Raw genomic sequence first — 72,089 nt, forward strand, 5'->3', positions numbered from 1 at the left:
TCAAATATAAACTACACAGAAGCATTGTATGAAACTTCTTTCTGTTCTGTGCATTCAACTAACAGAGTTGAACCTTACTTTTGATTGAGCCTTTCTGAAACACTCTTTCTGTAGAAACTGCAATTGGACATTCTTAGCGCTAAGAGGCCTATATTGGGAAAAATAATATCTTCAAATAAAAACTACACAGAAGCATTGTGTGAAACTTATTTCTGATATGTTCATTAAGCTAACAGAGTTAAACCATACTTTTGATTGCGCAGTTCTGAACACTCTTTCTGTAGAAAATGCAAGTGGACATTCGGAGCGCTAAGAGGGTAATAGTGGAAAAAGGAATATATTCAAATATAAACTACACAGTAGCATTCTGTGAAAACCCTTTCTGTTCTGTGCATTCAACTAACAGAGTTGAACCTTACTTTTGATTGAGCCGTTCTGAAACACTCTTTCTGTAGAAACTGCAATTGGACATGCTAAGCGCTAAGAGGCCTACATTGGGAAAAAGAATATCTTCAAATAAAAACTACACAGATGCATTCTGTGAAACTTATTTCTGATCTGTAAATTCAGTTAACAGAGATAAAACATATTTTTGATTGAGCAGTTATGAAACACTCTTTTTGTAGAAAATGCAAGTGGATATTCGGAGCGCTAAGAGGGTAATAGTGGAAAAAGGAATGTCTTCAAATATAAACTACACAGAATCATTCGGTGAAACTTCTTTCTGATCTGTGCATTCAGCTAACAGAGTTAAACCATACTTTTGATTGAGCAGATCTGAACACTCTTTCTGTAGAAAGTACAACTGGACATTTGGAGCGCTAAGAGAGTAGTAGTGGAAAAAGGAATATATTCAAATATAAACTACACAGAAGCATTCTGTGAAACTTCTTTCTGATGTGAGCATTCAGCTAACAGAGTTGAACCTTACTTTTGATTGAGCCGTTCTGAAACACTCTTTCTGTAGAAACTGCAATTGGACATTCTGAGCGCTAAGAGGCCTATATTGGGAAAAAAAAGTCTACAAATAAAAACTACACAGAAGAATTGTGTGAAACTTCTTTCTGTTCTGTTTGTTCAACTAAAAGAGTTGAACCTTAGTTTTGATTGAGCCGTTCTGAAACACTCTTTCTGTAGAAAATGCAAGTGGAGATTCAGAGCGCTAAGAGGGTAATAGTGGAAAAAGGAATGTCTCCAAATATAAACTACACAGAATCATTCTGTGAAACTTCTTTCTGGTCTGTGCATTCAGCTAACAGAGTTAAACCATACTTTTGATTGCGCAGTTCTGAACACTCTTTCTGTAGAAAATGCAAGTGGACATTCGGAGCGCTAAGAGGGTAATAGTGGAAAAAGGAATATATTCAAATATAAACTACACAGTAGCATTCTGTGAAAATTCTTTCTGTTCTGTGCATTCAACTAACAGAGTTGAACCATACTTTTGATTGAGCAGTTTTGAAACACTCTGTCTGTAGAAAATGCAACTGGACAGTCGTAGCACTAAGTGGGTAATAGTGGAAAAAAGAATATGTTCAAATATAAACTACACAGAAGCATTGTATGAAACTTCTTTCTGTTCTGTGCATTCAACTAACAGAGTTGAACCTTACTTTTGATTGAGCCGTTCTGAAACACTCTTGCTGTAGAAACTGCAATTGGACATTCTGAGCGCCAAGAGGCCTATATTGGGAAAAAGAATGTCTACAAATAAAAACTACACAGAAGAATTGTGTGAAACTTCTTTCTGTTCTGTTTGTTCAACTAAAAGAGTTGAACCTTAGTTTTGATTGAGCCGTTCTGAAACACTCTTTCTGTAGAAAATGCAACTGGAGATTTGGAGCGCTAAGAGCGTAGTAGTGGAAAAAGGAATATATTCATATATAAACTACACAGAAGCATTCTGTGAAACTTCTTTCTGATCTGAGCATTCAGCTAACAGAGTTAAACCATACTTTTGATTGAGCAGTTTTGAAACACTCTGTCTGTAGAAAATGCAACTGGACATTCGTAGCACTAAGTGGGTAATAGTGGAAAAAAGAATATGTTCAAATATAAACTACACAGAAGCATTGTATGAAACTTTTTTCTGTTCTGTGCATTCAACTAACAGAGTTGAACCTTACTTTTGATTGCGCCGTTCTGAAACACTCTTTCTGTAGAAACTGCAATTGGACATTCTGTGCGCTAAGAGGCCTATATTGGGAAAAAGAATGTCTACAAATAAAAACTACACAGAAGAATTGTGTGAAACTTCTTTCTGTTCGGTTTGTTCAACTAAAAGAGTTGAACCTTAGTTTTGATTGAGCCGTTCTGTAACAGTCTTTCTGTAGAAAATGCAAGTGGAGATTCGGAGCGCTAAGAGGGTAATAGTGGAAAAAGGAATGTCTCCAAATATAAACTACACAGAATCATTCTGTGAAACTTCTTTCTGATCTGTGCATTCAGCTAACAGAGTTAAACCATACTTTTGATTGAGCAGATCTGAACACTCTTTCTGTAGAAAATGCAACTGGACATTTGGAGCGCTAAGAGAGTAGTAGTGGAAAAAGGAATATATTCAAATATAAACTACGCAGAAGCATTCTGTGAAACTTCTTTCTGATCTGAGCATTCAGCTAACAGAGTTAAACCATACTTTTGATTGAGCAGTTTTGAAACACTCTGTCTGTAGAAAATGCAACTGGACATTCGTAGCGCTAAGTGGGTAATAGTGGAAAAAAGAATATGTTCAAATATAAACTACACAGAAGCATTGTATGAAACTTCTTTCTGTTCTGTGCATTCAACTAACAGAGTTGAACCTTACTTTTGATTGAGCCTTTCTGAAACACTCTTTCTGTAGAAACTGCAATTGGACATTCTGAGCGCTAAGAGGCCTCTATTGGGAAAAATAATATCTTCAAATAAAAACTACACAGAAGCATTGTGTGAAACTTATTTCTGATATGTTCATTAAGCTAACAGAGTTAAACCATACTTTTGATTGCGCAGTTCTGAACACTCTTTCTGTAGAAAATGCAAGTGGACCTTCGGAGCGCTAAGAGGGTAATAGTGGAAAAAGAACATATTCAAATATAAACTACACAGTAGCATTCTGTGAAAATTCATTCTGTTCTGTGCATTCAACTAACAGAGTTGAACCTTACTTTTGATTGAGCCGTTCTGAAACACTCTTTCTGTAGTAACTGCAATTGGACATGCTAAGCGCTAAGAGGCCTACATTGGGAAAAAGAATATCTTCAAATAAAAACTACACAGATGCATTCTGTGAAACTTATTTCTGATCTGTAAATTCAGTTAACAGATATAAAACATATTTTTGATTGAGCAGTTATGAAACACTCTTTTTGTAGAAAATGCAAGTGGAGATTCGGAGCGCTAAGGGGGTAACAGTGGAAAAATGAATGTCTTCAAATATAAACTACACAGAATCATTCGGTGAAACTTATTCCTGATCTGTGCATTCAGCTAACAGAGTTAAACCATACTTTTGATTGAGCAGATCTGAACACTCTTTCTGTAGAAAATGCAACTGGACATTTGGAGCGCTAAGAGCGTAGTAGTGGAAAAAGGAATATATTCAAATATACACTACACAGAAGCATTCTGTGAAACTTCTTTCTGATCTGAGCATTCAGCTAACAGAGTTAAACCATACTTTTGATTGAGCAGTTTTGAAACACTCTGTCTGTAGAAAATGCAACTGGACATTCGTAGCGCTAAGTGGGTAATAGTGGAAAAAAGAATATGTTCAAATATAAACTACACAGAAGCATTGTATGAAACTTCTTTCTGTTCTGTGCATTCAACTAACAGAGTTGAACCTTACTTTTGATTGAGCCGTTCTGAAACACTCTTTCTGTAGAAACTGCAATTGGACATTCTGAGCGCCAAGAGGCCTATATTGGGAAAAAGAATGTCTACAAATAAAAACTACACAGAAGAATTTTGTGAAACTTCTTTCTGTTCTGTTTGTTCAACTAAAAGAGTTGAACCTTAGTTTTGATTGAGCCGTTCTGAAACACTCTTTCTGTAGAAAATGCAACTGGAGGTTTGGATCGCTAAGAGCGTAGTAGTGGAAAAAGGAATATATTCAAATATAAACTACACAGAAGCATTCTGTGAAACTTCTTTCTGATCTGAGCATTCAGCTAACAGAGTTAAACCATACTTTTGATTGAGCAGTTTTGAAACACTCTGTCTGTAGAAAATGCAACTGGACATTCGTAGCGCTAAGTGGGTAATAGTGGAAAAAAGAATATGTTCAAATATAAACTACACAGAAGCATTGTATGAAACTTCTTTCTGTTCTGTGCATTCAACTAACAGAGTTGAACCTTACTTTTGATTGAGCCTTTCTGAAACACTCTTTCTGTAGAATCTGCAATTGGACATTCTGAGCGCTAAGAGGCCTCTATTGGGAAAAATAATATCTTCAAATAAAAACTACACAGAAGCATTGTGTGAAACTTATTTCTGATATGTTCATTAAGCTAACAGAGTTAAACCATACTTTTGATTGCGCAGTTCTGAACACTCTTTCTGTAGAAAATGCAAGTGGACATTCGGAGCGCTAAGAGGGTAATAGTGGAAAAAGGAACATATTCAAATATAAACTACACAGTAGCATTCTGTGAAAACTCTTTCTGTTCTGTGCATTCAACTAACAGAGTTGAACCTTACTTTTGATTGAGCCGTTCTGAAACACTCTTTCTGTAGAAACTGCAATTGGACATGCTAAGCGCTAAGAGGCCTACATTGGGAAAAAGAATATCTTCAAATAAAAACTACACAGATGCATTCTGTGAAACATATTTCTGATCTGTAAATTCAGTTAACAGAGATAAAACATATTTTTGATTGAGCAGTTATGAAACACTCTTTTTGTAGAAAATGCAAGTGGATATTCGGAGCGCTAAGAGGGTAATAGTGGAAAAAGGAATGTCTTCAAATATAAACTACACAGAATCATTCGGTGAAACTTCTTTCTGATCTGTGCATTCAGCTAACAGAGTTAAACCATACTTTTGATTGAGCAGATCTGAACACTCTTTCTGTAGAAAATGCAACTGGACATTTGGAGCGCTAAGAGCGTAGTAGTGGAAAAAGGAATATATTCAAATATAAACTACACAGAAGCATTCTGTGAAACTTCTTTCTGATGTGAGCATTCAGCTAACAGAGTTAAACCATACTTTTGATTGAGCAGTTTTGAAACACTCTGTCTGTAGAAAATGCAACTGGACATTCGTAGCGCTAAGTGGGTAATAGTGGAAAAAAGAATATGTTCCAATATAAACTACACAGAAGCATTGTATGAAACTTCTTTCTGTTCTGTGCATTCAACTAACAGAGTTGAACCTTACTTTTGATTGAGCCGTTCTGAAACACTCTTTCTGTAGAAACTGCAATTGGACATTCTGAGCGCTAAGAGGCCTATATTGGGAAAAAGAATGTCTACAAATAAAAACTACACAGAAGAATTGTGTGAAACTTCTTTCTGTTCTGTTTGTTCAACTAAAAGAGTTGAACCTAAGTTTTGATTGAGCCGTTCTGAAACACTCTTTCTGTAGAAAATGCAAGTGGAGATTCGGAGCGCTAAGAGGGTAATAGTGGAAAAAGGAATGTCTCCAAATATAAACTACACAGAATCATTCTGTGAAACTTCTTTCTGATCTGTGCATTCAGCTAACAGAGTTAAACCATACTTTTGATTGAGCAGATCTGAACACTCTTTCTGTAGAAAATGCAACTGGACATTTGGAGCGCTAAGAGAGTAGTAGTGGAAAAAGGAATATATCCAAATATAAACTACACAGAAGCATTCTGTGAAACTTCTTTCTGATCTGAGCATTCAGCTAACAGAGTTAAACCATACTTTTGATTGAGCAGTTTTGAAACACTCTGTCTGTAGAAAATGCAACTGGACATTCGTAGCGCTAAGTGGGTAATAGTGGAAAAAAGAATATGTTCAAATATAAACTACACAGAAGCATTGTATGAAACTTCTTTCTGTTCTGTGAATTCAACGAACAGAGTTGAACCTTACTTTTGATTGAGCCTTTCTGAAACACTCTTTCTGTAGAATCTGCAATTGGACATTCTGAGCGCTAGGAGGCCTCTATTGGGAAAAATAATATCTTCAAATAAAAACTACACAGAAGCATTGTGTGAAACTTATTTCTGATATGTTCATTAAGCTAACAGAGTTAAACCATACTTTTGATTGCGCAGTTCTGAACACTCTTTCTGTAGAAAATGCAAGTGGACATTCGGAGCGCTAAGAGGGTAATAGTGGAAAAAGGAACATATTCAAATATAAACTACACAGTAGCATTCTGTGAAAACTCTTTCTGTTCTGTGCATTCAACTAACAGAGTTGAACCTTACTTTTGAATGAGCCGTTCTGAAACACTCTTTCTGTAGAAACTGCAATTGGACATGCTAAGCGCTAAGAGGCCTACATTGGGAAAAAGAATATCTTCAAATAAAAACTACACAGATGCATTCTGTGAAACTTATTTCTGATCTGTAAATTCAGTTAACAGAGATAAAACATATTTTTGATTGAGCAGTTATGAAACACTCTTTTTGTAGAAAATGCAAGTGGATATTCGGAGCGCTAAGAGGGTAATAGTGGAAAAAGGAATGTCTTCAAATATAAACTACACAGAATCATTCGGTGAAACTTCTTTCTGATCTGTGCATTCAGCTAACAGAGTTAAACCATACTTTTGATTGAGCAGATCTGAACACTCTTTCTGTAGAAAATGCAACTGGACATTTGGAGCGCTAAGAGCGTAGTAGTGGAAAAAGGAATATATTCAAATATAAACTACACAGAAGCATTCTGTGAAACTTCTTTCTGATGTGAGCATTCAGCTAACAGAGTTAAACCATACTTTTGATTGAGCAGTTTTGAAACACTCTGTCTGTAGAAAATGCAACTGGACATTCGTAGCGCTAAGTGGGTAATAGTGGAAAAAAGAATATGTTCCAATATAAACTACACAGAAGCATTGTATGAAACTTCTTTCTGTTCTGTGCATTCAACTAACAGAGTTGAACCTTACTTTTGATTGAGCCGTTCTGAAACACTCTTTCTGTAGAAACTGCAATTGGACATTCTGAGCGCTAAGAGGCCTATATTGGGAAAAAGAATGTCTACAAATAAAAACTACACAGAAGAATTGTGTGAAACTTCTTTCTGTTCTGTTTGTTCAACTAAAAGAGTTGAACCTAAGTTTTGATTGAGCCGTTCTGAAACACTCTTTCTGTAGAAAATGCAAGTGGAGATTCGGAGCGCTAAGAGGGTAATAGTGGAAAAAGGAATGTCTCCAAATATAAACTACACAGAATCATTCTGTGAAACTTCTTTCTGATCTGTGCATTCAGCTAACAGAGTTAAACCATACTTTTGATTCAGCAGATCTGAACACTCTTTCTGTAGAAAATGCAACTGGACATTTGGAGTGCTAAGAGAGTAGTAGTGGAAAAAGGAATATATTCAAATATAAACTACACAGAAGCATTCTGTGAAACTTCTTTCTGATCTGAGCATTCAGCTAACAGAGTTAAACCATACTTTTGATTGAGCAGTTTTGAAACACTCTGTCTGTAGAAAATGCAACTGGACATTCCTAGCGCTAAGTGGGTAATAGTGGAAAAAAGAATATGTTCAAATATAAACTACACAGAAGCATTGTATGAAACTACTTTCTGTTCTGTGCATTCAACTAACAGAGTTGAACCTTACTTTTGATTGAGCCTTTCTGAAACACTCTTTCTGTAGAAACTGCAATTGGACATTCTGAGCGCTAAGAGGCCTATATTGGGAAAAATAATATCTTCAAATAAAAACTACACAGAAGCATTGTGTGAAACTTATTTCTGATATGTTCATTAAGCTAACAGAGTTAAACCATACTTTTGATTGCGCAGTTCTGAACACTCTTTCTGTAGAAAATGCAAGTGGACATTCGGAGCGCTAAGAGGGTAATAGTGGAAAAAGGAATATATTCAAATATAAACTACACAGTAGCATTCTGTGAAAATTCTTTCTGTTCTGTGCATTCAACTAACAGAGTTGAACCTTACTTTTGATTGAGCCGTTCTGAAACACTCTTTCTGTAGAAACTGCAATTGGACATGCTAAGCGCTAAGAGGCCTACATTGGGAAAAAGAATATCTTCAAATAAAAACTACACAGATGCATTCTGTGAAACTTATTTCTGATCTGTAAATTCAGTTAACAGAGATAAAACATATTTTTGATTGAGCAGTTATGAAACACACTTTTTGTAGAAAATGCAAGTGGAGATTCGGAGCGCTAAGAGGGTAATAGTGGAAAAAGGAATGTCTTCAAATATAAACTACACAGAATCATTCGGTGAAACTTCTTTCTGATCTGTGCATTCAGCTAACAGAGTTAAACCATACTTTTGATTGAGCAGATCTGAACACTCTTTCTGTTGAAAATGCAACTGGACATTTGGAGCGCTAAGAGCGTAGTAGTGGAAAAAGGAATATATTCAAATATAAACTACACAGAAGCATTCTGTGAAACTTCTTTCTGATCTGAGCATTCAGCTAACAGAGTTAAACCATAATTTTGATTGAGCAGTTTTGAAACACTCTGTCTGTAGAAAATGCAACTGGACATTCGTAGCGCTAAGTGGGTAATAGTGGAAAAAAGAATATGTTCAAATATAAACTACACAGAAGCATTGTATGAAACTTCTTTCTGTTCTGTGCATTCAACTAACAGAGTTGAACCTTACTTTTGATTGAGCCGTTCTGAAACACTCTTTCTGTAGAAACTGCAATTGGACATTCTGAGCGCTAAGAGGCCTATATTGGGAAAAAAAAGTCTACAAATAAAAACTACACAGAAGAATTGTGTGAAACTTCTTTCTGTTCTGTTTGTTCAACTAAAAGAGTTGAACCTTAGTTTTGATTGAGCCGTTCTGAAACACTCTTTCTGTAGAAAATGCAAGTGGAGATTCAGAGCGCTAAGAGGGTAATAGTGGAAAAAGGAATGTCTCCAAATATAAACTACACAGAATCATTCTGTGAAACTTCTTTCTGGTCTGTGCATTCAGCTAACAGAGTTAAACCATACTTTTGATTGCGCAGTTCTGAACACTCTTTCTGTAGAAAATGCAAGTGGACATTCGGAGCGCTAAGAGGGTAATAGTGGAAAAAGGAATATATTCAAATATAAACTACACAGTAGCATTCTGTGAAAATTCTTTCTGTTCTGTGCATTCAACTAACAGAGTTGAACCATACTTTTGATTGAGCAGTTTTGAAACACTCTGTCTGTAGAAAATGCAACTGGACAGTCGTAGCGCTAAGTGGGTAATAGTGGAAAAAAGAATATGTTCAAATATAAACTACACAGAAGCATTGTATGAAACTTCTTTCTGTTCTGTGCATTCAACTAACAGAGTTGAACCTTACTTTTGATTGAGCCGTTCTGAAACACTCTTTCTGTAGAAACTGCAATTGGACATTCTGAGCGCCAAGAGGCCTATATTGGGAAAAAGAATGTCTACAAATAAAAACTACACAGAAGAATTGTGTGAAACTTCTTTCTGTTCTGTTTGTTCAACTAAAAGAGTTGAACCTTAGTTTTGATTGAGCCGTTCTGAAACACTCTTTCTGTAGAAAATGCAACTGGAGATTTGGAGCGCTAAGAGCGTAGTAGTGGAAAAAGGAATATATTCATATATAAACTACACAGAAGCATTCTGTGAAACTTCTTTCTGATCGGAGCATTCAGCTAACAGAGTTAAACCATACTTTTGATTGAGCAGTTTTGAAACACTCTGTCTGTAGAAAATGCAACTGGACATTCGTAGCACTAAGTGGGTAATACTGGAAAAAAGAATATGTTCAAATATAAACTACACAGAAGCATTGTATGAAACTTTTTTCTGTTCTGTGCATTCAACTAACAGAGTTGAACCTTACTTTTGATTGAGCCGTTCTGAAACACTCTTTCTGTAGAAACTGCAATTGGACATTCTGAGCGCTAAGAGGCCTATATTGGGAAAAAGAATGTCTACAAATAAAAACTACACAGAAGAATTGTGTGAAACTTCTTTCTGTTCGGTTTGTTCAACTAAAAGAGTTGAACCTTAGTTTTGATTGAGCCGTTCTGTAACAGTCTTTCTGTAGAAAATGCAAGTGGAGATTCGGAGCGCTAAGAGGGTAATAGTGGAAAAAGGAATGTCTCCAAATATAAACTACACAGAATCATTCTGTGAAACTTCTTTCTGATCTGTGCATTCAGCTAACAGAGTTAAACCATACTTTTGATTGAGCAGATCTGAACACTCTTTCTGTAGAAAATGCAACTGGACATTTGGAGCGCTAAGAGAGTAGTAGTGGAAAAAGGAATATATTCAAATATAAACTACACAGAAGCATTCTGTGAAACTTCTTTCTGATCTGAGCATTCAGCTAACAGAGTTAAACCATACTTTTGATTGAGCAGTTTTGAAACACTCTGTCTGTAGAAAATGCAACTGGACATTCGTAGCGCTAAGTGGGTAATAGTGGAAAAAAGAATATGTTCAAATATAAACTACACAGAAGCATTGTATGAAACTTCTTTCTGTTCTGTGCATTCAACTAACAGAGGTGAACCTTACTTTTGATTGAGCCTTTCTGAAACACTCTTTCTGTAGAAACTGCAATTGGACATTCTGAGCGCTAAGAGGCCTCTATTGGGAAAAATAATATCTTCAAATAAAAACTACACAGAAGCATTGTGTGAAACTTATTTCTGATATGTTCATTAAGCTAACAGAGTTAAACCATACTTTTGATTGCGCAGTTCTGAACACTCTTTCTGTAGAAAATGCAAGTGGACATTCGGAGCGCTAAGAGGGTAATAGTGGAAAAAGAACATATTCAAATATAAACTACACAGTAGCATTCTGTGAAAATTCTTTCTGTTCTGTGCATTCAACTAACAGAGTTGAACCTTACTTTTGATTGAGCCGTTCTGAAACACTCTTTCTGTAGTAACTGCAATTGGACATGCTAAGCGCTAAGAGGCCTACATTGGGAAAAAGAATATCTTCAAATAAAAACTACACAGATGCATTCTGTGAAACTTATTTCTGATCTGTAAATTCAGTTAACATATATAAAACATATTTTTGATTGAGCAGTTATGAAACACTCTTTTTGTAGAAAATGCAAGTGGAGATTCGGAGCGCTAAGGGGGTAACAGTGGAAAAATGAATGTCTTCAAATATAAACTACACAGAATCATTCGGTGAAACTTATTCCTGATCTGTGCATTCAGCTAACAGAGTTAAACCATACTTTTGATTGAGCAGATCTGAACACTCTTTCTGTAGAAAATGCAACTGGACATTTGGAGCGCTAAGAGCGTAGTAGTGGAAAAAGGAATATATTCAAATATACACTACACAGAAGCATTCTGTGAAACTTCTTTCTGATCTGAGCATTCAGCTAACAGAGTTAAACCATACTTTTGATTGAGCAGTTTTGAAACACTCTGTCTGTAGAAAATGCAACTGGACATTCGTAGCGCTAAGTGGGTAATAGTGGAAAAAAGAATATGTTCAAATATAAACTACACAGAAGCATTGTATGAAACTTCTTTCTGTTCTGTGCATTCAACTAACAGAGTTGAACCTTACTTTTGATTGAGCCGTTCTGAAACACTCTTTCTGTAGAAACTGCAATTGGACATTCTGAGCGCCAAGAGGCCTATATTGGGAAAAAGAATGTCTACAAATAAAAACTACACAGAAGAATTGTGTGAAACTTCTTTCTGTTCTGTTTGTTCAACTAAAAGAGTTGAACCTTAGTTTTGATTGAGCCGTTCTGAAACACTCTTTCTGTAGAAAATGCAACTGGAGGTTTGGATCGCTAAGAGCGTAGTAGTGGAAAAAGGAATATATTCAAATATAAACTACACAGAAGCATTCTGTGAAACTTCTTTCTGATCTGAGCATTCAGCTAACAGAGTTAAACCATACTTTTGATTGAGCAGTTTTGAAACACTCTGTCTGTAGAAAATGCAACTGGACATTCGTAGCACTAAGTGGGTAATAGTGGAAAAAAGAATATGTTCAAATATAAACTACACAGAAGCATTGTATGAAACTTTTTTCTGTTCTGTGCATTCAACTAACAGAGTTGAACCTTACTTTTGATTGAGCCGTTCTGAAACACTCTTTCTGTAGAAACTGCAATTGGACATTCTGAGCGCTAAGAGGCCTATATTGGGAAAAAGAATGTCTACAAATAAAAACTACACAGAAGAATTGTGTGAAACTTCTTTCTGTTCAGTTTGTTCAACTAAAAGAGTTGAACCTTAGTTTTGATTGAGCCGTTCTGAAACAGTCTTTCTGTAGAAAATGCAAGTGGAGATTCGGAGCGCTAAGAGGGTAATAGTGGAAAAAGGAATGTCTCCAAATATAAACTACACAGAATCATTCTGTGAAACTTCTTTCTGATCTGTGCATTCAGCTAACAGAGTTAAACCATACTTTTGATTGAGCAGATCTGAACACTCTTTCTGTAGAAAATGCAACTGGACATTTGGAGCGCTAAGAGAGTAGTAGTGGAAAAAGGAATATATCCAAATATAAACTACACAGAAGCATTCTGTGAAACTTCTTTCTGATCTGAGCATTCAGCTAACAGAGTTAAACCATACTTTTGATTGAGCAGTTTTGAAACACTCTGTCTGTAGAAAATGCAACTGGACATTCGTAGCGCTAAGTGGGTAATAGTGGAAAAAAGAATATGTTCAAATATAAACTACACAGAAGCATTGTATGAAACTTCTTTCTGTTCTGTGCATTCAACTAACAGAGTTGAACCTTACTTTTGATTGAGCCTTTCTGAAACACTCTTTCTGTAGAATCTGCAATTGGACATTCTGAGCGCTAAGAGGCCTCTATTGGGAAAAATAATATCTTCAAATAAAAACTACACAGAAGCATTGTGTGAAACTTATTTCTGATATGTTCATTAAGCTAACAGAGTTAAACCATACTTTTGATTGCGCAGTTCTGAACACTCTTTCTGTAGAAAATGCAAGTGGACATTCGGAGCGCTATGAGGGTAATAGTGGAAAAAGGAACATATTCAAATATAAACTACACAGTAGCATTCTGTGAAAATTCTTTCTGTTCTGTGCATTCAACTAACAGAGTTGAACCTTACTTTTGATTGAGCCGTTCTGAAACACTCTTTCTGTAGTAACTGCAATTGGACATGCTAAGCGCTAAGAGGCCTACATTGGGAAAAAGAATATCTTCAAATAAAAGCTACACAGATGCATTCTGTGAAACTTATTTCTGATCTGTAAATTCAGTTAACAGATATAAAACATATTTTTGATTGAGCAGTTATGAAACACTCTTTTTGTAGAAAATGCAAGTGGAGATTCGGAGCGCTAAGAGGGTAACAGTGGAAAAATGAATGTCTTCAAATAAAAACTACACAGAATCATTCGGTGAAACTTATTCCTGATCTGTGCATTCAGCTAACAGAGTTAAACCATACTTTTGATTGAGCAGTTTTGAAACACTCTGTCTGTAGAAAATGCAACTGGACATTGGTAGTGCTAAGTGGGTAATAGTGGAAAAAAGAATATGTTCAAATATAAACTACACAGAAGCATTGTATGAAACTTCTTTCTGTTCTGTGCATTCAACTAACAGAGTTGAACCTTACTTTTGATTGAGCCGTTCTCAAACACTCTTTCTATAGAAACTGCAATTGGACATGCTAAGCGCTAAGAGGCCTACATTGGGAAAAAGATTATCTTCAAATAAAAACTACACAGATGCATTCTGTGCAACTTATTTCTGATCTGTAAATTCAGTTAACAGAGATAAAACATATTTTTGATTGAGCAGTTATGAAACACTCTTTTTGTAGAAAATGCAAGTGGAGATTCGGAGCGCTAAGAGGGTAATAGTGGAAAAAGGAATGTCTTCAAATATAAACTACACAGAATCATTCGGTGAAACTTCTTTCTGATCTGTGCATTCAGCTAACAGAGTTAAACCTTAGTTTTGATTGAGCCGTTCTGAAACACTCTTTCTGTAGAAAATGCAACTGGAGGTTTGGATCGCTAAGAGCGTAGTAGTGGAAAAAGGAATATATTCAAATATAAACTACACAGAAGCATTCTGTGAAACTTCTTTCTGATCTGAGCATTCAGCTAACAGAGTTAAACCATACTTTTGATTGAGCAGTTTTGAAACACTCTGTCTGTAGAAAATGCAACTGGACATTCGTAGCACTAAGTGGGTAATAGTGGAAAAAAGAATATGTTCAAATATAAACTACACAGAAGCATTGTATGAAACTTTTTTCTGTTCTGTGCATTCAACTAACAGAGTTGAACCTTACTTTTGATTGAGCCGTTCTGAAACACTCTTTCTGTAGAAACTGCAATTGGACATTCTGAGCGCTAAGAGGCCTATATTGGGAAAAAGAATGTCTACAAATAAAAACTACACAGAAGAATTGTGTGAAACTTCTTTCTGTTCAGTTTGTTCAACTGAAAGAGTTTAACCTTAGTTTTGATTGAGCCGTTCTGTAACAGTCTTTCTGTAGAAAATGCAAGTGGAGATTCGGAGCGCTAAGAGGGTAATAGTGGAAAAAGGAATGTCTCCAAATATAAACTACACAGAATCATTCTGTGAAACTTCTTTTTGATCTGTGCATTCAGCTAACAGAGTTAAACCATACCTTTGATTGAGCAGATCTGAACACTCTTTCTGTAGAAAATGCAACTGGACATTTGGAGCGCTAAGAGAGTAGTAGTGGAAAAAGTAATATATCGAAATATAAACTACACAGAAGCATTCTGTGAAACTTCTTTCTGATCTGAGCATTCAGCTAACAGAGTTAAACCATACTTTTGATTGAGCAGTTTTGAAACACTCTGTCTGTAGAAAATGCAACTGGACATTCGTAGCGCTAAGTGGGTAATAGTGGAAAAAAGAATATGTTCAAATATAAACTACACAGAAGCATTTTATGAAACTTCTTTCTGTTCTGTGCATTCAACTAACAGAGTTGAACCTTACTTTTGATTGAGCCTTTCTGAAACACTCTTTCTGTAGAAACTGCAATTGGACATTCTGAGCGCTAAGAGGCCTCTATTGGGAAAAATAATATCTTCAAATAAAAACCACACAGAAGCATTGTGTGAAACTTATTTCTGATATGTTCATTAAGCTAACAGAGTTAAACCATACTTTTGATTGCGCAGTTCTGAACACACTTTCTGTAGAAAATGCAAGTGGACATTCGGAGCGCTAAGAGGGTAATAGTGGAAAAAGGAACATATTCAAATATAAACTACACAGTAGCATTCTGTGAAAATTCTTTCTGTTCTGTGCATTCAACTAACAGAGTTGAACCTTACTTTTGATTGAGCCGTTCTGAAACACTCTTTCTGTAGTAACTGCAATTGGACATGCTAAGCGCTAAGAGGCCTACATTGGGAAAAAGAATATCTTCAAATAAAAGCTACACAGATGCATTCTGTGAAACTTATTTCTGATCTGTAAATTCAGTTAACAGATATAAAACATATTTTTGATTGAGCAGTTATGAAACACTCTTTTTGTAGAAAATGCAAGTGGAGATTCGGAGCGCTAAGAGGGTAACAGTGGAAAAATGAATGTCTTCTAATAAAAACTACACAGAATCATTCGGTGAAACTTATTCGTGATCTGTGCATTCAGCTAACAGAGTTAAACCATACTTTTGATTGAGCAGAACTGAACACTCTTTCTGTAGAAAATGCAACTGGACATTTGGAGCGCTAAGAGCGTAGTAGTGGAAAAAGGAATATATTCAAATATAAACTACACAGAAGCATTCTGTGAAACTTCTTTCTGATCTGAGCATTCAGCTAACAGAGTTAAACCATACTTTTGATTGAGCAGTTTTGAAACACTCTGTCTGTAGAAAATGCAACTGGACATTCGTAGCGCTAAGTGGGTAATAGTGGAAAAAAGAATATGTTCAAATATAAACTACACAGAAGCATTGTATGAAACTTCTTTCTGTTCTGTGCATTCAACTAACAGAGTTGAACCTTACTTTTGATTGAGCCGTTCTGAAACACTCTTTCTGTAGAAACTGCAATTGGACATTCTGAGCGCCAAGAGGCCTATATTGGGAAAAAGAATGTCTACAAATAAAAACTACACAGAAGAATTGTGTGAAACTTCTTTCTGTTCTGTTTGTTCAACTAAAAGAGTTGAACCTTAGTTTTGATTGAGCTGTTCTGAAACACTCTTTGTGTAGAAAATGCAACTGGAGGTTTGGATCGCTAAGAGCGTAGTAGTGGAAAAAGGAATATATTCAAATATAAACTACACAGAAGCATTCTGTGAAACTTCTTTCTGATCTGAGCATTCAGCTAACAGAGTTAAACCATACTTTTGATTGAGCAGTTTTGAAACACTCTGTCTGTAGAAAATGCAACTGGACATTCTTAGCACTAAGTGGGTAATAGTGGAAAAAAGAATATGTTCAAATATAAACTACACAGAAGCATTGTATGAAACTTTTTTCTGTTCTGTGCATTCAACTAACAGAGTTGAACCTTACTTTTGATTGAGCCGTTCTGAAACACTCTTTCTGTAGAAACTGCAATTGGACATTCTGAGCGCTAAGAGGCCTATATTGGGAAAAAGAATGTCTACAAATAAAAACTACACAGAAGAATTGTGTGAAACTTCTTTCTGTTCAGTTTGTTCAACTAAAAGTGTTGAACCTTAGTTTTGATTGAGCCGTTCTGTAACAGTCTTTCTGTAGAAAATGCAAGTGGAGATTCGGAGCGCTAAGAGGGTAATAGTGGAAAAAGGAATGTCTCCAAATATAAACTACACAGAATCATTCTGTGAAACTTCTTTTTGATCTGTGCATTCAGCTAACAGAGTTAAACCATACTTTTGATTGAGCAGATCTGAACACTCTTTCTGTAGAAAATGCAACTGGACATTTGGAGCGCTAAGAGAGTAGTAGTGGAAAAAGGAATATATCCAAATATAAACTACACAGAAGCATTCTGTGAAACTTCTTTCTGATCTGAGCATTCAGCTAACAGAGTTAAACCATACTTTTGATTGAGCAGTTTTGAAACACTCTGTCTGTAGAAAATGCAACTGGACATTCGTAGCGCTAAGTGGGTAATAGTGGAAAAAAGAATATGTTCAAATATAAACTACACAGAAGCATTGTATGAAACTTCTTTCTGTTCTGTGCATTCAACTAACAGAGTTGAACCTTACTTTTGATTGAGCCTTTCTGAAACACTCTTTCTGTAGAAACTGCAATTGGACATTCTGAGCGCTAAGAGGCCTCTATTGGGAAAAATAATATCTTCAAATAAAAACTACACAGAAGCATTGTGTGAAACTTATTTCTGATATGTTCATTAAGCTAACAGAGTTAAACCATACTTTTGATTGCGCAGTTCTGAACACACTTTCTGTAGAAAATGCAAGTGGACATTCGGAGCGCTAAGAGGGTAATAGTGGAAAAAGGAACATATTCAAATATAAACTACACAGTAGCATTCTGTGAAAATTCTTTCTGTTCTGTGCATTCAACTAACAGAGTTGAACCTTACTTTTGATTGAGCCGTTCTGAAACACTCTTTCTGTAGTAACTGCAATTGGACATGCTAAGCGCTAAGAGGCCTACAATGGGAAAAAGAATATCTTCAAATAAAAGCTACACAGATGCATTCTGTGAAACTTATTTCTGATCTGTAAATTCAGTTAACAGATATAAAACATATTTTTGATTGAGCAGTTATGAAACACTCTTTTTGTAGAAAATGCAAGTGGAGATTCGGAGCGCTAAGAGGGTAACAGTGGAAAAATGAATGTCTTCAAATAAAAACTACACAGAATCATTCGGTGAAACTTATTCCTGATCTGTGCATTCAGCTAACAGAGTTAAACCATACTTTTGATTGAGCAGATCTGAACACTCTTTCTGTAGAAAATGCAACTGGACATTTGGAGCGCTAAGAGCGTAGTAGTGGAAAAAGTAATATATTCAAATATAAACTACACAGAAGCATTCTGTGAAACTTCTTTCTGATCTGAGCATTCAGTTAACAGAGTTAAACCATACTTTTGATTGAGCAGTTTTGAAACACTCTGTCTGTAGAAAATGCAACTGGACATTCGTAGCGCTAAGTGGGTAATAGTGGAAAAAAGAATATGTTCAAATATAAACTACACAGAAGCATTGTATGAAACTTCTTTCTGTTCTGTGCATTCAACTAACAGAGTTGAACCTTACTTTTGATTGAGCCGTTCTGAAACACTCTTTCTGTAGAAACTGCAATTGGACATTCTGAGCGCCAAGAGGCCTATATTGGGAAAAAGAATGTCTACAAATAAAAACTACACAGAAGAATTGTGTGAAACTTCTTTCTGTTCTGTTTGTTCAACTAAAAGAGTTGAACCTTAGTTTTGATTGAGCCGTTCTGAAACACTCCTTCTGTAGAAAATGCAACTGGAGGTTTGGATCGCTAAGAGCGTAGTAGTGGAAAAAGGAATATATACAAATATAAACTACACAGAAGCATTCTGTGAAACTTCTTTCTGATCTGAGCATTCAGCTAACAGAGTTAAGCCATACTTTTGATTGAGCAGTTTTGAAACACTCTGTCTGTAGAAAATGCAACTGGACATTCGTAGCACTAAGTGGGTAATAGTGGAAAAAAGAATATGTTCAAATATAAACTACACAGAAGCATTGTATGAAACTTTTTTCTGTTCTGTGCATTCAACTAACAGAGTTGAAACTTACTTTTGATTGAGCCGTTCTGAAACACTCTTTCTGTAGAAACTGCAATTGGACATTCTGAGCGCTAAGAGGCCTATATTGGGAAAAAGAATGTCTACAAATAAAAACTACACAGAAGAATTGTGTGAAACTTCTTTCTGTTCAGTTTGTTCAACTAAAAGAGTTGAACCTTAGTTTTGATTGAGCCGTTCTGTAACAGTCTTTCTGTAGAAAATGCAAGTGGAGATTCGGAGCGCTAAGAGGGTAATAGTGGAAAAAGGAATGTCTCCAAATATAAACTACACAGAATCATTCTGTGAAACTTCTTTCTGATCTGTGCATTCAGCTAACAGAGTTAAACCATACTTTTGATTGAGCAGATCTGAACACTCTTTCTGTAGAAAATGCAACTGGACATTTGGAGCGCTAAGAGAGTAGTAGTGGAAAAAGGAATATATTCAAATATAAACTACACAGAAGCATTCTGTGAAACTTCTTTCTGATGTGAGCATTCAGCTAACAGAGTTAAACCATACTTTTGAATGAGCAGTTTTGAAACACTCTGTCTGTAGAAAATGCAACTGGACATTCGTAGCGCTAAGTGGGTAATAGTGGAAAAAAGAATATGTTCAAATATAAACTACACAGAAGCATTGTATGAAACTTCTTTCTGTTCTGTGCATTCAACTAACAGAGTTGAACCTTACTTTTGATTGAGCCTTTCTGAAACACTCTTTCTGTAGAAACTGCAATTGGACATTCTGAGCGCTAAGAGGCCTCTATTGGGAAAAATAATATCTTCAAATAAAAACTACACAGAAGCATTGTGTGAAACTTATTTCTGATATGTTCATTAAGCTAACAGAGTTAAACCATACTTTTGATTGCGCAGTTCTGAACACGCTTTCTGTAGAAAATGCAAGTGGACATTCGGAGCGCTAAGAGTGTAATAGTGGAAAAAGGAACATATTCAAATATAAACTACACAGTAGCATTCTGTGAAAATTCTTTCTGTTCTGTGCATTCAACTAACAGAGTTGAACCTTACTTTTGATTGAGCCGTTCTGAAACACTCTTCCTGTAGTAACTGCAATTGGACATGCTAAACGCTAAGAGGCCTACATTGGGAAAAAGAATATCTTCAAATAAAAACTACACAGATGCATTCTGTGAAACTTATTTCTGATCTGTAAATTCAGTTAACAGATATAAAACATATTTTTGATTGAGCAGTTATGAAACACTCTTTTTGTAGAAAATGCAAGTGGAGATTCGGAGCGCTAAGAGGGTAACAGTGGAAAAATGAATGTCTTCAAATATAAACTACACAGAATCATTCGGTGAAACTTATTCCTGATCTGTGCATTCAGCTAACAGAGTTAAACCATACTTTTGATTGAGCAGATCTGAACACTCTTTCTGTAGAAAATGCAACTGGACATTTGGAGCGCTAAGAGCGTAGTAGTGGAAAAAGTAATATATTCAAATATAAACTACACAGAAGCATTCTGTGAAACTTCTTTCTGATCTGAGCATTCAGCTAACAGAGTTAAACCATACTTTTGATTGAGCAGTTTTGAAACACTCTGTCTGTAGAAAATGCAACTGGACATTCGTAGCGCTAAGTGGGTAATAGTGGAAAAAAGAATATGTTCAAATATAAACTACACAGAATCATTGTATGAAACTTCTTTCTGTTCTGTGCATTCAACTAACAGAGTTGAACCTTACTTTTGAATGAGCCGTTCTGAAACACTCTTTCTGTAGAAACTGCAATTGGACATTCTGAGCGCTAAGAGGCCTATATTGGGAAAAAGAATGTCTACAAATAAAAACTACACAGAAGAATTGTGTGAAACTTCTTTCTGTTCTGTTTGTTCAACTAAAAGAGTTGAACCTTAGTTTTGATTGAGCCGTTCTGAAACACTCTTTCTGTAGAAAATGCAAGTGGAGATTCGGAGCGCTAACAGGGTAGTAGTGGAAAAAGGAATATATTCAAATATAAACTACACAGAAGCATTCTGTGAAACTTCTTTCTGATCTGAGCATTCAGCTAACAGAGTTAAACCATACTTTTGATTGAGCAGTTTTGAAACACTCTGTCTGTAGAAAATGCAACTGGACATTCGAAGCACTAAGTGGGTAATAGTGGAAAAAAGAATATGTTCAAATATAAACTACACAGAAGCATTGTATGAAACTTCTTTCTGTTCTGTGCATTCAACTAACAGAGTTGAACCTTACTTTTGATTGAGCCGTTCTGAAACACTCTTTCTGTAGAAACTGCAATTGGACATTCTGAGCGCTAAGAGGCCTATATTGGGAAAAAGAATGTCTACAAATAAAAACTACACAGAAGAATTGTGTGAAACTTCTTTCTGTTCTGTTTGTTCAACTAAAAGAGTTGAACCTTAGTTTTGTTTGAGCCGTTCTGAAACACTCTTTCTGTAGAAAATGCAAGTGGAGATTCGGAGCGCTAAGAGGGTAATAGTGGAAAAAGGAATGTCTCCAAATATAAACTACACAGAATCATTCTGTGAAACTTCTTTCTGATCTGTGCATTCAGCTAACAGAGTTAAACCATACTTTTGATTGAGCAGATCTGAACACTCTTTCTGTTGAAAATGCAACTGGACATTTGGAGCGCTAAGAGCGTAGTAGTGGAAAAAGGAATATATTCAAATATAAACTACACAGAATCATTCTGTGAAACTTCTTTCTGATCTGAGCATTCAGGTAACAGAGTTAAACCGTACTTTTGATTGAGCAGTTTTGAAACACTCTGTCTGTAGAAAATGCAACTGGACATTCGTAGCGCTAAGTGGGTAATAGTGGAAAAAAGAATATGTTCAAATATAAACTACACAGAAGCATTGTATGAAACTTCTTTCTGTTCTGTGCATTCAACTAACAGAGTTGAACCTTACTTTTGATTGAGCCTTTCTGAAACACTCTTTCTGTAGAAACTGCAATTGGACATTCTGAGCGCTAAGAGGCCTCTATTGGGAAAAATAATATCTTCAAATAAAAACTACACAGAAGCATTGTGTGAAACTTATTTCTGATATGTTCATTAAGCTAAGAGAGTTAAACCATAGTTTTGATTGCGCAGATCTGAACACTCTTTCTGTAGAAAATGCAAGTGGACATTCGGAGCGCTAAGAGGGTAATAGTGGAAAAAGGAATATATTCAAATATAAACTACACAGTAGCATTCTGTGAAAATTCTTTCTGTTCTGTGCATTCAACTAACAGAGTTGAACCTTACTTTTGATTGAGCCGTTCTGAAACACTATTTCTGTAGAAACTGCAATTGGACATGCTAAGCGCTAAGAGGCCTACATTGGGATAAAGAATATCTTCAAATAAAAACTACACAGATGCATTCTGTGAAACTTATTTCTGATCTGTAAATTCAGTTAGCAGAGATAAAACATATTTTTGATTGAGCAGTTATGAAACACTCTTTTTGTAGAAAATGCAAGTGGAGATTCGGAGCGCTAAGAGGGTAATAGTGGAAAAAGGAATGTCTTCAAATATAAACTACACAGAATCATTCGGTGAAACTTCTTTCTGATCTGTGCATTCAGCTAACAGAGTTAAACCATACTTTTGATTGAGCAGATCTGAACACTCTTTCTGTTGAAAATGCAACTGGACATTTGGAGCGCTAAGAGCGTAGTAGTGGAAAAAGGAATATATTCAAATATAAACTACACAGAAGCATTCTGTGAAACTTCTTTCTGAACTGAGCATTCAGCTAACAGAGTTAAACCATACTTTTGATTGAGCAGTTTTGAAACACTCTGTCTGTAGAAAATGCAACTGGACATTCGTAGCGCTAAGTGGCTAATAGTGGAAAAAAGAATATGTTCAAATATAAACTACACAGAAGCATTGTATGAAACTTCTTTCTGTTCTGTGCATTCAACTAACAGAGTTGAACCTTACTTTTGATTGAGCCGTTCTGAAACACTCTTTCTGTAGAAACTGCAATTGGACATTCTGAGAGCTAAGAGGCCTATATTGGGAAAAAGAATGTCTACAAATAAAAACTACACAGAAGAATTGTGTGAAACTTCTTTCTGTTCTGTTTGTTCAACTAAAAGAGTTGAACCTTAGTTTTGATTGAGCCGTTCTGAAACACTCTTTCTGTAGAAAATGCAAGTGGAGATTCAGAGCGCTAAGAGGGTAATAGTGGAAAAAGGAATGTCTCCAAATATAAACTACACAGAATCATTCTGTGAAACTTCTTTCTGGTCTGTGCATTCAGCTAACAGAGTTAAACCATACTTTTGATTGAGCAGATCTGAACATTCTTTCTGTAGAAAATGCAACTGGACATTTGGAGCGCTAAGAGAGTAGTAGTGGAAAAAGGAATATATTCAAATATAAACTACACAGAAGCATTCTGTGAAACTTCTTTCTGATCTGAGCATTCAGCTAACAGAGTTAAACCATACTTTTGATTGAGCAGTTTTGAAACACTCTGTCTGTAGAAAATGCAACTGGACATTCGTAGCGCTAAGTGGGTAATAGTGGAAAAAAGAATATGTTCAAATATAAACTACACAGAAGCATTGTATGAAACTTCTTTCTGTTCTGTGCATTCAACTAACAGAGTTGAACCTTACTTTTGATTGAGCCTTTCTGAAACACTCTTTCTGTAGAATCTGCAATTGGACATTCTGAGCGCTAAGAGGCCTCTATTGGGAAAAATAATATCTTCAAATAAAAACTACACAGAAGCATTGTGTGAAACTTATTTCTGATATGTTCATTAAGCTAACAGAGTTAAACCATACTTTTGATTGCGCAGTTCTGAACACTCTTTCTGTAGAAAATGCAAGTGGACATTCGGAGCGCTATGAGGGTAATAGTGGAAAAAGGAACATATTCAAATATAAACTACACAGTAGCATTCTGTGAAAATTCTTTCTGTTCTGTGCATTCAACTAACAGAGTTGAACCTTACTTTTGATTGAGCCGTTCTGAAACACTCTTTCTGTAGTAACTGCAATTGGACATGCTAAGCGCTAAGAGGCCTACATTGGGAAAAAGAATATCTTCAAATAAAAGCTACACAGATGCATTCTGTGAAACTTATTTCTGATCTGTAAATTCAGTTAACAGATATAAAACATATTTTTGATTGAGCAGTTATGAAACACTCTTTTTGTAGAAAATGCAAGTGGAGATTCGGAGCGCTAAGAGGGTAACAGTGGAAAAATGAATGTCTTCAAATAAAAACTACACAGAATCATTCGGTGAAACTTATTCCTGATCTGTGCATTCAGCTAACAGAGTTAAACCATACTTTTGATTGAGCAGTTTTGAAACACTCTGTCTGTAGAAAATGCAACTGGACATTGGTAGTGCTAAGTGGGTAATAGTGGAAAAAAGAATATGTTCAAATATAAACTACACAGAAGCATTGTATGAAACTTCTTTCTGTTCTGTGCATTCAACTAACAGAGTTGAACCTTACTTTTGATTGAGCCGTTCTCAAACACTCTTTCTATAGAAACTGCAATTGGACATGCTAAGCGCTAAGAGGCCTACATTGGGAAAAAGATTATCTTCAAATAAAAACTACACAGATGCATTCTGTGCAACTTATTTCTGATCTGTAAATTCAGTTAACAGAGATAAAACATATTTTTGATTGAGCAGTTATGAAACACTCTTTTTGTAGAAAATGCAAGTGGAGATTCGGAGCGCTAAGAGGGTAATAGTGGAAAAAGGAATGTCTTCAAATATAAACTACACAGAATCATTCGGTGAAACTTCTTTCTGATCTGTGCATTCAGCTAACAGAGTTAAACCTTAGTTTTGATTGAGCCGTTCTGAAACACTCTTTCTGTAGAAAATGCAACTGGAGGTTTGGATCGCTAAGAGCGTAGTAGTGGAAAAAGGAATATATTCAAATATAAACTACACAGAAGCATTCTGTGAAACTTCTTTCTGATCTGAGCATTCAGCTAACAGAGTTAAACCATACTTTTGATTGAGCAGTTTTGAAACACTCTGTCTGTAGAAAATGCAACTGGACATTCGTAGCACTAAGTGGGTAATAGTGGAAAAAAGAATATGTTCAAATATAAACTACACAGAAGCATTGTATGAAACTTTTTTCTGTTCTGTGCATTCAACTAACAGAGTTGAACCTTACTTTTGATTGAGCCGTTCTGAAACACTCTTTCTGTAGAAACTGCAATTGGACATTCTGAGCGCTAAGAGGCCTATATTGGGAAAAAGAATGTCTACAAATAAAAACTACACAGAAGAATTGTGTGAAACTTCTTTCTGTTCAGTTTGTTCAACTGAAAGAGTTTAACCTTAGTTTTGATTGAGCCGTTCTGTAACAGTCTTTCTGTAGAAAATGCAAGTGGAGATTCGGAGCGCTAAGAGGGTAATAGTGGAAAAAGGAATGTCTCCAAATATAAACTACACAGAATCATTCTGTGAAACTTCTTTTTGATCTGTGCATTCAGCTAACAGAGTTAAACCATACCTTTGATTGAGCAGATCTGAACACTCTTTCTGTAGAAAATGCAACTGGACATTTGGAGCGCTAAGAGAGTAGTAGTGGAAAAAGTAATATATCGAAATATAAACTACACAGAAGCATTCTGTGAAACTTCTTTCTGATCTGAGCATTCAGCTAACAGAGTTAAACCATACTTTTGATTGAGCAGTTTTGAAACACTCTGTCTGTAGAAAATGCAACTGGACATTCGTAGCGCTAAGTGGGTAATAGTGGAAAAAAGAATATGTTCAAATATAAACTACACAGAAGCATTTTATGAAACTTCTTTCTGTTCTGTGCATTCAACTAACAGAGTTGAACCTTACTTTTGATTGAGCCTTTCTGAAACACTCTTTCTGTAGAAACTGCAATTGGACATTCTGAGCGCTAAGAGGCCTCTATTGGGAAAAATAATATCTTCAAATAAAAACCACACAGAAGCATTGTGTGAAACTTATTTCTGATATGTTCATTAAGCTAACAGAGTTAAACCATACTTTTGATTGCGCAGTTCTGAACACACTTTCTGTAGAAAATGCAAGTGGACATTCGGAGCGCTAAGAGGGTAATAGTGGAAAAAGGAACATATTCAAATATAAACTACACAGTAGCATTCTGTGAAAATTCTTTCTGTTCTGTGCATTCAACTAACAGAGTTGAACCTTACTTTTGATTGAGCCGTTCTGAAACACTCTTTCTGTAGTAACTGCAATTGGACATGCTAAGCGCTAAGAGGCCTACATTGGGAAAAAGAATATCTTCAAATAAAAGCTACACAGATGCATTCTGTGAAACTTATTTCTGATCTGTAAATTCAGTTAACAGATATAAAACATATTTTTGATTGAGCAGTTATGAAACACTCTTTTTGTAGAAAATGCAAGTGGAGATTCGGAGCGCTAAGAGGGTAACAGTGGAAAAATGAATGTCTTCTAATAAAAACTACACAGAATCATTCGGTGAAACTTATTCGTGATCTGTGCATTCAGCTAACAGAGTTAAACCATACTTTTGATTGAGCAGAACTGAACACTCTTTCTGTAGAAAATGCAACTGGACATTTGGAGCGCTAAGAGCGTAGTAGTGGAAAAAGGAATATATTCAAATATAAACTACACAGAAGCATTCTGTGAAACTTCTTTCTGATCTGAGCATTCAGCTAACAGAGTTAAACCATACTTTTGATTGAGCAGTTTTGAAACACTCTGTCTGTAGAAAATGCAACTGGACATTCGTAGCGCTAAGTGGGTAATAGTGGAAAAAAGAATATGTTCAAATATAAACTACACAGAAGCATTGTATGAAACTTCTTTCTGTTCTGTGCATTCAACTAACAGAGTTGAACCTTACTTTTGATTGAGCCGTTCTGAAACACTCTTTCTGTAGAAACTGCAATTGGACATTCTGAGCGCCAAGAGGCCTATATTGGGAAAAAGAATGTCTACAAATAAAAACTACACAGAAGAATTGTGTGAAACTTCTTTCTGTTCTGTTTGTTCAACTAAAAGAGTTGAACCTTAGTTTTGATTGAGCTGTTCTGAAACACTCTTTGTGTAGAAAATGCAACTGGAGGTTTGGATCGCTAAGAGCGTAGTAGTGGAAAAAGGAATATATTCAAATATAAACTACACAGAAGCATTCTGTGAAACTTCTTTCTGATCTGAGCATTCAGCTAACAGAGTTAAACCATACTTTTGATTGAGCAGTTTTGAAACACTCTGTCTGTAGAAAATGCAACTGGACATTCTTAGCACTAAGTGGGTAATAGTGGAAAAAAGAATATGTTCAAATATAAACTACACAGAAGCATTGTATGAAACTTTTTTCTGTTCTGTGCATTCAACTAACAGAGTTGAACCTTACTTTTGATTGAGCCGTTCTGAAACACTCTTTCTGTAGAAACTGCAATTGGACATTCTGAGCGCTAAGAGGCCTATATTGGGAAAAAGAATGTCTACAAATAAAAACTACACAGAAGAATTGTGTGAAACTTCTTTCTGTTCAGTTTGTTCAACTAAAAGTGTTGAACCTTAGTTTTGATTGAGCCGTTCTGTAACAGTCTTTCTGTAGAAAATGCAAGTGGAGATTCGGAGCGCTAAGAGGGTAATAGTGGAAAAAGGAATGTCTCCAAATATAAACTACACAGAATCATTCTGTGAAACTTCTTTTTGATCTGTGCATTCAGCTAACAGAGTTAAACCATACTTTTGATTGAGCAGATCTGAACACTCTTTCTGTAGAAAATGCAACTGGACATTTGGAGCGCTAAGAGAGTAGTAGTGGAAAAAGGAATATATCCAAATATAAACTACACAGAAGCATTCTGTGAAACTTCTTTCTGATCTGAGCATTCAGCTAACAGAGTTAAACCATACTTTTGATTGAGCAGTTTTGAAACACTCTGTCTGTAGAAAATGCAACTGGACATTCGTAGCGCTAAGTGGGTAATAGTGGAAAAAAGAATATGTTCAAATATAAACTACACAGAAGCATTGTATGAAACTTCTTTCTGTTCTGTGCATTCAACTAACAGAGTTGAACCTTACTTTTGATTGAGCCTTTCTGAAACACTCTTTCTGTAGAAACTGCAATTGGACATTCTGAGCGCTAAGAGGCCTCTATTGGGAAAAATAATATCTTCAAATAAAAACTACACAGAAGCATTGTGTGAAACTTATTTCTGATATGTTCATTAAGCTAACAGAGTTAAACCATACTTTTGATTGCGCAGTTCTGAACACACTTTCTGTAGAAAATGCAAGTGGACATTCGGAGCGCTAAGAGGGTAATAGTGGAAAAAGGAACATATTCAAATATAAACTACACAGTAGCATTCTGTGAAAATTCTTTCTGTTCTGTGCATTCAACTAACAGAGTTGAACCTTACTTTTGATTGAGCCGTTCTGAAACACTCTTTCTGTAGTAACTGCAATTGGACATGCTAAGCGCTAAGAGGCCTACAATGGGAAAAAGAATATCTTCAAATAAAAGCTACACAGATGCATTCTGTGAAACTTATTTCTGATCTGTAAATTCAGTTAACAGATATAAAACATATTTTTGATTGAGCAGTTATGAAACACTCTTTTTGTAGAAAATGCAAGTGGAGATTCGGAGCGCTAAGAGGGTAACAGTGGAAAAATGAATGTCTTCAAATAAAAACTACACAGAATCATTCGGTGAAACTTATTCCTGATCTGTGCATTCAGCTAACAGAGTTAAACCATACTTTTGATTGAGCAGATCTGAACAATCTTTCTGTAGAAAATGCAACTGGACATTTGGAGCGCTAAGAGCGTAGTAGTGGAAAAAGTAATATATTCAAATATAAACTACACAGAAGCATTCTGTGAAACTTCTTTCTGATCTGAGCATTCAGTTAACAGAGTTAAACCATACTTTTGATTGAGCAGTTTTGAAACACTCTGTCTGTAGAAAATGCAACTGGACATTCGTAGCGCTAAGTGGGTAATAGTGGAAAAAAGAATATGTTCAAATATAAACTACACAGAAGCATTGTATGAAACTTCTTTCTGTTCTGTGCATTCAACTAACAGAGTTGAACCTTACTTTTGATTGAGCCGTTCTGAAACACTCTTTCTGTAGAAACTGCAATTGGACATTCTGAGCGCCAAGAGGCCTATATTGGGAAAAAGAATGTCTACAAATAAAAACTACACAGAAGAATTGTGTGAAACTTCTTTCTGTTCTGTTTGTTCAACTAAAAGAGTTGAACCTTAGTTTTGATTGAGCCGTTCTGAAACACTCCTTCTGTAGAAAATGCAACTGGAGGTTTGGATCGCTAAGAGCGTAGTAGTGGAAAAAGGAATATATACAAATATAAACTACACAGAAGCATTCTGTGAAACTTCTTTCTGATCTGAGCATTCAGCTAACAGAGTTAAGCCATACTTTTGATTGAGCAGTTTTGAAACACTCTGTCTGTAGAAAATGCAACTGGACATTCGTAGCACTAAGTGGGTAATAGTGGAAAAAAGAATATGTTCAAATATAAACTACACAGAAGCATTGTATGAAACTTTTTTCTGTTCTGTGCATTCAACTAACAGAGTTGAAACTTACTTTTGATTGAGCCGTTCTGAAACACTCTTTCTGTAGAAACTGCAATTGGACATTCTGAGCGCTAAGAGGCCTATATTGGGAAAAAGAATGTCTACAAATAAAAACTACACAGAAGAATTGTGTGAAACTTCTTTCTGTTCAGTTTGTTCAACTAAAAGAGTTGAACCTTAGTTTTGATTGAGCCGTTCTGTAACAGTCTTTCTGTAGAAAATGCAAGTGGAGATTCGGAGCGCTAAGAGGGTAATAGTGGAAAAAGGAATGTCTCCAAATATAAACTACACAGAATCATTCTGTGAAACTTCTTTCTGATCTGTGCATTCAGCTAACAGAGTTAAACCATACTTTTGATTGAGCAGATCTGAACACTCTTTCTGTAGAAAATGCAACTGGACATTTGGAGCGCTAAGAGAGTAGTAGTGGAAAAAGGAATATATTCAAATATAAACTACACAGAAGCATTCTGTGAAACTTCTTTCTGATGTGAGCATTCAGCTAACAGAGTTAAACCATACTTTTGAATGAGCAGTTTTGAAACACTCTGTCTGTAGAAAATGCAACTGGACATTCGTAGCGCTAAGTGGGTAATAGTGGAAAAAAGAATATGTTCAAATATAAACTACACAGAAGCATTGTATGAAACTTCTTTCTGTTCTGTGCATTCAACTAACAGAGTTGAACCTTACTTTTGATTGAGCCTTTCTGAAACACTCTTTCTGTAGAAACTGCAATTGGACATTCTGAGCGCTAAGAGGCCTCTATTGGGAAAAATAATATCTTCAAATAAAAACTACACAGAAGCATTGTGTGAAACTTATTTCTGATATGTTCATTAAGCTAACAGAGTTAAACCATACTTTTGATTGCGCAGTTCTGAACACGCTTTCTGTAGAAAATGCAAGTGGACATTCGGAGCGCTAAGAGTGTAATAGTGGAAAAAGGAACATATTCAAATATAAACTACACAGTAGCATTCTGTGAAAATTCTTTCTGTTCTGTGCATTCAACTAACAGAGTTGAACCTTACTTTTGATTGAGCCGTTCTGAAACACTCTTCCTGTAGTAACTGCAATTGGACATGCTAAACGCTAAGAGCCCTACATTGGGAAAAAGAATATCTTCAAATAAAAACTACACAGATGCATTCTGTGAAACTTATTTCTGATCTGTAAATTCAGTTAACAGATATAAAACATATTTTTGATTGAGCAGTTATGAAACACTCTTTTTGTAGAAAATGCAAGTGGAGATTCGGAGCGCTAAGAGGGTAACAGTGGAAAAATGAATGTCTTCAAATATAAACTACACAGAATCATTCGGTGAAACTTATTCCTGATCTGTGCATTCAGCTAACAGAGTTAAACCATACTTTTGATTGAGCAGATCTGAACACTCTTTCTGTAGAAAATGCAACTGGACATTTGGAGCGCTAAGAGCGTAGTAGTGGAAAAAGTAATATATTCAAATATAAACTACACAGAAGCATTCTGTGAAACTTCTTTCTGATCTGAGCATTCAGCTAACAGAGTTAAACCATACTTTTGATTGAGCAGTTTTGAAACACTCTGTCTGTAGAAAATGCAACTGGACATTCGTAGCGCTAAGTGGGTAATAGTGGAAAAAAGAATATGTTCAAATATAAACTACACAGAATCATTGTATGAAACTTCTTTCTGTTCTGTGCATTCAACTAACAGAGTTGAACCTTACTTTTGAATGAGCCGTTCTGAAACACTCTTTCTGTAGAAACTGCAATTGGACATTCTGAGCGCTAAGAGGCCTATATTGGGAAAAAGAATGTCTACAAATAAAAACTACACAGAAGAATTGTGTGAAACTTCTTTCTGTTCTGTTTGTTCAACTAAAAGAGTTGAACCTTAGTTTTGATTGAGCCGTTCTGAAACACTCTTTCTGTAGAAAATGCAAGTGGAGATTCGGAGCGCTAACAGGGTAGTAGTGGAAAAAGGAATATATTCAAATATAAACTACACAGAAGCATTCTGTGAAACTTCTTTCTGATCTGAGCATTCAGCTAACAGAGTTAAACCATACTTTTGATTGAGCAGTTTTGAAACACTCTGTCTGTAGAAAATGCAACTGGACATTCGAAGCACTAAGTGGGTAATAGTGGAAAAAAGAATATGTTCAAATATAAACTACACAGAAGCATTGTATGAAACTTCTTTCTGTTCTGTGCATTCAACTAACAGAGTTGAACCTTACTTTTGATTGAGCCGTTCTGAAACACTCTTTCTGTAGAAACTGCAATTGGACATTCTGAGCGCTAAGAGGCCTATATTGGGAAAAAGAATGTCTACAAATAAAAACTACACAGAAGAATTGTGTGAAACTTCTTTCTGTTCTGTTTGTTCAACTAAAAGAGTTGAACCTTAGTTTTGTTTGAGCCGTTCTGAAACACTCTTTCTGTAGAAAATGCAAGTGGAGATTCGGAGCGCTAAGAGGGTAATAGTGGAAAAAGGAATGTCTCCAAATATAAACTACACAGAATCATTCTGTGAAACTTCTTTCTGATCTGTGCATTCAGCTAACAGAGTTAAACCATACTTTTGATTGAGCAGATCTGAACACTCTTTCTGTTGAAAATGCAACTGGACATTTGGAGCGCTAAGAGCGTAGTAGTGGAAAAAGGAATATATTCAAATATAAACTACACAGAATCATTCTGTGAAACTTCTTTCTGATCTGAGCATTCAGGTAACAGAGTTAAACCGTACTTTTGATTGAGCAGTTTTGAAACACTCTGTCTGTAGAAAATGCAACTGGACATTCGTAGCGCTAAGTGGGTAATAGTGGAAAAAAGAATATGTTCAAATATAAACTACACAGAAGCATTGTATGAAACTTCTTTCTGTTCTGTGCATTCAACTAACAGAGTTGAACCTTACTTTTGATTGAGCCTTTCTGAAACACTCTTTCTGTAGAAACTGCAATTGGACATTCTGAGCGCTAAGAGGCCTCTATTGGGAAAAATAATATCTTCAAATAAAAACTACACAGAAGCATTGTGTGAAACTTATTTCTGATATGTTCATTAAGCTAAGAGAGTTAAACCATAGTTTTGATTGCGCAGATCTGAACACTCTTTCTGTAGAAAATGCAAGTGGACATTCGGAGCGCTAAGAGGGTAATAGTGGAAAAAGGAATATATTCAAATATAAACTACACAGTAGCATTCTGTGAAAATTCTTTCTGTTCTGTGCATTCAACTAACAGAGTTGAACCTTACTTTTGATTGAGCCGTTCTGAAACACTATTTCTGTAGAAACTGCAATTGGACATGCTAAGCGCTAAGAGGCCTACATTGGGATAAAGAATATCTTCAAATAAAAACTACACAGATGCATTCTGTGAAACTTATTTCTGATCTGTAAATTCAGTTAGCAGAGATAAAACATATTTTTGATTGAGCAGTTATGAAACACTCTTTTTGTAGAAAATGCAAGTGGAGATTCGGAGCGCTAAGAGGGTAATAGTGGAAAAAGGAATGTCTTCAAATATAAACTACACAGAATCATTCGGTGAAACTTCTTTCTGATCTGTGCATTCAGCTAACAGAGTTAAACCATACTTTTGATTGAGCAGATCTGAACACTCTTTCTGTTGAAAATGCAACTGGACATTTGGAGCGCTAAGAGCGTAGTAGTGGAAAAAGGAATATATTCAAATATAAACTACACAGAAGCATTCTGTGAAACTTCTTTCTGAACTGAGCATTCAGCTAACAGAGTTAAACCATACTTTTGATTGAGCAGTTTTGAAACACTCTGTCTGTAGAAAATGCAACTGGACATTCGTAGCGCTAAGTGGCTAATAGTGGAAAAAAGAATATGTTCAAATATAAACTACACAGAAGCATTGTATGAAACTTCTTTCTGTTCTGTGCATTCAACTAACAGAGTTGAACCTTACTTTTGATTGAGCCGTTCTGAAACACTCTTTCTGTAGAAACTGCAATTGGACATTCTGAGAGCTAAGAGGCGTATATTGGGAAAAAGAATGTCTACAAATAAAAACTACACAGAAGAATTGTGTGAAACTTCTTTCTGTTCTGTTTGTTCAACTAAAAGAGTTGAACCTTAGTTTTGATTGAGCCGTTCTGAAACACTCTTTCTGTAGAAAATGCAAGTGGAGATTCAGAGCGCTAAGAGGGTAATAGTGGAAAAAGGAATGTCTCCAAATATAAACTACACAGAATCATTCTGTGAAACTTCTTTCTGGTCTGTGCATTCAGCTAACAGAGTTAAACCATACTTTTGATTGAGCAGATCTGAACATTCTTTCTGTAGAAAATGCAACTGGACATTTGGAGCGCTAAGAGAGTAGTAGTGGAAAAAGGAATATATTCAAATATAAACTACACAGAAGCATTCTGTGAAACTTCTTTCTGATCTGAGCATTCAGCTAACAGAGTTAAACCATACTTTTGATTGAGCAGTTTTGAAACACTCTGTCTGTAGAAAATGCAACTGGACATTCGTAGCGCTAAGTGGGTAATAGTGGAAAAAAGAATATGTTCAAATATAAACTACACAGAAGCATTGTATGAAACTTCTTTCTGTTCTGTGCATTCAACTAACAGAGTTGAACCTTACTTTTGATTGAGCCTTTCTGAAACACTCTTTCTGTAGAAACTGCAATTGGACATTCTGAGCGCTAAGAGGCCTCTATTGGGAAAAATAATATCTTCAAATAAAAACTACACAGAAGCATTGTGTGAAACTTATTTCTGATATGTTCATTAAGCTAACAGAGTTAAACCATACTTTTGATTGCGCAGTTCTGAACACTCTTTCTGTAGAAAATGCAAGTGGACATTCGGAGCGCTAAGAGGGTAATAGTGGAAAAAGGAATATATTCAAATATAAACTACACAGTAGCATTCTGTGAAAATTCTTTCTGTTCTGTGCATTCAACTAACAGAGTTGAACCTTACTTTTGATTGAGCCGTTCTGAAACACTCTTTCTGTAGAAACTGCAATTGGACATGCTAAGCGCTAAGAGGCCTACATTGGGAAAAAGAATATCTTCAAATAAAAACTACACAGATGCACTCTGTGAAACTTATTTCTGATCTGTAAATTCAGTTAACAGAGATAAAACATATTTTTGATTGAGCAGTTATGAAACACTCTTTTTGTAGAAAATGCAAGTGGAGATTCGGAGCGCTAAGAGGGTAATAGTGGAAAAAGGAATGTCTTCAAATATAAACTACACAGAATCATTCGGTGAAACTTCTTTCTGATCTGTGCATTCAGCTAACAGAGTTAAACCATACTTTTGATTGAGCAGATCTGAACACTCTTTCTGTGGAAAATGCAACTGGACATTTGGAGCGGTAAGAGCGTAGTAGTGGAAAAAGGAATATATTCAAATATAAACTACACAGAAGCATTCTGTGAAACTTCTTTCTGATCTGAGCATTCAGCTAACAGAGTTAAACCATACTTTTGATTGAGCAGTTTTGAAACACTCTGTCTGTAGAAAATGCAACTGGACATTCGTAGCGCTAAGTGGGTAATAGTGGAAAAAAGAATATGTTCAAATATAAACTACACAGAAGCATTGTATGAAACTTCTTTCTGTTCTGTGCATTCAACTAACAGAGTTGAACCTTACTTTTGATTGAGCCGTTCTGAAACACTCTTTCTGTAGAAACTGCAATTGGACATTCTGAGCGCTAAGAGGCCTATATTGGGAAAAAGAATGTCTACAAATAAAAACTACACAGAAGAATTGTGTGAAACTTCTTTCTGTTCTGTTTGTTCAACTAAAAGAGTTGAAACTTAGTTTTGATTGAGCCGTTCTGAAACACTCTTTCTGTAGAAAATGCAAGTGGAGATTCGGAGCGCTAAGAGGGTAGTAGTGGAAAAAGGAATATAATCAAATATAAACTACACAGAAGCATTCTGTGAAACTTCTTTCTGATCTGAGCATTCAGCTAACAGAGTTAAACCATACTTTTGATTGAGCAGTTTTGAAACACTCTGTCTGTAGAAAATGCAACTGGACATTCGTTGCACTAAGTGGGTAATAGTGGAAAAAAGAATATGTTCAAATATAAACTACACAGAAGCATTGTATGAAACTTCTTTCTGTTCTGTGCATTCAACTAACAGAGTTAAACCTTACTTTTGATTGAGCCGTTCTGAAACACTCTTTCTGTAGAAACTGCAATTGGACATTCTGAGCGCTAAGAGGCAAATATTGGGAAAAAGAATGTCTACAAATAAAAACTACACAGAAGAATTGTGTGAAACTTCTTTCTGTTCTGTTTGTTCAACTAAAAGAGTTGAACCTTAGTTTTGTTTGAGCCGTTCTGAAACACTCTTTCTGTAGAAAATGCAAGTGGAGATTCGGAGCGCTAAGAGGTTAATAGTGGAAAAAGGAATGTCTCCAAATATAAACTACACAGAATCATTCTGTGAAACTTCTTTCTGATCTGTGCATTCAGCTAACAGAGTTAAACCATACTTTTGATTGAGCAGATCTGAACACTCTTTCTGTTGAAAATGCAACTGGACATTTGGAGCGCTAAGAGCGTAGTAGTGGAAAAAGGAATATATTCAAATATAAACTACACAGAAGCATTCTGTGAAACTTCTTTCTGATCTGAGCATTCAGCTAACAGTGTTAAACCATACTTTTTATTGAGCAGTTTTGAAACACTCTGTCTGTAGAAAATGCAACTGGACATTCGTAGCGCTAAGTGGGTAATAGTGGAAAAAAGAATATGTTCAAATATAAACTACACAGAAGAATTGTATGAAACTTCTTTCTGTTCTGTGCATTCAACTAACAGAGTTGAACCTTACTTTTGATTGAGCCGTTCTGAAACACTCTTTCTGTAGAAACTGCAATTGGACATTCTGAGCGCTAAGAGGCCTACATTGGGAAAAAGTATATCTTCAAATAAAAACTACACAGATGCATTCTGTGAAACTTATTTCTGATCTGTAAATTCAGTTAACAGAGATAAAACATATTTTTGATTGAGCAGTTATGAAACACTCTTTTTGTAGAAAATGCAATTGGAGATTCGGAGCGCTAAGAGGGTAATAGTGGAAAAAGGAATGTCTTCAAATATAAACTACACAGAATCATTCGGTGAAACTTCTTTCTGATCTGTGCATTCCGCTAACAGAGTTAAACCATACTTTTGATTGAGCAGATCTGAACACTCTTTCTGTAGAAAATGCAACTGGACATTTGGAGCGCTAAGAGCGTAGTAGTGGAAAAAGGAATATATTCAAATATAAACTACACAGAAGCATTCTGTGAAACTTTTTTCTGATCTGAGCATTCAGCTAACAGAGTTAAACCATACTTTTGATTGAGCAGTTTTGAAACACTCTGTCTGTAGAAAATGCAACTGGACATTCGTAGTGCTAAGTGGGTAATAGTGGAAAAAAGAATATGTTCAAATATAAACTACACAGAAGCATTGTATGAAACTTCTTTCTGTTCTGTGCATTCAACTAACAGAGTTGAACCTTACTTTTGATTGAGCCCTTCTGAAACACTCTTTCTGTATAAACTGCAATTGGACATTCTGAGCGCTAAGAGGCCTATATTGGGAAAAAGAATGTCTACAAATAAAAACTACACAGAAGAATTGTGTGAAACTTCTTTCTGTTCTGTTTGTTCAACTAAAAGAGTTGAACCTTAGTTTTGATTGAGCCGTTCTGAAACACTCTTTCTGTAGAAAATGCAAGTGGAGATTCGGAGCGCTAAGAGGGTAATAGTGGAAAAAGGAATGTCTCCAAATATAAACTACACAGAATCATTCTGTGAAACTTCTTTCTGATCTGTGCATTCAGCTAACAGAGTTAAACCATACTTTTGATTGAGCAGATCTGAACTCTCTTTCTGTAGAAAATGCAACTGGACATTTGGAGCGCTAAGAGAGTAGTAGTGGAAAAAGGAATACATTCAAATATAAACTACACAGAAGGATTCTGTGAAACTTCTTTCTGATCTGAGCATTCAGCTAACAGAGTTAAACCATACTTTTGATTGAGCAGTTTTGAAACACTCTGTCTGTAGAAAATGCAACTGGACATTCGTAGCGCTAAGTGGGTAATAGTGGAAAAAAGAATATGTTCAAATATAAACTACACAGAAGCAGTGTATGAAACTTCTTTCTGTTCTGTGCATTCAACTAACAGAGTTGAACCTTACTTTTGATTGAGCCTTTCTGAAACACTCTTTCTGTAGAAACTGCAATTGGACATTCTGAGCGCTAAGAGGCCTCTATTGGGAAAAATAATATCTTCAACTAAAAACTACACAGAAGCATTGTGTGAAACTTCTTTCTGATATGTTCATTAAGCTAACAGAGTTAAACCATACTTTTGATTGCGCAGTTCTGAACACTCTTTCTGTAGAAAATGCAAGTGGACATTCGGAGCGCTAAGAGGGTAATACTGGAAAAAGGAATATATTCAAATATAAACTACACAGTAGCATTTTGTGAAAATTCTTTCTGTTCTGTGCATTCAACTAACAGAGTTGAACCTTACTTTTGATTGAGCCGTTCTGAAACACTCTTTCTGTAGAAACTGCAATTGGACATGCTAAGCGCTAAGAGGCCTACATTGGGAAAAAGAATATCTTCAAATAAAAACTACACAGATGCATTCTGTGAAACTTATTTCTGATCTGTAAATTCAGTTAACAGAGATAAAACATATTTTTGATTGAGCAGTTATGAAACACTCTTTTTGTAGAAAATGCAAGTGGAGATTCGGAGCGCTAAGAGGGTAATAGTGGAAAAAGGAATGTCTTCAAATATAAACTACACAGAATCATTCGGTGAAACTTCTTTCTGATCTGTGCATTCAGCTAACAGAGTTAAACCATACTTTTGATTGAGCAGATCTGAACACTCTTTCTGTTGAAAATGCAACTGGACATTTGGAGCGCTAAGAGCGTAGTAGTGGAAAAAGGAATATATTCAAATATAAACTACACAGAAGCATTCTGTGAAACTTCTTTCTGATCTGAGCATTCAGCTAACAGAGTTAAACCATACTTTTGATTGAGCAGTTTTGAAACACTCTGTCTGTAGAAAATGCAACTGGACATTCGTAGCGCTAAGTGGGTAATAGTGGAAAAAAGAATATGTTCAAATATAAACTACACAGAAGCATTGTATGAAACTTCTTTCTGTTCTGTGCATTCAACTAACAGAGTTGAACCTTACTTTTGATTGAGCCGTTCTGAAACACTCTTTCTGTAGAAACTGCAATTGGACATTCTGAGCGCTAAGAGGCCTATATTGGGAAAAAGAATGTCTACAAATAAAAACTACACAGAAGAATTGTGTGAAACTTCTTTCTGTTCTGTTTGTTCAACTAAAAGAGTTGAACCTTAGTTTTGATTGAGCCGTTCTGAAACACTCTTTCTGTAGAAAATGCAAGTGGAGATTCGGAGCGCTAAGAGGGTAATAGTGGAAAAAGGAATGTCTCCAAATATAAACTACACAGAATCATTCTGTGAAACTTCTTTCTGGTCTGTGCATTCAGCTAACAGAGTTAAACCATACTTTTGATTGAGCAGATCTGAACATTCTTTCTGTAGAAAATGCAACTGGACATTTGGAGCGCTAAGAGAGTAGTAGTGGAAAAAGGAATATATTCAAATATAAACTACACAGAAGCATTCTGTGAAACTTCTTTCTGATCTGAGCATTCAGCTAACAGAGTTAAACCATACTTTTGATTGAGCAGTTTTGAAACACTCTGTCTGTAGAAAATGCAACTGGACATTCGTAGCGCTAAGTGGGTAATAGTGGAAAAAAGAATATGTTCAAATATAAACTACACAGAAGCATTGTATGAAACTTCTTTCTGTTCTGTGCATTCAACTAACAGAGTTGAACCTTACTTTTGATTGAGCCTTTCTGAAACACTCTTTCTGTAGAAACTGCAATTGGACATTCTGAGCGCTAAGAGGCCTCTATTGGGAAAAATAATATCTTCAAATAAAAACTACACAGAAGCATTGTGTGAAACTTATTTCTGATATGTTCATTAAGCTAACAGAGTTAAACCATACTTTTGATTGCGCAGTTCTGAACACTCTTTCTGTAGAAAATGCAAGTGGACATTCGGAGCGCTAAGAGGGTAATAGTGGAAAAAGGAATATATTCAAATATAAACTACACAGTAGCATTCTGTGAAAATTCTTTCTGTTCTGTGCATTCAACTAACAGAGTTGAACCTTACTTTTGATTGAGCCGTTCTGAAACACTCTTTCTGTAGAAACTGCAATTGGACATGCTAAGCGCTAAGAGGCCTACATTGGGAAAAAGAATATCTTCAAATAAAAACTACACAGATGCACTCTGTGAAACTTATTTCTGATCTGTAAATTCAGTTAACAGAGATAAAACATATTTTTGATTGAGCAGTTATGAAACACTCTTTTTGTAGAAAATGCAAGTGGATATTCGGAGCGCTAAGAGGGTAATAGTGGAAAAAGGAATGTCTTCAAATATAAACTACACAGAATCATTCGGTGAAACTTCTTTCTGATCTGTGCATTCAGCTAACAGAGTTAAACCATACTTTTGATTGAGCAGATCTGAACACTCTTTCTGTGGAAAATGCAACTGGACATTTGGAGCGGTAAGAGCGTAGTAGTGGAAAAAGGAATATATTCAAATATAAACTACACAGAAGCATTCTGTGAAACTTCTTTCTGATCTGAGCATTCAGCTAACAGAGTTAAACCATACTTTTGATTGAGCAGTTTTGAAACACTCTGTCTGTAGAAAATGCAACTGGACATTCGTAGCGCTAAGTGGGTAATAGTGGAAAAAAGAATATGTTCAAATATAAACTACACAGAAGCATTGTATGAAACTTCTTTCTGTTCTGTGCATTCAACTAACAGAGTTGAACCTTACTTTTGATTGAGCCGTTCTGAAACACTCTTTCTGTAGAAACTGCAATTGGACATTCTGAGCGCTAAGAGGCCTCTATTGGGAAAAATAATATCTTCAAATAAAAACTACACAGAAGCATTGTGTGAAACTTATTTCTGATATGTTCATTAAGCTAACAGAGTTAAACCATACTTTTGATTGCGCAGTTCTGAACACTCTTTCTGTAGAAAATGCAAGTGGACATTCGGAGCGCTAAGAGGGTAATAGTGGAAAAAGGAATATATTCAAATATAAACTACACAGTAGCATTCTGTGAAAATTCTTTCTGTTCTGTGCATTCAACTAACAGAGTTGAACCTTACTTTTGATTGAGCCGTTCTGAAACACTCTTTCTGTAGAAACTGCAATTGGACATGCTAAGCGCTAAGAGGCCTACATTGGGAAAAAGAATATCTTCAAATAAAAACTACACAGATGCACTCTGTGAAACTTATTTCTGATCTGTAAATTCAGTTAACAGAGATAAAACATATTTTTGATTGAGCAGTTATGAAACACTCTTTTTGTAGAAAATGCAAGTGGATATTCGGAGCGCTAAGAGGGTAATAGTGGAAAAAGGAATGTCTTCAAATATAAACTACACAGAATCATTCGGTGAAACTTCTTTCTGATCTGTGCATTCAGCTAACAGAGTTAAACCATACTTTTGATTGAGCAGATCTGAACACTCTTTCTGTGGAAAATGCAACTGGACATTTGGAGCGGTAAGAGCGTAGTAGTGGAAAAAGGAATATATTCAAATATAAACTACACAGAAGCATTCTGTGAAACTTCTTTCTGATCTGAGCATTCAGCTAACAGAGTTAAACCATACTTTTGATTGAGCAGTTTTGAAACACTCTGTCTGTAGAAAATGCAACTGGACATTCGTAGCGCTAAGTGGGTAATAGTGGAAAAAAGAATATGTTCAAATATAAACTACACAGAAGCATTGTATGAAACTTCTTTCTGTTCTGTGCATTCAACTAACAGAGTTGAACCTTACTTTTGATTGAGCCGTTCTGAAACACTCTTTCTGTAGAAACTGCAATTGGACATTCTGAGCGCTAAGAGGCCTATATTGGGAAAAAGAATGTCTACAAATAAAAACTACACAGAAGAATTGTGTGAAACTTCTTTCTGTTCTGTTTGTTCAACTAAAAGAGTTGAACCTTAGTTTTGATTGAGCCGTTCTGAAACACTCTTTCTGTAGAAAATGCAAGTGGAGATTCGGAGCGCTAAGAGGGTAGTAGTGGAAAAAGGAATATAATCAAATATAAACTACACAGAAGCATTCTGTGAAACTTCTTTCTGATCTGAGCATTCAGCTAACAGAGTTAAACCATACTTTTGATTGAGCAGTTTTGAAACACTCTGTCTGTAGAAAATGCAACTGGACATTCGTAGCACTAAGTGGGTAATAGTGGAAAAAAGAATATGTTCAAATATAAACTACACAGAAGCATTGTATGAAACTTCTTTCTGTTCTGTGCATTCAACTAACAGAGTTAAACCTTACTTTTGATTGAGCCGTTCTGAAACACTCTTTCTGTAGAAACTGCAATTGGACATTCTGAGCGCTAAGAGGCCTATATTGGGAAAAAGAATGTCTACAAATAAAAACTACACAGAAGAATTGTGTGAAACTTCTTTCTGTTCTGTTTGTTCAACTAAAAGAGTTGAACCTTAGTTTTGATTGAGCCGTTCTGAAACACTCTTTCTGTAGAAAATGCAAGTGGAGATTCGGAGCGCTAAGAGGTTAATAGTGGAAAAAGGAATGTCTCCAAATATAAACTACACAGAATCATTCTGTGAAACTTCTTTCTGATCTGTGCATTCAGCTAACAGAGTTAAACCATACTTTTGATTGAGCAGATCTGAACACTCTTTCTGTTGAAAATGCAACTGGACATTTGGAGCGCTAAGAGCGTAGTAGTGGAAAAAGGAATATATTCAAATATAAACTACACAGAAGCATTCTGTGAAACTTCTTTCTGATCTGAGCATTCAGCTAACAGAGTTAAACCATACTTTTTATTGAGCAGTTTTGAAACACTCTGTCTGTAGAAAATGCAACTGGACATTCGTAGCGCTAAGTGGGTAATAGTGGAAAAAAGAATATGTTCAAATATAAACTACACAGAAGAATTGTATGAAACTTCTTTCTGTTCTGTGCATTCAACTAACAGAGTTGAACCTTACTTTTGATTGAGCCGTTCTGAAACACTCTTTCTGTAGAAACTGCAATTGGACATTCTGAGCGCTAAGAGGCCTACATTGGGAAAAAGTATATCTTCAAATAAAAACTACACAGATGCATTCTGTGAAACTTATTTCTGATCTGTAAATTCAGTTAACAGAGATAAAACATATTTTTGATTGAGCAGTTATGAAACACTCTGTTTGTAGAAAATGCAATTGGAGATTCGGAGCGCTAAGAGGGTAATATTGGAAAAAGGAATGTCTTCAAATATAAACTACACAGAATCATTCGGTGAAACTTCTTTCTGATCTGTGCATTCAGCTAACAGAGTTAAACCATACTTTTGATTGAGCAGATCTGAACACTCTTTCTGTAGAAAATGCAACTGGACATTTGGAGCGCTAAGAGCGTAGTAGTGGAAAAAGGAATATATTCAAATATAAACTACACAGAAGCATTCTGTGAAACTTTTTTCTGATCTGAGCATTCATCTAACAGAGTTAAACCATACTTTTGATTGAGCAGTTTTGAAACACTCTGTCTGTAGAAAATGCAACTGGACATTCGTAGTGCTAAGTGGGTAATAGTGGAAAAAAGAATATGTTCAAATATAAACTACACAGAAGCATTGTATGAAACTTCTTTCTGTTCTGTGCATTCAACTAACAGAGTTGAACCTTACTTTTGATTGAGCCGTTCTGAAACACTCTTTCTGTATAAACTGCAATTGGACATTCTGAGCGCTAAGAGGCCTATATTGGGAAAAAGAATGTCTACAAATAAAAACTACACAGAAGAATTGTGTGAAACTTCTTTCTGTTCTGTTTGTTCAACTAAAAGAGTTGAACCTTAGTTTTGATTGAGCCGTTCTGAAACACTCTTTCTGTAGAAAATGCAAGTGGAGATTCGGAGCGCTAAGAGGGTAATAGTGGAAAAAGGAATGTCTCCAAATATAAACTACACAGAATCATTCTGTGAAACTTCTTTCTGATCTGTGCATTCAGCTAACAGAGTTAAACCATACTTTTGATTGAGCAGATCTGAACTCTCTTTCTGTAGAAAATGCAACTGGACATTTGGAGCGCTAAGAGAGTAGTAGTGGAAAAAGGAATACATTCAAATATAAACTACACAGAAGGATTCTGTGAAACGTCTTTCTGATCTGAGCATTCAGCTAACAGAGTTAAACCATACTTTTGATTGAGCAGTTTTGAAACACTCTGTCTGTAGAAAATGCAACTGGACATTCGTAGCGCTAAGTGGGTAATAGTGGAAAAAAGAATATTTTCAAATATAAACTACACAGAAGCAGTGTATGAAACTTCTTTCTCTTCTGTGCATTCAACTAACAGAGTTGAACCTTACTTTTGATTGAGCCTTTCTGAAACACTCTTTCTGTAGAAACTGCAATTGGACATTCTGAGCGCTAAGAGGCCTCTATTGGGAAAAATAATATCTTCAACTAAAAACTACACAGAAGCATTGTGTGAAACTTCTTTCTGATATGTTCATTAAGCTAACAGAGTTAAACCATACTTTTGATTGCGCAGTTCTGAACACTCTTTCTGTAGAAAATGCAAGTGGACATTCGGAGCGCTAAGAGGGTAATAGTGGAAAAAGGAATATATTCAAATATAAACTACACAGTAGCATTTTGTGAAAATTCTTTCTGTTCTGTGCATTCAACTAACAGAGTTGAACCTTACTTTTGATTGAGCCGTTCTGAAACACTCTTTCTGTAGAAACTGCAATTGGACATGCTAAGCGCTAAGAGGCCTACATTGGGAAAAAGAATATCTTCAAATAAAAACTACACAGATGCATTCTGTGAAACTTATTTCTGATCTGTAAATTCAGTTAACAGAGATAAAACATATTTTTGATTGAGCAGTTGTGAAACACTCTTTTTGTAGAAAATGCAAGTGGAGATTCGGAGCGCTAAGAGGGTAATAGTGGAAAAAGGAATATCTTCAAATATAAACTACACAGAATCATTCGGTGAAACTTCTTTCTGATCTGTGCATTCAGCTAACAGAGTTAAACCATACTTTTGATTGAGCAGATCTGAACACTCTTTCTGTAGAAAATGCAACTGGACATTTGGAGCGCTAAGAGCGTAGTAGTGGAAAAAGGAATATATTCAAATATAAACTACACAGAAGCATTCTGTGAAACTTCTTTCTGATCTGAGCATTCAGCTAACAGAGTTAAACCATACTTTTGATTGAGCAGTTTTGAAACACTCTGTCTGTAGAAAATGCAACTTGACATTCGTAGCGCTAAGTGGGTAATAGTGGAAAAAAGAATATGTTCAAATATAAACTACACAGAAGCATTGTATGAAACTTCTTTCTGTTCTGTGCATTCAACTAACAGAGTTGAACCTTACTTTTGATTGAGCCGTTCTGAAACACTCTTTCTGTAGAAACTGCAATTGGACATTCTGAGCGCTAAGAGGCCTATATAGGGAAAAAGAATGTCTACAAATAAAAACTACACAGAAGAATTGTGTGAAACTTCTTTCTGTTCTGTTTGTTCAACTAAAAGAGTTGAACCTTAGTTTTGATTGAGCCGTTCTGAAACACACTTTCTGTAGAAAATGCAAGTGGAGATTCGGAGCGCTAAGAGGGTAATAGTGGAAAAAGGAATGTCTCCAAATATAAACTACACAGAATCATTCTGTGAAACTTCTTTCTGATCTGTGCATTCAGCAACAGAGTTAAACCATACTTTTGATTGAGCAGATCTGAACACTCTTTCTCTAGAAAATGCAACTGCACATTGGGAGCGCTAAGAGAGTAGTAGTGGAAAAAGGAATATATTCAAATATAAACTACACAGAAGCATTCTGTGAAACTTCTTTCTGATCTGAGCATTCAGCTAACAGAGTTAAACCATACTTTTGATTGAGCAGTTTTGAAACACTCTGTCTGTAGAAAATGCAACTGGACATTCGTAGCGCTAAGTGGGTAATAGTGGAAAAAAGAATATGTTCAAATATAAACTACACAGAAGCATTGTATGAAACTTCTTTCTGTTCTGTGCATTCAACTAACAGAGTTGAACCTTACTTTTGATTGAGGCGTTCTGAAACACTCTTTCTGTAGAAACTGCAATTGGACATTCTGAGCGCTAAGAGGCCTATATTGGGAAAATGAATGTCTACAAATAAAAACTACACAGAATAATTATGTGAAACTCCTTTCTGTTCTGTTTGTTCAACTAAAAGAGTTGAACCTTAGTTTTGATTGAGCCGTTCTGAAACACTCTTTCTGTAGAAAATGCAAGTGGAGATTCGGAGCGCTAAGAGGGTAATTGTGGAAAAAGGAATGTCTCCAAATATAAACTACACAGAATCATTCTGTGAAACTTCTTTCTGATATGTGCATTCAGCTAACAGAGTTAAACCATACTTTTGATTGAGCAGATCTGAACTCTCTTTCTGTAGAAAATGCAACTGGACATTTGGAGCGCTAAGAGAGTAGTAGTGGAAAAAGTAATATATTCAAATATAAACTACACAGAAGGATTCTGTGAAACTTCTTTCTGATCTGAGCATTCAGCTAACAGAGTTAAACCATACTTTTGATTGAGCAGTTTTGAAACACTCTGTCTGTAGAAAATGCAACTGGACATTCGTAGCGCTAAGTGGGTAATTGTGGAAAAAATAATATGTTCAAATATAAACTACACAGAAGCAGTGTATGAAACTACTTTCTGTTCTGTGCATTCAACTAACAGAGTTGAACCTTACTTTTGATTGAGCCTTTCTGAAACACTCTTTCTGTAGAAACTGCAATTGGACATTCTGAGCGCTAAGAGGCCTATATTGGGAAAAATAATATCTTCAAATAAAAACTACACAGAAGCATTGTGTGAAACTTATTTCTGATATGTTCATTAAGCTAACAGAGTTAAACCATACTTTTGATTGCGCAGTTCTGAACACTCTTTCTGTAGAAAATGCAAGTGGACATTCGGAGCGCTAAGAGGGTAATAGTGGAAAAAGGAATATATTCAAATATAAACTACACAGTAGCATTCTGTGAAAATTCTTTCTTTTCTGTGCATTCAACTAACAGAGTTGAACCTTACTTTTGATTGAGCCGTTCTGAAACACTCTTTCTGTAGAAACTGCAATTGGACATGCTAAGGGCTAAGAGGCCTACATTGGGAAGAAGAATATCTTCAAATAAAAACTACACAGATGCATTCTGTGAAACTTATTTCTGATCTGTAAATTCAGTTAACAGAGATAAAACATATTTTTGATTGAGCAGTTATGAAACACTCTTTTTGTAGAAAATGCAAGTGGAGATTCGGAGCGCTAAGAGGGTAATAGTGGAAAAAGGACTGTCTTCAAATATAAACTACACAGAATCATTCGGTGAAACTTCTTTCTGATCTGTGCATTCAGCTAACAGAGTTAAACCATACTATTGATTGAGCAGATCTGAACACTCTTTCTGTAGAAAATGCAACTGGACATTTGGAGCGCTAAGAGCGTAGTAGTGGAAAAAGGAATATATTCAAATATAAACTACACAGAAGCATTCTGTGAAACTTCTTTCTGATCTGAGCATTCAGCTAACAGAGTTAAACCATACTTTTGATTGAGCAGTTTTGAAACACTCTGTTTGTAGAAAATGTAACTGGACATTCGTAGCGCTAAGTGGGTAATAGTGGAAAAAAGAATATGTTCAAATATAAACTACACAGAAGCATTGTATGAAACTTCTTTCTGTTCTGTGCATTCAACTAACAGAGTTGAACCTTGCTTTTGATTGAGCCGTTCTGAAACACTCTTTCTGTAGAAACTGCAATTGGACATTCTGAGCGCTAAGAGGCCTATATTGGGAAAAAGAATGTCTACAAATAAAAACTACACAGAAGAATTGTGTGAAACTTCTTTCTGTTCTGTTTGTTCCACTAAAAGAGTTGAACCTTAGTTTTGATTGAGCCGTTCTGAAACACTCTTTCTGTAGAAAATGCAAGTGGAGATTCGGAGCGCTAAGGGGGTAATAGTGGAAAAAGGAATGTCTCCAAATATAAACTACACAGAATCATTCTGTGAAACTTCTTTCTGATCTGTGCATTCAGCTAACAGAGTTAAACCATACTTTTGATTGAGCAGATCTGAACTCTCTTTCTGTAGAAAATGCAACTGGACATTTGGAGCGCTAAGAGAGTAGTAGTGGAAAAAGGAATATATTCAAATATAAACTACACAGAAGCATTCTGTGAAACTTCTTTCTGATCTGAGCATTCAGCTAACAGAGTTAAACCATACTTTTGATTGAGCAGTTTTGAAACACTCTGTCTGTAGAAAATGCAACTGGACATTCGTAGCGCTAAGTGGGTAATAGTGGAAAAAAGAATATGTTCAAATATAAACTACACAGAAGCATTGTATGAAACTTTTTTCTGTTCTGTGCATTCAACTAACAGAGTTGAACCTTACTTTTGATTGAGCCGTTCTGAAACACTCTTTCTGTATAAACTGCAATTGGACATTCTGAGCGCTAAGAGGCCTATATTGGGAAAAAGAATGTCTACAAATAAAAACTACACAGAAGAATTGTGTGAAACTTCTTTCTGTTCTGTTTGTTCAACTAAAAGAGTTGAACCTTAGTTTTGATTGAGCCGTTCTGAAACACTCTTTCTGTAGAAAATGCAAGTGGAGATTCGGAGCGCTAAGAGGGTAATAGTGGAAAAAGGAATGTCTCCAAATATAAACTACACAGAATCATTCTGTGAAACTTCTTTCTGATCTGTGCATTCAGCTAACAGAGTTAAACCATACTTTTGATTGAGCAGATCTGAACTCTCTTTCTGTAGAAAATGCAACTGGACATTTGGAGCGCTAAGAGAGTAGTAGTGGAAAAAGGAATACATTCAAATATAAACTACACAGAAGGATTCTGTGAAACGTCTTTCTGATCTGAGCATTCAGCTAACAGAGTTAAACCATACTTTTGATTGAGCAGTTTTGAAACACTCTGTCTGTAGAAAATGCAACTGGACATTCGTAGCGCTAAGTGGGTAATAGTGGAAAAAAGAATATTTTCAAATATAAACTACACAGAAGCAGTGTATGAAACTTCTTTCTGTTCTGTGCATTCAACTAACAGAGTTGAACCTTACTTTTGATTGAGCCTTTCTGAAACACTCTTTCTGTAGAAACTGCAATTGGACATTCTGAGCGCTAAGAGGCCTCTATTGGGAAAAATAATATCTTCAACTAAAAACTACACAGAAGCATTGTGTGAAACTTCTTTCTGATGTGTTCATTAAGCTAACAGAGTTAAACCATACTTTTGATTGCGCAGTTCTGAACACTCTTTCTGTAGAAAATGCAAGTGGACATTCGGAGCGCTAAGAGGGTAATAGTGGAAAAAGGAATATATTCAAATATAAACTACACAGTAGCATTTTGTGAAAATTCTTTCTGTTCTGTGCATTCAACTAACAGAGTTGAACCTTACTTTTGATTGAGCCGTTCTGAAACACTCTTTCTGTAGAAACTGCAATTGGACATGCTAAGCGTTAAGAGGCCTACATTGGGAAAAAGAATATCTTCAAATAAAAACTACACAGATGCATTCTGTGAAACTTATTTCTGATCTGTAAATTCAGTTAACAGAGATAAAACATATTTTTGATTGAGCAGTTATGAAACACTCTTTTTGTAGAAAATGCAAGTGGAGATTCGGAGCGCTAAGAGGGTAATAGTGGAAAAAGAAATATCTTCAAATATAAACTACACAGAATCATTCGGTGAAACTTTTTTCTGATCTGTGCATTCAGCTAACAGAGTTAAACCATACTTTTGATTGAGCAGATCTGAACACTCTTTCTGTAGAAAATGCACCTGGACATTTGGAGCGCTAAGAGCGTAGTAGTGGAAAAAGGAATATATTCAAATATAAACTACACAGAAGCATTCTGTGAAACTTCTTTCTGATCTGAGCATTCAGCTAACAGAGTTAAACCATACTTTTGATTGAGCAGTTTTGAAACACTCTGTCTGTAGAAAATGCAACTTGACATTCGTAGCGCTAAGTGGGTAATAGTGGAAAAAAGAATATGTTCAAATATAAACTACACAGAAGCATTGTATGAAACTTCTTTCTGTTCTGTGCATTCAACTAACAGAGTTGAACCTTACTTTTGATTGAGCCGTTCTGAAACACTCTTTCTGTAGAAACTGCAATTGGACATTCTGAGCGCTAAGAGGCCTATATAGGGAAAAAGAATGTCTACAAATAAAAACTACACAGAAGAATTGTGTGAAACTTCTTTCTGTTCTGTTTGTTCAACTAAAAGAGTTGAACCTTAGTTTTGATTGAGCCGTTCTGAAACACACTTTCTGTAGAAAATGCAAGTGGAGATTCGGAGCGCTAAGAGGGTAATAGTGGAAAAAGGAATGTCTCCAAATATAAACTACACAGAATCATTCTGTGAAACTTCTTTCTGATCTGTGCATTCAGCTAACAGAGTTAAACCATACTTTTGATTGAGCAGATCTGAACACTCTTTCTCTAGAAAATGCAACTGGACATTGGGAGCGCTAAGAGAGTAGTAGTGGAAAAAGGAATATATTCAAATATAAACTACACAGAAGCATTCTGTGAAACTTCTTTCTGATCTGAGCATTCAGCTAACAGAGTTAAACCATACTTTTGATTGAGCAGTTTTGAAACACTCTGTCTGTAGAAAATGCAACTGGACATTCGTAGCGCTAAGTGGGTAATAGTGGAAAAAAGAATATGTTCAAATATAAACTACACAGAAGCATTGTATGAAACTTCTTTCTGTTCTGTGCATTCAACTAACAGAGTTGAACCTTACTTTTGATTGAGGCGTTCTGAAACACTCTTTCTGTAGAAACTGCAATTGGACATTCTGAGCGCTAAGAGGCCTATATTGGGAAAATGAATGTCTACAAATAAAAACTACACAGAAGAATTATGTGAAACTCCTTTCTGTTCTGTTTGTTCAACTAAAAGAGTTGAACCTTAGTTTTGATTGAGCCGTTCTGAAACACTCTTTCTGTAGAAAATGCAAGTGGAGATTCGGAGCGCTAAGAGGGTAATTGTGGAAAAAGGAATGTCTCCAAATATAAACTACACAGAATCATTCTGTGAAACTTCTTTCTGATATGTGCATTCAGCTAACAGAGTTAAACCATACTTTTGATTGAGCAGATCTGAACTCTCTTTCTGTAGAAAATGCAACTGGACATTTGGAGCGCTAAGAGAGTAGTAGTGGAAAAAGGAATATATTCAAATATAAACTACACAGAAGGATTCTGTGAAACTTCTTTCTGTTCTGAGCATTCAGCTAACAGAGTTAAACCATACTTTTGATTGAGCAGTTTTGAAACACTCTGTCTGTAGAAAATGCAACTGGACATTCGTAGCGCTAAGTGGGTAATTGTGGAAAAAATAATATGTTCAAATATAAACTACACAGAAGCAGTGTATGAAACTTCTTTCTGTTCTGTGCATTCAACTAACAGAGTTGAACCTTACTTTTGATTGAGCCTTTCTGAAACACTCTTTCTGTAGAAACTGCAATTGGACATTCTGAGCGCTAAGAGGCCTATATTGGGAAAAATAATATCTTCAAATAAAAACTACACAGAAGCATTGTGTGAAACTTATTTCTGATATGTTCATTAAGCTAACAGAGTTAAACCATACTTTTGATTGCGCAGTTCTTAACACTCTTTCTGTAGAAAATGCAAGTGGACATTCGGAGCGCTAAGAGGGTAATAGTGGAAAAAGGAATATATTCAAATATAAACTACACAGTAGCATTCTGTGAAAATTCTTTCTTTTCTGTGCATTCAACTAACAGAGTTGAACCTTACTTTTGATTGAGCCGTTCTGAAACACTCTTTCTGTAGAAACTGCAATTGGACATGCTAAGCGCTAAGAGGCCTACATTGGGAAAAAGAATATCTTCAAATAAAAACTACACAGATGCATTCTGTGAAACTTATTTCTGATCTGTAAATTCAGTTAACAGAGATAAAACATATTTTTGATTGAGCAGTTATGAAACACTCTTTTTGTAGAAAATGCAAGTGGAGATTCGGAGCGCTAAGAGGGTAATAGTGGAAAAAGGAATGTCTTCAAATATAAACTACACAGAATCATTCGGTGAAACTTCTTTCTGATCTGTGCATTCAGCTAACAGAGTTAAACCATACTATTGATTGAGCAGATCTGAACACTCTTTCTGTAGAAAATGCAACTGGACATTTGGAGCGCTAAGAGCGTAGTAGTGGAAAAAGGAATATATTCAAATATAAACTACACAGAAGCATTCTGTGAAACTTCTTTCTGATCTGAGCATTCAGCTAACAGAGTTAAACCATACTTTTGATTGAGCAGTTTTGAAACACTCTGTTTGTAGAAAATGCAACTGGACATTCGTAGCGCTAAGTGGGTAATAGTGGAAAAAAGAATATGTTCAAATATAAACTACACAGAAGCATTGTATGAAACTTCTTTCTGTTCTGTGCATTCAACTAACAGAGTTGAACCTTACTTTTGATTGAGCCGTTCTGAAACACTCTTTCTGTAGAAACTGCAATTGGACATTCTGAGCGCTAAGAGGCCTATATTGGGAAAAAGAATGTACACAAATAAAAACTACACAGAAGAATTGTGTGAAACTTCTTTCTGTTCTGTTTGTTCAACTAAAAGAGTTGAACCTTAGTTTTGATTGAGCCGTTCTGAAACACTCTTTCTGTAGAAAATGCAAGTGGAGATTCGGAGCGCTAAGAGGGTAATAGTGGAAAAAGGAATGTCTCCAAATATAAACTACACAGAATCATTCTGTGAAACTTCTTTCTGATCTGTGCATTCAGCTAAAAGAGTTAAACCATACTTTTGATTGAGCAGATCTGAACTCTCTTTCTGTAGAAAATGCAACTGGACATTTGGAGCGCTAAGAGAGTAGTAGTGGAAAAAGGAATATATTCAAATATAAACTACACAGAAGGATTCTGTGAAACTTCTTTCTGATCTGAGCATTCAGCTAACAGAGTTAAACCATACTTTTGATTGAGCAGTTTTGAAACACTCTGTCTGTAGAAAATGCAACTGGACATTCCTAGCGCTAAGTGGGTAATAGTGGAAAAAAGAATATTTTCAAATATAAACTACACAGAAGCAGTGTATGAAACTTCTTTCTGTTCTGTGCATTCAACTAACAGAGTTGAACCTTACTTTTGATTGAGTCTTTCTGAAACACTCTTTCTGTAGAAACTGCAATTGGACATTCTGAGCGCTAAGAGGCCTCTATTGGGAAAAATAATATCTTCAAATAAAAACTGCACAGAAGCATTGTGTGAAACTTCTTTCTGATATGTTCATTAAGCTAACAGAGTTAAACCATACTTTTGATTGCGCAGTTCTGAACACTCTTTCTGTAGAAAATGCAAGTGGACATTCGGAGCGCTAAGAGGGTAATAGTGGAAAAAGGAATATATTCAAATATAAACTACACAGTAGCATTTTGTGAAAATTCTTTCTGTTCTGTGCATTCAACTAACAGAGTTGAACCTTACTTTTGATTGAGCCGTTCTGAAACACTCTTTCTGTAGAAACTGCAATTGGACATGCTAAGCGCTAAGAGGCCTACATTGGGAAAAAGAATATCTTCAAATAAAAACTACACAGATGCATTCTGTGAAACTTATTTCTGATCTGTAAATTCAGTTAACAGAGATAAAACATATTTTTGATTGAGCAGTTATGAAACACTCTTTTTGTAGAAAATGCAAGTGGAGATTCGGAGCGCTAAGAGGGTAATAGTGGAAAAAGGAATATCTTCAAATATAAACTACACAGAATCATTCGGTGAAACTTCTTTCTGATCTGTGCATTCAGCTAACAGAGTTAAACCATACTTTTGATTGAGCAGATCTGAACACTCTTTCTGTAGAAAATGCAACTGGACATTTGGAGCGCTAAGAGCGTAGTAGTGGAAAAAGGAATATATTCTAATATAAACTACACAGAAGCATTCTGTGAAACTTCTTTCTGATCTGAGCATTCAGCTAACAGACTTAAACCATACTTTTGATTGAGCAGTTTTGAAACACTCTGTCTGTAGAAAATGCAACTTGACATTCGTAGCGCTAAGTGGGTAATAGTGGAAAAAAGAATATGTTCAAATATAAACTACACAGAAGCATTGTATGAAACTTCTTTCTGTTCTGTGCATTCAACTAACAGAGTTGAACCTTACTTTTGATTGAGCCGTTCTGAAACACTCTTTCTGTAGAAACTGCAATTGGACATTCTGAGCGCTAAGAGGCCTATATTGGGAAAAAGAATGTCTACAAATAAAAACTACACAGAAGAATTGTGTGAAACTTCTTTCTGTTCTGTTTGTTCAACTAAAAGAGTTGAACCTTAGTTTTGATTGAGCCGTTCTGAAACACACTTTCTGTAGAAAATGCAAGTGGAGATTCGGAGCGCTAAGAGGGTAATAGTGGAAAAAGGAATGTCTTCAAATATAAACTACACAGAATCATTCGGTGAAACTTCTTTCTGATCTGTGCATTCAGCTAACAGAGTTAAACCATACTTTTGATTGAGCAGATCTGAACACTCTTTCTGTAGAAAATGCAACTGGACATTTGGAGCGCTAAGAACGTAGTAGTGGAAAAAGGAATATATTCAAATATAAACTACACAGAAGCATTCTGTGAAACTTTTTTCTGATCTGAGCATTCATCTAACAGAGTTAAACCATACTTTTGATTGAGCAGTTTTGAAACACTCTGTCTGTGGAAAATGCAACTGGACATTCGTAGTGCTAAGTGGGTAATAGTGGAAAAAAGAATATGTTCAAATATAAACTACACAGAAGCATTGTATGAAACTTCTTTCTGTTCTGTGCATTCAACTAACAGAGTTGAACCTTACCTTTGATTGAGCCGTTCTGAAACACTCTTTCTGTAGAAACTGCAATTGGACATTCTGAGCGCTAAGAGGCCTATATTGGGAAAAAGAATGTCTACAAATAAAAACTACACAGAAGAATTGTGTGAAACTTCTTTCTGTTCTGTTTGTTCAACTAAAAGAGTTGAACCTTAGTTTTGATTGAGCCGTTCTGAAACACTCTTTCTGTAGAAAATGCAAGTGGAAATTCGGAGCGCTAAGAGGGTAATAGTGGAAAAAGGAATGTCTCCAAATATAAACTACACAGAATCATTCTATGAAACTTCTTTCTGATCTGTGCATTCAGCTAACAGAGTTAAACCATACTTTTGATTGAGCAGATCTGAACTCTCTTTCTGTAGAAAATGCAACTGGACATTTGGAGCGCTAAGAGAGTAGTAATGGAAAAAGGAATATATTCAAATATAAACTACACAGAAGGATTCTGTGAAACTTCTTTCTGATCTGAGAATTCAGCTAACAGAGTTAAACCATACTTTTGATTGAGCAGTTTTGAAACACTCTGTCTGTAGAAAATGCAACTAGACATTCGTAGCGCTAAGTGGGTAATAGTGGAAAAAAGAATATGTTCAAATATAAACTACACAGAAGCAGTGTATGAAACTTCTTTCTGTTCTGTGCATTCAACTAACAGAGTTGAACCTTATTTTGATTGAGCCTTTCTGAAACACTCTTTCTGTAGGAACTGCAATTGGACATTCTGAGCGCTAAGAGACCTCTATTGGGAAAAATAATATCTTCAAATAAAAACTACACAGAAGCATTGTGTGAAACTTATTTCTGATATGTTCATTAACCTAACAGAGTTAAACCGTACTTTTGATTGCGCAGTTCTGAACACTCTTTCTGTAGAAAATGCAAGTGGACATTCGGAGCGCTAAGAGGGTAATAGTGGAAAAAGGTATATATTCAAATATAAACTACACAGTAGCATTCTGTGAAAATTCTTTCTGTTCTGTGCATTCAACTAACAGAGGTGAACCTTACTTTTGATAGAGCCGTTCTGAAACACTCTTTCTGTAGAAACTGCAATTGGACATGCTAAGCGCTAAGAGGCCTACATTGGGAAAAAGAATATCTTCAAATAAAAACTACACAGATGCATTCTGTGAAACTTATTTCTGATCTGTAAATTCAGTTAACAGAGATAAAACATATTTTTGATTGAGCAGTTATGAAACACTCTTTTTGTAGAAAATGCAAGTGGAGATTCGGAGCGCTAAGAAGGTAATAGTGGAAAAAGGAATGTCTTCAAATATAAACTACACAGAATCATTCGGTGAAACTTCTTTCTGATCTGTGCATTCAGCTAACAGAGTTAAACCATACTTTTGATTGAGCAGATCTGAACACTCTTTCTGTAGAAAATGCAACTGGACATTTGGAGCGCTAAGAGCGTAGTAGTGGAAAAAGGAATATATTCAAATATAAACTACACAGAAGCATTCTGTGAAACTTTTTTCTGATCTGAGCATTCATCTAACAGAGTTAAACCATACTTTTGATTGAGCAGTTTTGAAACACTCTGTCTGTAGAAAATGCAACTGGACATTCGTAGTGCTAAGTGGGTAATAGTGGAAAAAAGAATATGTTCAAATATAAACTACACAGAAGCATTGTATGAAACTTCTTTCTGTTCTGTGCATTCAACTAACAGAGTTGAACCTTACTTTTGATTGAGCCGTTCTGAAACACTCTTTCTGTAGAAACTGCAATTGGACATTCTGAGCGCTAAGAGGCCTATATTGGGAAAAAGAATGTACACAAATAAAAACTACACAGAAGAATTGTGTGAAACTTCTTTCTGTTCTGTTTGTTCAACTAAAAGAGTTGAACCTTAGTTTTGATTGAGCCGTTCTGAAACACTCTTTCTGTAGAAAATGCAAGTGGAGATTCGGAGCGCTAAGAGGGTAATAGTGGAAAAAGGAATGTCTCCAAATATAAACTACACAGAATCATTCTGTGAAACTTCTTTCTGATCTGTGCATTCAGCTAAAAGAGTTAAACCATACTTTTGATTGAGCAGATCTGAACTCTCTTTCTGTAGAAAATGCAACTGGACATTTGGAGCGCTAAGAGAGTAGTAGTGGAAAAAGGAATATATTCAAATATAAACTACACAGAAGGATTCTGTGAAACTTCTTTCTGATCTGAGCATTCAGCTAACAGAGTTAAACCATACTTTTGATTGAGCAGTTTTGAAACACTCTGTCTGTAGAAAATGCAACTGGACATTCCTAGCGCTAAGTGGGTAATAGTGGAAAAAAGAATATTTTCAAATATAAACTACACAGAAGCAGTGTATGAAACTTCTTTCTGTTCTGTGCATTCAACTAACAGAGTTGAACCTTACTTTTGATTGAGTCTTTCTGAAACACTCTTTCTGTAGAAACTGCAATTGGACATTCTGAGCGCTAAGAGGCCTCTATTGGGAAAAATAATATCTTCAAATAAAAACTGCACAGAAGCATTGTGTGAAACTTCTTTCTGATATGTTCATTAAGCTAACAGAGTTAAACCATACTTTTGATTGCGCAGTTCTGAACACTCTTTCTGTAGAAAATGCAAGTGGACATTCGGAGCGCTAAGAGGGTAATAGTGGAAAAAGGAATATATTCAAATATAAACTACACAGTAGCATTTTGTGAAAATTCTTTCTGTTCTGTGCATTCAACTAACAGAGTTGAACCTTACTTTTGATTGAGCCGTTCTGAAACACTCTTTCTGTAGAAACTGCAATTGGACATGCTAAGCGCTAAGAGGCCTACATTGGGAAAAAGAATATCTTCAAATAAAAACTACACAGATGCATTCTGTGAAACTTATTTCTGATCTGTAAATTCAGTTAACAGAGATAAAACATATTTTTGATTGAGCAGTTATGAAACACTCTTTTTGTAGAAAATGCAAGTGGAGATTCGGAGCGCTAAGAGGGTAATAGTGGAAAAAGGAATATCTTCAAATATAAACTACACAGAATCATTCGGTGAAACTTCTTTCTGATCTGTGCATTCAGCTAACAGAGTTAAACCATACTTTTGATTGAGCAGATCTGAACACTCTTTCTGTAGAAAATGCAACTGGACATTTGGAGCGCTAAGAGCGTAGTAGTGGAAAAAGGAATATATTCTAATATAAACTACACAGAAGCATTCTGTGAAACTTCTTTCTGATCTGAGCATTCAGCTAACAGACTTAAACCATACTTTTGATTGAGCAGTTTTGAAACACTCTGTCTGTAGAAAATGCAACTTGACATTCGTAGCGCTAAGTGGGTAATAGTGGAAAAAAGAATATGTTCAAATATAAACTACACAGAAGCATTGTATGAAACTTCTTTCTGTTCTGTGCATTCAACTAACAGAGTTGAACCTTACTTTTGATTGAGCCGTTCTGAAACACTCTTTCTGTAGAAACTGCAATTGGACATTCTGAGCGCTAAGAGGCCTATATTGGGAAAAAGAATGTCTACAAATAAAAACTACACAGAAGAATTGTGTGAAACTTCTTTCTGTTCTGTTTGTTCAACTAAAAGAGTTGAACCTTAGTTTTGATTGAGCCGTTCTGAAACACACTTTCTGTAGAAAATGCAAGTGGAGATTCGGAGCGCTAAGAGGGTAATAGTGGAAAAAGGAATGTCTTCAAATATAAACTACACAGAATCATTCGGTGAAACTTCTTTCTGATCTGTGCATTCAGCTAACAGAGTTAAACCATACTTTTGATTGAGCAGATCTGAACACTCTTTCTGTAGAAAATGCAACTGGACATTTGGAGCGCTAAGAACGTAGTAGTGGAAAAAGGAATATATTCAAATATAAACTACACAGAAGCATTCTGTGAAACTTTTTTCTGATCTGAGCATTCATCTAACAGAGTTAAACCATACTTTTGATTGAGCAGTTTTGAAACACTCTGTCTGTGGAAAATGCAACTGGACATTCGTAGTGCTAAGTGGGTAATAGTGGAAAAAAGAATATGTTCAAATATAAACTACACAGAAGCATTGTATGAAACTTCTTTCTGTTCTGTGCATTCAACTAACAGAGTTGAACCTTACCTTTGATTGAGCCGTTCTGAAACACTCTTTCTGTAGAAACTGCAATTGGACATTCTGAGCGCTAAGAGGCCTATATTGGGAAAAAGAATGTCTACAAATAAAAACTACACAGAAGAATTGTGTGAAACTTCTTTCTGTTCTGTTTGTTCAACTAAAAGAGTTGAACCTTAGTTTTGATTGAGCCGTTCTGAAACACTCTTTCTGTAGAAAATGCAAGTGGAAATTCGGAGCGCTAAGAGGGTAATAGTGGAAAAAGGAATGTCTCCAAATATAAACTACACAGAATCATTCTATGAAACTTCTTTCTGATCTGTGCATTCAGCTAACAGAGTTAAACCATACTTTTGATTGAGCAGATCTGAACTCTCTTTCTGTAGAAAATGCAACTGGACATTTGGAGCGCTAAGAGAGTAGTAATGGAAAAAGGAATATATTCAAATATAAACTACACAGAAGGATTCTGTGAAACTTCTTTCTGATCTGAGAATTCAGCTAACAGAGTTAAACCATACTTTTGATTGAGCAGTTTTGAAACACTCTGTCTGTAGAAAATGCAACTAGACATTCGTAGCGCTAAGTGGGTAATAGTGGAAAAAAGAATATGTTCAAATATAAACTACACAGAAGCAGTGTATGAAACTTCTTTCTGTTCTGTGCATTCAACTAACAGAGTTGAACCTTATTTTGATTGAGCCTTTCTGAAACACTCTTTCTGTAGGAACTGCAATTGGACATTCTGAGCGCTAAGAGACCTCTATTGGGAAAAATAATATCTTCAAATAAAAACTACACAGAAGCATTGTGTGAAACTTATTTCTGATATGTTCATTAACCTAACAGAGTTAAACCGTACTTTTGATTGCGCAGTTCTGAACACTCTTTCTGTAGAAAATGCAAGTGGACATTCGGAGCGCTAAGAGGGTAATAGTGGAAAAAGGTATATATTCAAATATAAACTACACAGTAGCATTCTGTGAAAATTCTTTCTGTTCTGTGCATTCAACTAACAGAGGTGAACCTTACTTTTGATAGAGCCGTTCTGAAACACTCTTTCTGTAGAAACTGCAATTGGACATGCTAAGCGCTAAGAGGCCTACATTGGGAAAAAGAATATCTTCAAATAAAAACTACACAGATGCATTCTGTGAAACTTATTTCTGATCTGTAAATTCAGTTAACAGAGATAAAACATATTTTTGATTGAGCAGTTATGAAACACTCTTTTTGTAGAAAATGCAAGTGGAGATTCGGAGCGCTAAGAAGGTAATAGTGGAAAAAGGAATGTCTTCAAATATAAACTACACAGAATCATTCGGTGAAACTTCTTTCTGATCTGTGCATTCAGCTAACAGAGTTAAACCATACTTTTGATTGAGCAGATCTGAACACTCTTTCTGTAGAAAATGCAACTGGACATTTGGAGCGCTAAGAGCGTAGTAGTGGAAAAAGGAATATATTCAAATATAAACTACACAGAAGCATTCTGTGAAACTTTTTTCTGATCTGAGCATTCATCTAACAGAGTTAAACCATACTTTTGATTGAGCAGTTTTGAAACACTCTGTCTGTAGAAAATGCAACTGGACATTCGTAGTGCTAAGTGGGTAATAGTGGAAAAAAGAATATGTTCAAATATAAACTACACAGAAGCATTGTATGAAACTTCTTTCTGTTCTGTGCATTCAACTAACAGAGTTGAACCTTACTTTTGATTGAGCCGTTCTGAAACACTCTTTCTGTAGAAACTGCAATTGGACATTCTGAGCGCTAAGAGGCCTATATTGGGAAAAAGAATGTCTACAAATAAAAACTACACAGAAGAATTGTGTGAAACTTCTTTCTGTTCTGTTTGTTCAACTAAAAGAGTTGAACCTTAGTTTTGATTGAGCCGTTCTGAAACACTCTTTCTGTAGAAAATGCAAGTGGAGATTCGGAGCGCTAAGAGGGTAATAGTGGAAAAAGGAATGTCTCCAAATATAAACTACACAGAATCATTCTGTGAAACTTCTTTCTGATCTGTGCATTCAGCTAAAAGAGTTAAACCATACTTTTGATTGAGCAGATCTGAACTCTCTTTCTGTAGAAAATGCAACTGGACATTTGGAGCGCTAAGAGAGTAGTAGTGGAAAAAGGAATATATTCAAATATAAACTACACAGAAGGATTCTGTGAAACTTCTTTCTGATCTGAGCATTCAGCTAACAGAGTTAAACCATACTTTTGATTGAGCAGTTTTGAAACACTCTGTCTGTAGAAAATGCAACTGGACATTCCTAGCGCTAAGTGGGTAATAGTGGAAAAAAGAATATTTTCAAATATAAACTACACAGAAGCAGTGTATGAAACTTCTTTCTGTTCTGTGCATTCAACTAACAGAGTTGAACCTTACTTTTGATTGAGTCTTTCTGAAACACTCTTTCTGTAGAAACTGCAATTGGACATTCTGAGCGCTAAGAGGCCTCTATTGGGAAAAATAATATCTTCAAATAAAAACTACACAGAAGCATTGTGTGAAACTTCTTTCTGATATGTTCATTAAGCTAACAGAGTTAAACCATACTTTTGATTGCGCAGTTCTGAACACTCTTTCTGTAGAAAATGCAAGTGGACATTCGGAGCGCTAAGAGGGTAATAGTGGAAAAAGGAATATATTCAAATATAAACTACACAGTAGCATTTTGTGAAAATTCTTTCTGTTCTGTGCATTCAACTAACAGAGTTGAACCTTACTTTTGATTGAGCCGTTCTGAAACACTCTTTCTGTAGAAACTGCAATTGGACATGCTAAGCGCTAAGAGGCCTACATTGGGAAAAAGAATATCTTCAAATAAAAACTACACAGATGCATTCTGTGAAACTTATTTCTGATCTGTAAATTCAGTTAACAGAGATAAAACATATTTTTGATTGAGCAGTTATGAAACACTCTTTTTGTAGAAAATGCAAGTGGAGATTCGGAGCGCTAAGAGGGTAATAGTGGAAAAAGGAATATCTTCAAATATAAACTACACAGAATCATTCGGTGAAACTTCTTTCTGATCTGTGCATTCAGCTAACAGAGTTAAACCATACTTTTGATTGAGCAGATCTGAACACTCTTTCTGTAGAAAATGCAACTGGACATTTGGAGCGCTAAGAGCGTAGTAGTGGAAAAAGGAATATATTCTAATATAAACTACACAGAAGCATTCTGTGAAACTTCTTTCTGATCTGAGCATTCAGCTAACAGACTTAAACCATACTTTTGATTGAGCAGTTTTGAAACACTCTGTCTGTAGAAAATGCAACTTGACATTCGTAGCGCTAAGTGGGTAATAGTGGAAAAAAGAATATGTTCAAATATAAACTACACAGAAGCATTGTATGAAACTTCTTTCTGTTCTGTGCATTCAACTAACAGAGTTGAACCTTACTTTTGATTGAGCCGTTCTGAAACACTCTTTCTGTAGAAACTGCAATTGGACATTCTGAGCGCTAAGAGGCCTATATTGGGAAAAAGAATGTCTACAAATAAAAACTACACAGAAGAATTGTGTGAAACTTCTTTCTGTTCTGTTTGTTCAACTAAAAGAGTTGAACCTTAGTTTTGATTGAGCCGTTCTGAAACACACTTTCTGTAGAAAATGCAAGTGGAGATTCGGAGCGCTAAGAGGGTAATAGTGGAAAAAGGAATGTCTTCAAATATAAACTACACAGAATCATTCGGTGAAACTTCTTTCTGATCTGTGCATTCAGCTAACAGAGTTAAACCATACTTTTGATTGAGCAGATCTGAACACTCTTTCTGTAGAAAATGCAACTGGACATTTGGAGCGCTAAGAACGTAGTAGTGGAAAAAGGAATATATTCAAATATAAACTACACAGAAGCATTCTGTGAAACTTTTTTCTGATCTGAGCATTCATCTAACAGAGTTAAACCATACTTTTGATTGAGCAGTTTTGAAACACTCTGTCTGTGGAAAATGCAACTGGACATTCGTAGTGCTAAGTGGGTAATAGTGGAAAAAAGAATATGTTCAAATATAAACTACACAGAAGCATTGTATGAAACTTCTTTCTGTTCTGTGCATTCAACTAACAGAGTTGAACCTTACCTTTGATTGAGCCGTTCTGAAACACTCTTTCTGTAGAAACTGCAATTGGACATTCTGAGCGCTAAGAGGCCTATATTGGGAAAAAGAATGTCTACAAATAAAAACTACACAGAAGAATTGTGTGAAACTTCTTTCTGTTCTGTTTGTTCAACTAAAAGAGTTGAACCTTAGTTTTGATTGAGCCGTTCTGAAACACTCTTTCTGTAGAAAATGCAAGTGGAAATTCGGAGCGCTAAGAGGGTAATAGTGGAAAAAGGAATGTCTCCAAATATAAACTACACAGAATCATTCTATGAAACTTCTTTCTGATCTGTGCATTCAGCTAACAGAGTTAAACCATACTTTTGATTGAGCAGATCTGAACTCTCTTTCTGTAGAAAATGCAACTGGACATTTGGAGCGCTAAGAGAGTAGTAATGGAAAAAGGAATATATTCAAATATAAACTACACAGAAGGATTCTGTGAAACTTCTTTCTGATCTGAGAATTCAGCTAACAGAGTTAAACCATACTTTTGATTGAGCAGTTTTGAAACACTCTGTCTGTAGAAAATGCAACTAGACATTCGTAGCGCTAAGTGGGTAATAGTGGAAAAAAGAATATGTTCAAATATAAACTACACAGAAGCAGTGTATGAAACTTCTTTCTGTTCTGTGCATTCAACTAACAGAGTTGAACCTTACTTTTGATTGAGCCTTTCTGAAACACTCTTTCTGTAGGAACTGCAATTGGACATTCTGAGCGCTAAGAGACCTCTATTGGGAAAAATAATATCTTCAAATAAAAACTACACAGAAGCATTGTGTGAAACTTATTTCTGATATGTTCATTAACCTAACAGAGTTAAACCGTACTTTTGATTGCGCAGTTCTGAACACTCTTTCTGTAGAAAATGCAAGTGGACATTCGGAGCGCTAAGAGGGTAATAGTGGAAAAAGGTATATATTCAAATATAAACTACACAGTAGCATTCTGTGAAAATTCTTTCTGTTCTGTGCATTCAACTAACAGAGGTGAACCTTACTTTTGATAGAGCCGTTCTGAAACACTCTTTCTGTAGAAACTGCAATTGGACATGCTAAGCGCTAAGAGGCCTACATTGGGAAAAAGAATATCTTCAAATAAAAACTACACAGATGCATTCTGTGAAACTTATTTCTGATCTGTAAATTCAGTTAACAGAGATAAAACATATTTTTGATTGAGCAGTTATGAAACACTCTTTTTGTAGAAAATGCAAGTGGAGATTCGGAGCGCTAAGAAGGTAATAGTGGAAAAAGGAATGTCTTCAAATATAAACTACACAGAATCATTCGGTGAAACTTCTTTCTGATCTGTGCATTCAGCTAACAGAGTTAAACCATACTTTTGATTGAGCAGATCTGAACACTCTTTCTGTAGAAAATGCAACTGGACATTTGGAGCGCTAAGAGCGTAGTAGTGGAAAAAGGAATATATTCAAATATAAACTACACAGAAGCATTCTGTGAAACTTTTTTCTGATCTGAGCATTCATCTAACAGAGTTAAACCATACTTTTGATTGAGCAGTTTTGAAACACTCTGTCTGTAGAAAATGCAACTGGACATTCGTAGTGCTAAGTGGGTAATAGTGGAAAAAAGAATATGTTCAAATATAAACTACACAGAAGCATTGTATGAAACTTCTTTCTGTTCTGTGCATTCAACTAACAGAGTTGAACCTTACTTTTGATTGAGCCGTTCTGAAACACTCTTTCTGTAGAAACTGCAATTGGACATTCTGAGCGCTAAGAGGCCTATATTGGGAAAAAGAATGTCTACAAATAAAAACTACACAGAAGAATTGTGTGAAACTTCTTTCTGTTCTGTTTGTTCAACTAAAAGAGTTGAACCTTAGTTTTGATTGAGCCGTTCTGAAACACTCTTTCTGTAGAAAATGCAAGTGGAGATTCGGAGCGCTAAGAGGGTAATAGTGGAAAAAGGAATGTCTCCAAATATAAACTACACAGAATCATTCTGTGAAACTTCTTTCTGATCTGTGCATTCAGCTAAAAGAGTTAAACCATACTTTTGATTGAGCAGATCTGAACTCTCTTTCTGTAGAAAATGCAACTGGACATTTGGAGCGCTAAGAGAGTAGTAGTGGAAAAAGGAATATATTCAAATATAAACTACACAGAAGGATTCTGTGAAACTTCTTTCTGATCTGAGCATTCAGCTAACAGAGTTAAACCATACTTTTGATTGAGCAGTTTTGAAACACTCTGTCTGTAGAAAATGCAACTGGACATTCCTAGCGCTAAGTGGGTAATAGTGGAAAAAAGAATATTTTCAAATATAAACTACACAGAAGCAGTGTATGAAACTTCTTTCTGTTCTGTGCATTCAACTAACAGAGTTGAACCTTACTTTTGATTGAGTCTTTCTGAAACACTCTTTCTGTAGAAACTGCAATTGGACATTCTGAGCGCTAAGAGGCCTCTATTGGGAAAAATAATATCTTCAAATAAAAACTACACAGAAGCATTGTGTGAAACTTCTTTCTGATATGTTCATTAAGCTAACAGAGTTAAACCATACTTTTGATTGCGCAGTTCTGAACACTCTTTCTGTAGAAAATGCAAGTGGACATTCGGAGCGCTAAGAGGGTAATAGTGGAAAAAGGAATATATTCAAATATAAACTACACAGTAGCATTTTGTGAAAATTCTTTCTGTTCTGTGCATTCAACTAACAGAGTTGAACCTTACTTTTGATTGAGCCGTTCTGAAACACTCTTTCTGTAGAAACTGCAATTGGACATGCTAAGCGCTAAGAGGCCTACATTGGGAAAAAGAATATCTTCAAATAAAAACTACACAGATGCATTCTGTGAAACTTATTTCTGATCTGTAAATTCAGTTAACAGAGATAAAACATATTTTTGATTGAGCAGTTATGAAACACTCTTCTTGTAGAAAATGCAAGTGGAGATTCGGAGCGCTAAGAGGGTAATAGTGGAAAAAGGAATATCTTCAAATATAAACTACACAGAATCATTCGGTGAAACTTCTTTCTGATCTGTGCATTCAGCTAACAGAGTTAAACCATACTTTTGATTGAGGAGATCTGAACACTCTTTCTGTAGAAAATGCAACTGGACATTTGGAGCGCTAAGAGCGTAGTAGTGGAAAAAGGAATATATTCTAATATAAACTACACAGAAGCATTCTGTGAAACTTCTTTCTGATCTGAGCATTCAGCTAACAGACTTAAACCATACTTTTGATTGAGCAGTTTTGAAACACTCTGTCTGTAGAAAATGCAACTTGACATTCGTAGCGCTAAGTGGGTAATAGTGGAAAAAAGAATATGTTCAAATATAAACTACACAGAAGCATTGTATGAAACTTCTTTCTGTTCTGTGCATTCAACTAACAGAGTTGAACCTTACTTTTGATTGAGCCGTTCTGAAACACTCTTTCTGTAGAAACTGCAATTGGACATTCTGAGCGCTAAGAGGCCTATATTGGGAAAAAGAATGTCTACAAATAAAAACTACACAGAAGAATTGTGTGAAACTTCTTTCTGTTCTGTTTGTTCAACTAAAAGAGTTGAACCTTAGTTTTGATTGAGCCGTTCTGAAACACACTTTCTGTAGAAAATGCAAGTGGAGATTCGGAGCGCTAAGAGGGTAATAGTGGAAAAAGGAATGTCTTCAAATATAAACTACACAGAATCATTCGGTGAAACTTCTTTCTGATCTGTGCATTCAGCTAACAGAGTTAAACCATACTTTTGATTGAGCAGATCTGAACACTCTTTCTGTAGAAAATGCAACTGGACATTTGGAGCGCTAAGAACGTAGTAGTGGAAAAAGGAATATATTCAAATATAAACTACACAGAAGCATTCTGTGAAACTTTTTTCTGATCTGAGCATTCATCTAACAGAGTTAAACCATACTTTTGATTGAGCAGTTTTGAAACACTCTGTCTGTGGAAAATGCAACTGGACATTCGTAGTGCTAAGTGGGTAATAGTGGAAAAAAGAATATGTTCAAATATAAACTACACAGAAGCATTGTATGAAACTTCTTTCTGTTCTGTGCATTCAACTAACAGAGTTGAACCTTACCTTTGATTGAGCCGTTCTGAAACACTCTTTCTGTAGAAACTGCAATTGGACATTCTGAGCGCTAAGAGGCCTATATTGGGAAAAAGAATGTCTACAAATAAAAACTACACAGAAGAATTGTGTGAAACTTCTTTCTGTTCTGTTTGTTCAACTAAAAGAGTTGAACCTTAGTTTTGATTGAGCCGTTCTGAAACACTCTTTCTGTAGAAAATGCAAGTGGAAATTCGGAGCGCTAAGAGGGTAATAGTGGAAAAAGGAATGTCTCCAAATATAAACTACACAGAATCATTCTATGAAACTTCTTTCTGATCTGTGCATTCAGCTAACAGAGTTAAACCATACTTTTGATTGAGCAGATCTGAACTCTCTTTCTGTAGAAAATGCAACTGGACATTTGGAGCGCTAAGAGAGTAGTAATGGAAAAAGGAATATATTCAAATATAAACTACACAGAAGGATTCTGTGAAACTTCTTTCTGATCTGAGAATTCAGCTAACAGAGTTAAACCATACTTTTGATTGAGCAGTTTTGAAACACTCTGTCTGTAGAAAATGCAACTAGACATTCGTAGCGCTAAGTGGGTAATAGTGGAAAAAAGAATATGTTCAAATATAAACTACACAGAAGCAGTGTATGAAACTTCTTTCTGTTCTGTGCATTCAACTAACAGAGTTGAACCTTACTTTTGATTGAGCCTTTCTGAAACACTCTTTCTGTAGGAACTGCAATTGGACATTCTGAGCGCTAAGAGACCTCTATTGGGAAAAATAATATCTTCAAATAAAAACTACACAGAAGCATTGTGTGAAACTTATTTCTGATATGTTCATTAACCTAACAGAGTTAAACCGTACTTTTGATTGCGCAGTTCTGAACACTCTTTCTGTAGAAAATGCAAGTGGACATTCGGAGCGCTAAGAGGGTAATAGTGGAAAAAGGTATATATTCAAATATAAACTACACAGTAGCATTCTGTGAAAATTCTTTCTGTTCTGTGCATTCAACTAACAGAGGTGAACCTTACTTTTGATAGAGCCGTTCTGAAACACTCTTTCTGTAGAAACTGCAATTGGACATGCTAAGCGCTAAGAGGCCTACATTGGGAAAAAGAATATCTTCAAATAAAAACTACACAGATGCATTCTGTGAAACTTATTTCTGATCTGTAAATTCAGTTAACAGAGATAAAACATATTTTTGATTGAGCAGTTATGAAACACTCTTTTTGTAGAAAATGCAAGTGGAGATTCGGAGCGCTAAGAAGGTAATAGTGGAAAAAGGAATGTCTTCAAATATAAACTACACAGAATCATTCGGTGAAACTTCTTTCTGATCTGTGCATTCAGCTAACAGAGTTAAACCATACTTTTGATTGAGCAGATCTGAACACTCTTTCTGTAGAAAATGCAACTGGACATTTGGAGCGCTAAGAGCGTAGTAGTGGAAAAAGGAATATATTCAAATATAAACTACACAGAAGCATTCTGTGAAACTTTTTTCTGATCTGAGCATTCATCTAACAGAGTTAAACCATACTTTTGATTGAGCAGTTTTGAAACACTCTGTCTGTAGAAAATGCAACTGGACATTCGTAGTGCTAAGTGGGTAATAGTGGAAAAAAGAATATGTTCAAATATAAACTACACAGAAGCATTGTATGAAACTTCTTTCTGTTCTGTGCATTCAACTAACAGAGTTGAACCTTACTTTTGATTGAGCCGTTCTGAAACACTCTTTCTGTAGAAACTGCAATTGGACATTCTGAGCGCTAAGAGGCCTATATTGGGAAAAAGAATGTCTACAAATAAAAACTACACAGAAGAATTGTGTGAAACTTCTTTCTGTTCTGTTTGTTCAACTAAAAGAGTTGAACCTTAGTTTTGATTGAGCCGTTCTGAAACACTCTTTCTGTAGAAAATGCAAGTGGAGATTCGGAGCGCTAAGAGGGTAATAGTGGAAAAAGGAATGTCTCCAAATATAAACTACACAGAATCATTCTGTGAAACTTCTTTCTGATCTGTGCATTCAGCTAAAAGAGTTAAACCATACTTTTGATTGAGCAGATCTGAACTCTCTTTCTGTAGAAAATGCAACTGGACATTTGGAGCGCTAAGAGAGTAGTAGTGGAAAAAGGAATATATTCAAATATAAACTACACAGAAGGATTCTGTGAAACTTCTTTCTGATCTGAGCATTCAGCTAACAGAGTTAAACCATACTTTTGATTGAGCAGTTTTGAAACACTCTGTCTGTAGAAAATGCAACTGGACATTCCTAGCGCTAAGTGGGTAATAGTGGAAAAAAGAATATTTTCAAATATAAACTACACAGAAGCAGTGTATGAAACTTCTTTCTGTTCTGTGCATTCAACTAACAGAGTTGAACCTTACTTTTGATTGAGTCTTTCTGAAACACTCTTTCTGTAGAAACTGCAATTGGACATTCTGAGCGCTAAGAGGCCTCTATTGGGAAAAATAATATCTTCAAATAAAAACTACACAGAAGCATTGTGTGAAACTTCTTTCTGATATGTTCATTAAGCTAACAGAGTTAAACCATACTTTTGATTGCGCAGTTCTGAACACTCTTTCTGTAGAAAATGCAAGTGGACATTCGGAGCGCTAAGAGGGTAATAGTGGAAAAAGGAATATATTCAAATATAAACTACACAGTAGCATTTTGTGAAAATTCTTTCTGTTCTGTGCATTCAACTAACAGAGTTGAACCTTACTTTTGATTGAGCCGTTCTGAAACACTCTTTCTGTAGAAACTGCAATTGGACATGCTAAGCGCTAAGAGGCCTACATTGGGAAAAAGAATATCTTCAAATAAAAACTACACAGATGCATTCTGTGAAACTTATTTCTGATCTGTAAATTCAGTTAACAGAGATAAAACATATTTTTGATTGAGCAGTTATGAAACACTCTTCTTGTAGAAAATGCAAGTGGAGATTCGGAGCGCTAAGAGGGTAATAGTGGAAAAAGGAATATCTTCAAATATAAACTACACAGAATCATTCGGTGAAACTTCTTTCTGATCTGTGCATTCAGCTAACAGAGTTAAACCATACTTTTGATTGAGGAGATCTGAACACTCTTTCTGTAGAAAATGCAACTGGACATTTGGAGCGCTAAGAGCGTAGTAGTGGAAAAAGGAATATATTCTAATATAAACTACACAGAAGCATTCTGTGAAACTTCTTTCTGATCTGAGCATTCAGCTAACAGACTTAAACCATACTTTTGATTGAGCAGTTTTGAAACACTCTGTCTGTAGAAAATGCAACTTGACATTCGTAGCGCTAAGTGGGTAATAGTGGAAAAAAGAATATGTTCAAATATAAACTACACAGAAGCATTGTATGAAACTTCTTTCTGTTCTGTGCATTCAACTAACAGAGTTGAACCTTACTTTTGATTGAGCCGTTCTGAAACACTCTTTCTGTAGAAACTGCAATTGGACATTCTGAGCGCTAAGAGGCCTATATTGGGAAAAAGAATGTCTACAAATAAAAACTACACAGAAGAATTGTGTGAAACTTCTTTCTGTTCTGTTTGTTCAACTAAAAGAGTTGAACCTTAGTTTTGATTGAGCCGTTCTGAAACACACTTTCTGTAGAAAATGCAAGTGGAGATTCGGAGCGCTAAGAGGGTAATAGTGGAAAAAGGAATGTCTTCAAATATAAACTACACAGAATCATTCGGTGAAACTTCTTTCTGATCTGTGCATTCAGCTAACAGAGTTAAACCATACTTTTGATTGAGCAGATCTGAACACTCTTTCTGTAGAAAATGCAACTGGACATTTGGAGCGCTAAGAACGTAGTAGTGGAAAAAGGAATATATTCAAATATAAACTACACAGAAGCATTCTGTGAAACTTTTTTCTGATCTGAGCATTCATCTAACAGAGTTAAACCATACTTTTGATTGAGCAGTTTTGAAACACTCTGTCTGTGGAAAATGCAACTGGACATTCGTAGTGCTAAGTGGGTAATAGTGGAAAAAAGAATATGTTCAAATATAAACTACACAGAAGCATTGTATGAAACTTCTTTCTGTTCTGTGCATTCAACTAACAGAGTTGAACCTTACCTTTGATTGAGCCGTTCTGAAACACTCTTTCTGTAGAAACTGCAATTGGACATTCTGAGCGCTAAGAGGCCTATATTGGGAAAAAGAATGTCTACAAATAAAAACTACACAGAAGAATTGTGTGAAACTTCTTTCTGTTCTGTTTGTTCAACTAAAAGAGTTGAACCTTAGTTTTGATTGAGCCGTTCTGAAACACTCTTTCTGTAGAAAATGCAAGTGGAAATTCGGAGCGCTAAGAGGGTAATAGTGGAAAAAGGAATGTCTCCAAATATAAACTACACAGAATCATTCTATGAAACTTCTTTCTGATCTGTGCATTCAGCTAACAGAGTTAAACCATACTTTTGATTGAGCAGATCTGAACTCTCTTTCTGTAGAAAATGCAACTGGACATTTGGAGCGCTAAGAGAGTAGTAATGGAAAAAGGAATATATTCAAATATAAACTACACAGAAGGATTCTGTGAAACTTCTTTCTGATCTGAGAATTCAGCTAACAGAGTTAAACCATACTTTTGATTGAGCAGTTTTGAAACACTCTGTCTGTAGAAAATGCAACTAGACATTCGTAGCGCTAAGTGGGTAATAGTGGAAAAAAGAATATGTTCAAATATAAACTACACAGAAGCAGTGTATGAAACTTCTTTCTGTTCTGTGCATTCAACTAACAGAGTTGAACCTTACTTTTGATTGAGCCTTTCTGAAACACTCTTTCTGTAGGAACTGCAATTGGACATTCTGAGCGCTAAGAGACCTCTATTGGGAAAAATAATATCTTCAAATAAAAACTACACAGAAGCATTGTGTGAAACTTATTTCTGATATGTTCATTAACCTAACAGAGTTAAACCGTACTTTTGATTGCGCAGTTCTGAACACTCTTTCTGTAGAAAATGCAAGTGGACATTCGGAGCGCTAAGAGGGTAATAGTGGAAAAAGGTATATATTCAAATATAAACTACACAGTAGCATTCTGTGAAAATTCTTTCTGTTCTGTGCATTCAACTAACAGAGGTGAACCTTACTTTTGATAGAGCCGTTCTGAAACACTCTTTCTGTAGAAACTGCAATTGGACATGCTAAGCGCTAAGAGGCCTACATTGGGAAAAAGAATATCTTCAAATAAAAACTACACAGATGCATTCTGTGAAACTTATTTCTG

This window comes from Symphalangus syndactylus, chromosome 7, assembly GCF_028878055.3.
Source record: "Symphalangus syndactylus isolate Jambi chromosome 7, NHGRI_mSymSyn1-v2.1_pri, whole genome shotgun sequence".
Taxonomy (NCBI): Eukaryota; Metazoa; Chordata; class Mammalia; order Primates; family Hylobatidae; genus Symphalangus; species Symphalangus syndactylus.